The sequence below is a fragment of the Oncorhynchus masou genome, unplaced genomic scaffold (assembly GCF_036934945.1).
Source record: "Oncorhynchus masou masou isolate Uvic2021 unplaced genomic scaffold, UVic_Omas_1.1 unplaced_scaffold_747, whole genome shotgun sequence".
Classification (NCBI taxonomy): Eukaryota; Metazoa; Chordata; class Actinopteri; order Salmoniformes; family Salmonidae; genus Oncorhynchus; species Oncorhynchus masou.
In genome coordinates, this window is record NW_027013929.1 from 297516 (window position 1) to 369604 (window position 72089).

At 47.0% G+C, this 72089-nt stretch overlaps 1 protein-coding gene across 1 annotated transcript; it reads right to left on the reverse strand.

Annotated features, from left to right (window-relative positions):
* Positions 1-18664: 18664 nt before the first annotated feature.
* Positions 18665-51899, reverse strand: LOC135537295 (probable G-protein coupled receptor 19). The gene is given in 3 exon segments (XM_064963494.1): positions 18665-25493; positions 25496-26185; positions 51713-51899. Coding segments are annotated over 2 exon segments (1302 nt in total). The 5' UTR covers positions 26156-26185; positions 51713-51899; the 3' UTR covers positions 18665-24851.
* Between the last annotated feature and the right edge of the window lie 20190 nt (positions 51900-72089).

Sequence of the window (72089 nt, forward strand, 5' to 3'; positions counted from 1 at the left end):
CTGTCTCCTGTAGTGTCCTCTCTACAACGTTCTGTCTCCTGTAGTGTCCTCTCTACAACGTTCTGTCTCCTGTAGTGTCCTCTCTACAACGTTCTGTCTCCTGTCATGTCCTCTCTACAACGTTCTGTCTCCTGTAGTGTCCTCTCTACAACGTTCTGTCTCCTGTCATGTCCTCTCTACAACGTTCTGTCTCCTGTAGTGTCCTCTCTACAACGTTCTGTCTCCTGTAGTGTCCTCTCTACAACGTTCTGTCTCCTGTCATGTCCTCTCTACAACGTTCTGTCTCCTGTAGTGTCCTCTCTACAACGTTCTGTCTCCTGTAGTGTCCTCTCTACAACGTTCTGTCTCCTGTCATGTCCTCTCTACAACGTTCTGTCTCCTGTAGTGTCCTCTCTACAACGTTCTGTCTCCTGTAGTGTCCTCTCTACAACGTTCTGTCTCCTGTCGTGTCCTCTCTACAACGTTCTGTCTCCTGTAGTGTCCTCTCTACAACGTTCTGTCTCCTGTAGTGTCCTCTCTACAACGTTCTGTCTCCTGTAGTGTCCTCTCTACAACGTTCTGTCTCCTGTAGTGTCCTCTCTACAACGTTCTGTCTCCTGTAGTGTCCTCTCTACAACGTTCTGTCTCCTGTAGTGTCCTCTCTACAGCGTTCTGTCTCCTGTAGTGTCCTCTCTACAACGTTCTGTCTCCTGTAGTGTCCTCTCTACAACGTTCTGTCTCCTGTAGTGTCCTCTCTACAACGTTCTGTCTCCTGTCATGTCCTCTCTACAACGTTCTGTCTCCTGTAGTGTCCTCTCTACAACGTTCTGTCTCCTGTAGTGTCCTCTCTACAACGTTCTGTCTCCTGTAGTGTCCTCTCTACAACGTTCTGTCTCCTGTAGTGTCCTCTCTACAACGTTCTGTCTCCTGTAGTGTCCTCTCTACAACGTTCTGTCTCCTGTAGTGTCCTCTCTACAACGTTCTGTCTCCTGTAGTGTCCTCTCTACAACGTTCTGTCTCCTGTAGTGTCCTCTCTACAACGTTCTGTCTCCTGTAGTGACCTCTCTACAACGTTCTGTCTCCTGTAGTGTCCTCTCCACAGCGTTCTGTCTCCTGTAGTGTCCTCTCTACAACGTTCTGTCTCCTGTAGTGTCCTCTCTACAACGTTCTGTCTCCTGTAGTGTCCTCTCTACAACGTTCTGTCTCCTGTAGTGTCCTCTCTACAACGTTCTGTCTCCTGTAGTGTCCTCTCTACAACGTTCTGTCTCCTGTCATGTCCTCTCTACAACGTTCTGTCTCCTGTAGTGTCCTCTCTACAACGTTCTGTCTCCTGTAGTGTCCTCTCTACAACGTTCTGTCTCCTGTAGTGTCCTCTCTACAACGTTCTGTCTCCTGTAGTGTCGTCTCTACAACATTCTGTCTCCTGTAGTGTCCTCTCTACAACGTTCTGTCTCCTGTAGTGTCCTCTCTACAGCGTTCTGTCTCCTGTAGTGTCCTCTCTACAACGTTCTGTCTCCTGTAGTGTCCTCTCTACAACGTTCTGTCTCCTGTAGTGTCCTCTCTACAACGTTCTGTCTCCTGTAGTGTCCTCTCTACAACGTTCTGTCTCCTGTAGTGTCCTCTCTACAACGTTCTGTCTCCTGTAGTGTCCTCTCTACAACGTTCTGTCTCCTGTAGTGTCCTCTCTACAACGTTCTGTCTCCTGTAGTGTCCTCTCTACAACGTTCTGTCTCCTGTCATGTCCTCTCTACAACGTTCTGTCTCCTGTAGTGTCCTCTCTACAGCGTTCTGTCTCCTGTAGTGTCCTCTCTACAACGTTCTGTCTCCTGTAGTGTCCTCTCTACAGCGTTCTGTCTCCTGTGGTGTCCTCTCTACAACGTTCTGTCTCCTGTAGTGTCCTCTCTACAACGTTCTGTCTCCTGTAGTGTCCTCTCTACAACGTTCTGTTTCCTGTAGTGTCCTCTCTACAACGTTCTGTCTCCTGTAGTGTCCTCTCTACAACGTTCTGTCTCCTGTAGTGTCCTCTCTACAACGTTCTGTCTCCTGTAGTGTCCTCTCTACAACGTTCTGTCTCCTGTCATGTCCTCTCTACAACGTTCTGTCTCCTGTAGTGTCCTCTCTACAACGTTCTGTCTCCTGTCATGTCCTCTCTACAACGTTCTGTCTCCTGTCATGTCCTCTCTACAACGTTCTGTCTCCTGTAGTGTCCTCTCTACAACGTTCTGTCTCTTGTAGTGTCCTCTCTACAACGTTCTGTCTCCTGTAGTGTCCTCTCTACAACGTTCTGTCTCCTGTCATGTCCTCTCTACAACGTTCTGTCTCCTGTAGTGTCCTCTCTACAGCGTTCTGTCTCCTGTCATGTCCTCTCTACAACGTTCTGTCTCCTGTAGTGTCCTCTCTACAACGTTCTGTCTCCTGTAGTGTCCTCTCTACAACGTTCTGTCTCCTGTAGTGTCCTCTCTACAACGTTCTGTCTCCTGTAGTGTCCTCTCTACAACGTTCTGTCTCCTGTAGTGTCCTCTCTACAGCGTTCTGTCTCCTGTAGTGTCCTCTCTACAACGTTCTGTCTCCTGTCATGTCCTCTCTACAACGTTCTGTCTCCTGTAGTGTCCTCTCTACAACGTTCTGTCTCCTGTAGTGTCCTCTCTACAACGTTCTGTCTCCTGTAGTGTCCTCTCTACAACATTCTGTCTCCTGTAGTGTCCTCTCTACAACGTTCTGTCTCCTGTAGTGTCCTCTCTACAACGTTCTGTCTCCTGTAGTGTCCTCTCTACAGCGTTCTGTCTCCTGTAGTGTCCTCTCTACAGCGTTCTGTCTCCTGTAGTGTCCTCTCTACAACGTTCTGTCTCCTGTCATGTCCTCTCTACAACGTTCTGTCTCCTGTAGTGTCCTCTCTACAACGTTCTGTCTCCTGTAGTGTCCTCTCTACAACGTTCTGTCTCCTGTAGTGTCCTCTCTACAACATTCTGTCTCCTGTAGTGTCCTCTCTACAACGTTCTGTCTCCTGTAGTGTCCTCTCTACAACGTTCTGTCTCCTGTAGTGTCCTCTCTACAGCGTTCTGTCTCCTGTAGTGTCCTCTCTACAACGTTCTGTCTCCTGTCGTGTCCTCTCTACAACGTTCTGTCTCCTGTAGTGTCCTCTCTACAACGTTCTGTTTCCTGTAGTGTCCTCTCTACAACGTTCTGTCTCCTGTAGTGTCCTCTCTACAACGTTCTGTCTCCTGTAGTGTCCTCTCTACAACGTTCTGTCTCCTGTAGTGTCCTCTCTACAACGTTCTGTCTCCTGTAGTGTCCTCTCTACAACGTTCTGTCTCCTGTAGTGTCCTCTCTACAGCGTTCTGTCTCCTGTAGTGTCCTCTCTACAACGTTCTGTCTCCTGTTGTGTCCTCTCTACAACGTTCTGTCTCCTGTAGTGTCCTCTCTACAACGTTCTGTCTCCTGTAGTGTCCTCTCTACAACGTTCTGTTTCCTGTAGTGTCCTCTCTACAACGTTCTGTCTCCTGTAGTGTCCTCTCTACAACGTTCTGTCTCCTGTAGTGTCCTCTCTACAACGTTCTGTCTCCTGTAGTGTCCTCTCTACAACGTTCTGTCTCCTGTAGTGTCCTCTCTACAACGTTCTGTCTCCTGTAGTGTCCTCTCTACAGCGTTCTGTCTCCTGTAGTGTCCTCTACAACGTTCTGTCTCCTGTAGTGTCCTCTCTACAACGTTCTGTCTCCTGTAGTGTCCTCTACAACGTTCTGTCTCCTGTAGTGTCCTCTCTACAGCGTTCTGTCTCCTGTAGTGTCCTCTCTACAACGTTCTGTCTCCTGTAGTGTCCTCTCTACAACATTCTGTCTCCTGTAGTGTCCTCTCTACAACGTTCTGTCTCCTGTAGTGTCCTCTCTACAGCGTTCTGTCTCCTGTAGTGTCCTCTCTACAACGTTCTGTCTCCTGTAGTGTCCTCTCTACAACGTTCTGTCTCCTGTAGTGTCCTCTCTACAACGTTCTGTCTCCTGTAGTGTCCTCTCTACAACGTTCTGTCTCCTGTAGTGTCCTCTCTACAACGTTCTGTCTCCTGTAGTGTCCTCTCTACAACGTTCTGTCTCCTGTAGTGTCCTCTCTACAACGTTCTGTCTCCTGTAGTGTCCTCTCTACAACGTTCTGTCTCCTGTCATGTCCTCTCTACAACGTTCTGTCTCCTGTAGTGTCCTCTCTACAGCGTTCTGTCTCCTGTAGTGTCCTCTCTACAACGTTCTGTCTCCTGTAGTGTCCTCTCTACAGCGTTCTGTCTCCTGTAGTGTCCTCTCTACAACGTTCTGTCTCCTGTAGTGTCCTCTCTACAACGTTCTGTCTCCTGTAGTGTCCTCTCTACAACGTTCTGTTTCTTGTAGTGTCCTCTCTACAACGTTCTGTCTCCTGTAGTGTCCTCTCTACAACGTTCTGTCTCCTGTAGTGTCCTCTCTACAACGTTCTGTCTCCTGTAGTGTCCTCTCTACAACGTTCTGTCTCCTGTAGTGTCCTCTCTACAGCGTTCTGTCTCCTGTAGTGTCCTCTCTACAACGTTCTGTCTCCTGTAGTGTCCTCTCTACAACGTTCTGTCTCCTGTAGTGTCCTCTCTACAACGTTCTGTCTCCTGTAGTGTCCTCTCTACAACGTTCTGTCTCCTGTAGTGTCCTCTCTACAACGTTCTGTCTCCTGTAGTGTCCTCTCTACAACGTTCTGTCTCCTGTAGTGTCCTCTCTACAACGTTCTGTCTCCTGTAGTGTCCTCTCTACAACGTTCTGTCTCCTGTCATGTCCTCTCTACAACGTTCTGTCTCCTGTAGTGTCCTCTCTACAGCGTTCTGTCTCCTGTAGTGTCCTCTCTACAACGTTCTGTCTCCTGTAGTGTCCTCTCTACAGCGTTCTGTCTCCTGTAGTGTCCTCTCTACAACGTTCTGTCTCCTGTAGTGTCCTCTCTACAACGTTCTGTCTCCTGTAGTGTCCTCTCTACAACGTTCTGTCTCCTGTAGTGTCCTCTCTACAACGTTCTGTCTCCTGTAGTGTCCTCTCTACAACGTTCTGTCTCCTGTAGTGTCCTCTCTACAACGTTCTGTCTCCTGTAGTGTCCTCTCTACAACGTTCTGTCTCCTGTAGTGTCCTCTCTACAACATTCTGTCTCCTGTAGTGTCCTCTCTACAACGTTCTGTCTCCTGTAGTGTCCTCTCTACAGCGTTCTGTCTCCTGTAGTGTCCTCTCTACAACGTTCTGTCTCCTGTAGTGTCCTCTCTACAACGTTCTGTCTCCTGTAGTGTCCTCTCTACAACGTTCTGTCTCCTGTAGTGTCCTCTCTACAACGTTCTGTCTCCTGTAGTGTCCTCTCTACAACGTTCTGTCTCCTGTAGTGTCCTCTCTACAAGGTTCTGTCTCCTGTAGTGTCCTCTCTACAACGTTCTGTCTCCTGTAGTGTCCTCTCTACAACGTTCTGTCTCCTGTCATGTCCTCTCTACAACGTTCTGTCTCCTGTAGTGTCCTCTCTACAGCGTTCTGTCTCCTGTAGTGTCCTCTCTACAACGTTCTGTCTCCTGTAGTGTCCTCTCTACAGCGTTCTGTCTCCTGTAGTGTCCTCTCTACAACGTTCTGTCTCCTGTAGTGTCCTCTCTACAACGTTCTGTCTCCTGTAGTGTCCTCTCTACAACGTTCTGTCTCCTGTAGTGTCCTCTCTACAACGTTCTGTTTCTTGTAGTGTCCTCTCTACAACGTTCTGTCTCCTGTAGTGTCCTCTCTACAACGTTCTGTCTCCTGTAGTGTCCTCTCTACAACGTTCTGTCTCCTGTAGTGTCCTCTCTACAACGTTCTGTCTCCTGTCATGTCCTCTCTACAACGTTCTGTCTCCTGTAGTGTCCTCTCTACAACGTTCTGTCTCCTGTCATGTCCTCTCTACAACGTTCTGTCTCCTGTAGTGTCCTCTCTACAACGTTCTGTCTCCTGTAGTGTCCTCTCTACAACGTTCTGTCTCCTGTCATGTCCTCTCTACAACGTTCTGTCTCCTGTAGTGTCCTCTCTACAACGTTCTGTCTCCTGTAGTGTCCTCTCTACAACGTTCTGTCTCCTGTCATGTCCTCTCTACAACGTTCTGTCTCCTGTAGTGTCCTCTCTACAACGTTCTGTCTCCTGTAGTGTCCTCTCTACAACGTTCTGTCTCCTGTCGTGTCCTCTCTACAACGTTCTGTCTCCTGTAGTGTCCTCTCTACAACGTTCTGTCTCCTGTAGTGTCCTCTCTACAACGTTCTGTCTCCTGTAGTGTCCTCTCTACAACGTTCTGTCTCCTGTAGTGTCCTCTCTACAACGTTCTGTCTCCTGTAGTGTCCTCTCTACAACGTTCTGTCTCCTGTAGTGTCCTCTCTACAGCGTTCTGTCTCCTGTAGTGTCCTCTCTACAACGTTCTGTCTCCTGTAGTGTCCTCTCTACAACGTTCTGTCTCCTGTAGTGTCCTCTCTACAACGTTCTGTCTCCTGTCATGTCCTCTCTACAACGTTCTGTCTCCTGTAGTGTCCTCTCTACAACGTTCTGTCTCCTGTAGTGTCCTCTCTACAACGTTCTGTCTCCTGTAGTGTCCTCTCTACAACGTTCTGTCTCCTGTAGTGTCCTCTCTACAACGTTCTGTCTCCTGTAGTGTCCTCTCTACAACGTTCTGTCTCCTGTAGTGTCCTCTCTACAACGTTCTGTCTCCTGTAGTGTCCTCTCTACAACGTTCTGTCTCCTGTAGTGTCCTCTCTACAACATTCTGTCTCCTGTAGTGTCCTCTCTACAACGTTCTGTCTCCTGTAGTGTCCTCTCTACAGCGTTCTGTCTCCTGTAGTGTCCTCTCTACAACGTTCTGTCTCCTGTAGTGTCCTCTCTACAACGTTCTGTCTCCTGTAGTGTCCTCTCTACAACGTTCTGTCTCCTGTAGTGTCCTCTCTACAACGTTCTGTCTCCTGTAGTGTCCTCTCTACAACGTTCTGTCTCCTGTAGTGTCCTCTCTACAACGTTCTGTCTCCTGTAGTGTCCTCTCTACAACGTTCTGTCTCCTGTAGTGTCCTCTCTACAACGTTCTGTCTCCTGTCATGTCCTCTCTACAACGTTCTGTCTCCTGTAGTGTCCTCTCTACAGCGTTCTGTCTCCTGTAGTGTCCTCTCTACAACGTTCTGTCTCCTGTAGTGTCCTCTCTACAGCGTTCTGTCTCCTGTAGTGTCCTCTCTACAACGTTCTGTCTCCTGTAGTGTCCTCTCTACAACGTTCTGTCTCCTGTAGTGTCCTCTCTACAACGTTCTGTTTCCTGTAGTGTCCTCTCTACAACGTTCTGTCTCCTGTAGTGTCCTCTCTACAACGTTCTGTCTCCTGTAGTGTCCTCTCTACAACGTTCTGTCTCCTGTAGTGTCCTCTCTACAACGTTCTGTCTCCTGTCGTGTCCTCTCTACAACGTTCTGTCTCCTGTAGTGTCCTCTCTACAACGTTCTGTCTCCTGTCATGTCCTCTCTACAACGTTCTGTCTCCTGTCATGTCCTCTCTACAACGTTCTGTCTCCTGTAGTGTCCTCTCTACAACGTTCTGTCTCTTGTAGTGTCCTCTCTACAACGTTCTGTCTCCTGTAGTGTCCTCTCTACAACGTTCTGTCTCCTGTCGTGTCCTCTCTACAACGTTCTGTCTCCTGTAGTGTCCTCTCTACAGCGTTCTGTCTCCTGTCATGTCCTCTCTACAACGTTCTGTCTCCTGTAGTGTCCTCTCTACAACGTTCTGTCTCCTGTAGTGTCCTCTCTACAACGTTCTGTCTCCTGTAGTGTCCTCTCTACAACGTTCTGTCTCCTGTAGTGTCCTCTCTACAACGTTCTGTCTCCTGTAGTGTCCTCTCTACAGCGTTCTGTCTCCTGTAGTGTCCTCTCTACAACGTTCTGTCTCCTGTCATGTCCTCTCTACAACGTTCTGTCTCCTGTAGTGTCCTCTCTACAACGTTCTGTCTCCTGTAGTGTCCTCTCTACAACGTTCTGTCTCCTGTAGTGTCCTCTCTACAACATTCTGTCTCCTGTAGTGTCCTCTCTACAACGTTCTGTCTCCTGTAGTGTCCTCTCTACAACGTTCTGTCTCCTGTAGTGTCCTCTCTACAGCGTTCTGTCTCCTGTAGTGTCCTCTCTACAACGTTCTGTCTCCTGTCGTGTCCTCTCTACAACGTTCTGTCTCCTGTAGTGTCCTCTCTACAACGTTCTGTTTCCTGTAGTGTCCTCTCTACAACGTTCTGTCTCCTGTAGTGTCCTCTCTACAACGTTCTGTCTCCTGTAGTGTCCTCTCTACAACGTTCTGTCTCCTGTAGTGTCCTCTCTACAACGTTCTGTCTCCTGTAGTGTCCTCTCTACAGCGTTCTGTCTCCTGTAGTGTCCTCTCTACAGCGTTCTGTCTCCTGTAGTGTCCTCTCTACAACGTTCTGTCTCCTGTTGTGTCCTCTCTACAACGTTCTGTCTCCTGTAGTGTCCTCTCTACAACGTTCTGTCTCCTGTAGTGTCCTCTCTACAACGTTCTGTTTCCTGTAGTGTCCTCTCTACAACGTTCTGTCTCCTGTAGTGTCCTCTCTACAACGTTCTGTCTCCTGTAGTGTCCTCTCTACAACGTTCTGTCTCCTGTAGTGTCCTCTCTACAACGTTCTGTCTCCTGTAGTGTCCTCTCTACAACGTTCTGTCTCCTGTAGTGTCCTCTCTACAGCGTTCTGTCTCCTGTAGTGTCCTCTACAACGTTCTGTCTCCTGTAGTGTCCTCTCTACAACGTTCTGTCTCCTGTAGTGTCCTCTACAACGTTCTGTCTCCTGTAGTGTCCTCTCTACAGCGTTCTGTCTCCTGTAGTGTCCCCTCTACAGCGTTCTGTCTCCTGTAGTGTCCTCTCTACAGCGTTCTGTCTCCTGTAGTGTCCTCTCTACAACGTTCTGTCTCCTGTAGTGTCCTCTCTACAACGTTCTGTCTCCTGTAGTGTCCTCTCTACAACGTTCTGTCTCCTGTAGTGTCCTCTCTACAACGTTCTGTCTCCTGTAGTGTCCTCTCTACAACGTTCTGTCTCCTGTAGTGTCCTCTCTACAACGTTCTGTCTCCTGTCGTGTCCTCTCTACAACGTTCTGTCTCCTGTAGTGTCCTCTCTACAGCGTTCTGTCTCCTGTAGTGTCCTCTCTACAACGTTCTGTCTCCTGTAGTGTCCTCTCTACAACGTTCTGTCTCCTGTCATGTCCTCTCTACAAAGTTCTGTCTCCTGTAGTGTCCTCTCTACAACGTTCTGTCTCCTGTAGTGTCCTCTCTACAACGTTCTGTCTCCTGTAGTGTCCTCTCTACAACGTTCTGTCTCCTGTAGTGTCCTCTCTACAACGTTCTGTCTCCTGTCATGTCCTCTCTACAGCGTTCTGTCTCCTGTAGTGTCCTCTCTACAACGTTCTGTCTCCTGTAGTGTCCTCTCTACAACGTTCTGTCTCCTGTCATGTCCTCTCTACAACGTTCTGTCTCCTGTCATGTCCTCTCTACAACGTTCTGTCTCCTGTAGTGTCCTCTCTACAACGTTCTGTCTCCTGTCATGTCCTCTCTACAGCGTTCTGTCTCCTGTAGTGTCCTCTCTACAACGTTCTGTCTCCTGTAGTGTCCTCTCTACAGCGTTCTGTCTCCTGTAGTGTCCTCTCTACAACGTTCTGTCTCCTGTAGTGTCCTCTCTACAACGTTCTGTCTCCTGTAGTGTCCTCTCTACAACGTTCTGTTTCCTGTAGTGTCCTCTCTACAACGTTCTGTCTCCTGTAGTGTCCTCTCTACAACGTTCTGTCTCCTGTAGTGTCCTCTACAACGTTCTGTCTCCTGTAGTGTCCTCTCTACAACGTTCTGTCTCCTGTCGTGTCCTCTCTACAACGTTCTGTCTCCTGTAGTGTCCTCTCTACAACGTTCTGTCTCCTGTCATGTCCTCTCTACAACGTTCTGTCTCCTGTCATGTCCTCTCTACAACGTTCTGTCTCCTGTAGTGTCCTCTCTACAACGTTCTGTCTCTTGTAGTGTCCTCTCTACAACGTTCTGTCTCCTGTAGTGTCCTCTCTACAACGTTCTGTCTCCTGTCATGTCCTCTCTACAACGTTCTGTCTCCTGTAGTGTCCTCTCTACAGCGTTCTGTCTCCTGTCATGTCCTCTCTACAACGTTCTGTCTCCTGTAGTGTCCTCTCTACAACGTTCTGTCTCCTGTAGTGTCCTCTCTACAACGTTCTGTCTCCTGTAGTGTCCTCTCTACAACGTTCTGTCTCCTGTAGTGTCCTCTCTACAACGTTCTGTCTCCTGTAGTGTCCTCTCTACAGCGTTCTGTCTCCTGTAGTGTCCTCTCTACAACGTTCTGTCTCCTGTCATGTCCTCTCTACAACGTTCTGTCTCCTGTAGTGTCCTCTCTACAACGTTCTGTCTCCTGTAGTGTCCTCTCTACAACGTTCTGTCTCCTGTAGTGTCCTCTCTACAACATTCTGTCTCCTGTAGTGTCCTCTCTACAACGTTCTGTCTCCTGTAGTGTCCTCTCTACAACGTTCTGTCTCCTGTAGTGTCCTCTCTACAGCGTTCTGTCTCCTGTAGTGTCCTCTCTACAACGTTCTGTCTCCTGTCGTGTCCTCTCTACAACGTTCTGTCTCCTGTAGTGTCCTCTCTACAACGTTCTGTTTCCTGTAGTGTCCTCTCTACAACGTTCTGTCTCCTGTAGTGTCCTCTCTACAACGTTCTGTCTCCTGTAGTGTCCTCTCTACAACGTTCTGTCTCCTGTAGTGTCCTCTCTACAACGTTCTGTCTCCTGTAGTGTCCTCTCTACAACGTTCTGTCTCCTGTAGTGTCCTCTCTACAGCGTTCTGTCTCCTGTAGTGTCCTCTCTACAACGTTCTGTCTCCTGTTGTGTCCTCTCTACAACGTTCTGTCTCCTGTAGTGTCCTCTCTACAACGTTCTGTCTCCTGTAGTGTCCTCTCTACAACGTTCTGTCTCCTGTAGTGTCCTCTCTACAACGTTCTGTCTCCTGTAGTGTCCTCTCTACAGCGTTCTGTCTCCTGTAGTGTCCTCTACAACGTTCTGTCTCCTGTAGTGTCCTCTCTACAACGTTCTGTCTCCTGTAGTGTCCTCTACAACGTTCTGTCTCCTGTAGTGTCCTCTCTACAGCGTTCTGTCTCCTGTAGTGTCCTCTCTACAGCGTTCTGTCTCCTGTAGTGTCCTCTCTACAGCGTTCTGTCTCCTGTAGTGTCCTCTCTACAACGTTCTGTCTCCTGTAGTGTCCTCTCTACAACGTTCTGTCTCCTGTAGTGTCCTCTCTACAACGTTCTGTCTCCTGTAGTGTCCTCTCTACAACGTTCTGTCTCCTGTAGTGTCCTCTCTACAACGTTCTGTCTCCTGTAGTGTCCTCTCTACAACGTTCTGTCTCCTGTAGTGTCCTCTCTACAACGTTCTGTCTCCTGTCGTGTCCTCTCTACAACGTTCTGTCTCCTGTAGTGTCCTCTCTACAGCGTTCTGTCTCCTGTAGTGTCCTCTCTACAACGTTCTGTCTCCTGTAGTGTCCTCTCTACAACGTTCTGTCTCCTGTCATGTCCTCTCTACAACGTTCTGTCTCCTGTAGTGTCCTCTCTACAACGTTCTGTCTCCTGTAGTGTCCTCTCTACAACGTTCTGTCTCCTGTAGTGTCCTCTCTACAACGTTCTGTCTCCTGTAGTGTCCTCTCTACAACGTTCTGTCTCCTGTAGTGTCCTCTCTACAACGTTCTGTCTCCTGTCATGTCCTCTCTACAGCGTTCTGTCTCCTGTAGTGTCCTCTCTACAACGTTCTGTCTCCTGTAGTGTCCTCTCTACAACGTTCTGTCTCCTGTCATGTCCTCTCTACAACGTTCTGTCTCCTGTCATGTCCTCTCTACAACGTTCTGTCTCCTGTAGTGTCCTCTCTACAACGTTCTGTCTCCTGTCATGTCCTCTCTACAGCGTTCTGTCTCCTGTAGTGTCCTCTCTACAACGGTCTGTCTCCTGTCATGTCCTCTCTACAACGTTCTGTCTCCTGTAGTGTCCTCTCTACAACGTTCTGTCTCCTGTAGTGTCCTCTCTACAACGTTCTGTCTCCTGTCATGTCCTCTCTACAACGTTCTGTCTCCTGTAGTGTCCTCTCTACAACGTTCTGTCTCCTGTAGTGTCCTCTCTACAACGTTCTGTCTCCTGTAGTGTCCTCTCTACAACGTTCTGTCTCCTGTAGTGTCCTCTCTACAACAGTCAGTTCTTATATATATCTGAACAACTATCCCATGGGGTAAATTATAACATTTTATTCTGACACAGACTGAGCTGTATATCTCTCTATACAGACTGAGCTGTATATCTCTCTATACAGACTGAGCTGTATATCTCTCTATACAGACTGAGCTGTATATCTCTCTCGGTACAGACTGAGCTGTATAGCTCTCTATACAGACTGAGCTGTATATCTCTCTAGACAGACTGAGCTGTATATCTCTCTATACAGACTGAGCTGTATATCTCTCTGGACAGGCTGAGCTGTATATCTATCTGGACAGACTGAGCTGTATCTCTCTAGACAGACTGAGCTGTATATCTCTCTATACAGACTGAGCTGTATATCTCTCTATACAGACTGAGCTGTATATCTCTCTCTATACAGACTGAGCTGTATATCTCTCTAGACAGACTGAGCTGTATATCTCTCTATACAGACTGAGCTGTATCTCTCTAGACAGACTGAGCTGTATATCTCTCTATACAGACTGAGCTGTATATCTCTCTATACAGCCTGAGCTGTATATCTCTCTATACAGACTGAGCTGTATATCTCTCTATACAGACTGAGCTGTATATCTCTCTATACAGACTGAGCTGTATATCTCTCTATACAGACTGAGCTGTATATCTCTCTATACAGACTGAGCTGTATATCTCTCTATACAGACTGAGCTGTATATCTCTCTATACAGACTGAGCTGTATCTCTCTCTAGACAGACAGCTGTATATCTCTCTATACAGACTGAGCTGTGTATCTCTCTCTCTAGACAGACTGAGCTGTATATCTCTCTCTAGACAGACTGAGCTGTATATCTCTCTCTATACAGACTGAGCTGTATATCTCTCTCTATACAGACTGAGCTGTATATCTCTCTGGACAGACTGAGCTGTATATCTCTCTCTCTAGACAGACTGAGCTGTATATCTCTCTGGACAGACTGAGCTGTGTATCTCTCTAGACAGACTGAGCTGTATATCTCTCTAGACAGACTGAGCTGTATCTCTCTCTGGACAGACTGAGCTGTATATCTCTCTCTAGACAGACTGAGCTGTATCTCTCTAGACAGACTGAACTGTATGTCTCTCTATACAGACTGAGCTGTATATCTCTCTATAGAGACTGAGCTGTATCTCTCTCTCTAGACAGACTGAGCTGTATATCTCTCTAGACAGACTGAGCTGTATCTCTCTCTATACAGACTGAGCTGTATATCTCTCTGGACAGACTGAGCTGTATATCTCTCTCTGGACAGACTGAGCTGTATATCTCTCTATACAGACTGAGCTGTATATCTCTCTATACAGACTGAGCTGTATATCTCTCTAGACAGACTGAGCTGTATCTCTCTCTGGACAGACTGAGCTGTATATCTCTCTCTAGACAGACTGAGCTGTATCTCTCTAGACAGACTGAACTGTATGTCTCTCTATACAGACTGAGCTGTATATCTCTCTATAGAGACTGAGCTGTATATCTCTCTATACAGACTGAGCTGTATCTCTCTCTCTATACAGACTGAGCTGTATGTCTCTCTATACAGACTGAGCTGTATATCTCTCTAGACAGACTGAGTTGTGTATCTCTCTATACAGACTGAGCTGTATATCTCTCTATACAGACTGAGCTGTATATCTCTCTATACAGACTGAGCTGTATATCTCTCTATACAGACTGAGCTGTATATCTCTCTAGACAGACTGAGCTGTATCTCTCTCTCTATACAGACTGAGCTGTATATCTCTCTAGACAGACTGAGCTGTATATCTCTCTATACAGACTGAGCTGTATCTCTCTAGACAGACTGAGCTGTATCTCTCTAGACAGACTGAGCTGTATCTCTCTCTATACAGACTGAGCTGTATATCTCTCTATAGAGACTGAGCTGTATCTCTCTCTCTAGACAGACTGAGCTGTATCTCTCTCTATACAGACTGAGCTGTATATCTCTCTATACAGACTGAGCTGTATATCTCTCTATACAGACTGAGCTGTATATCTCTCTATACAGACTGAGCTGTATCTCTCTCTATACAGACTGAGCTGTATATCTCTCTATAGAGACTGAGCTGTATCTCTCTCTCTAGACAGACTGAGCTGTATCTCTCTCTCTAGACAGACTGAGCTGTATCTCTCTCTATACAGACTGAGCTGTATATCTCTCTATACAGACTGAGCTGTATATCTCTCTATACAGACTGAGCTGTATATCTCTCTATACAGACTGAGCTGTATCTCTCTCTATACAGACTGAGCTGTATATCTCTCTATAGAGACTGAGCTGTATCTCTCTCTCTAGACAGACTGAGCTGTATCTCTCTCTCTAGACAGACTGAGCTGTATCTCTCTCTCTAGACAGACTGAGCTGTATCTCTCTCTATACAGACTGAGCTGTATATCTCTCTATACAGACTGAGCTGTATATCTCTCTATACAGACTGAGCTGTATATCTCTCTATACAGACTGAGCTGTATCTCTCTCTATACAGACTGAGCTGTATATCTCTCTATAGAGACTGAGCTGTATCTCTCTCTCTAGACAGACTGAGCTGTATCTCTCTCTCTAGACAGACTGAGCTGTATCTCTCTCTATACAGACTGAGCTGTATATCTCTCTATACAGACTGAGCTGTATATCTCTCTCTAGACAGACTGAGCTGTATGTCTCTCTATACAGACTGAGCTGTATATCTCTCTGGACAGACTGAGCTGTATGTCTCTCTATACAGACTGAGCTGTATCTCTCTCTCTAGACAGACTGAGCTGTATATCTCTCTATACAGACTGAGCTGTATATCTCTCTCTATACAGACTGAGCTGTATATCTCTCTATACAGACTGAGCTGTATATCTCTCTCTACAGACTGAGCTGTATATCTCTCTATACAGACTGAGCTGTATATCTCTCTATACAGACTGAGCTGTATATCTCTCTATACAGACTGAGCTGTATATCTCTCTCTACAGACTGAGCTGTGTATCTCTCTATAGAGACTGAGCTGTATATCTCTCTCTATACAGACTGAGCTGTATCTCTCTATAGAGACTGAGCTGTGTATCTCTCTCTACAGACTGAGCTGTATCTCTCTATAGAGACTGAGCTGTATATCTCTCTGGACAGACTGAGCTGTGTATCTCTCTATACAGACTGAGCTGTATATCTCTCTCTGGACAGACTGAGCTGTATCTTTCTCTAGACAGACTGAGCTGTATGTCTCTCTATACAGACTGAGCTGTATATCTCTCTAGACAGACTGAGCTGTATATCTCTCTAGACAGACTGAGCTGTATATCTCTCTGGACAGACTGAGCTGTATATCTCTCTAGACAGACTGAGCTGTGTATCTCTGTAGACAGACTGAGCTGTATATCTCTCTGGACAGACTGAGCTGTATATCTCTCTGGACAGACTGAGCTGTATATCTCTCTATACAGACTGAGCTGTATATCTCTCTATACAGACTGAGCTGTATATCTCTCTATACAGACTGAGCTGTATATCTCTCTGGACAGACTGAGCTGTGTATCTCTCTATACAGACTGAGCTGTATATCTCTCTATACAGACTGAGCTGTATATCTCTCTATACAGACTGAGCTGTATGTCTCTCTCTAGACAGACTGAGCTGTATATCTCTCTATACAGACTGAGCTGTATGTCTCTCTATACAGACTGAGCTGTGTATCTCTCTCTCTATACAGACTGAGCTGTATATCTCTCTATAGAGACTGAGCTGTATCTCTCTCTCTATACAGACTGAGCTGTATATCTCTCTAGACAGACTGAGCTGTATATCTCTCTCTATACAGACTGAGCTGTATATCTCTCTCTATACAGACTGAGCTGTGTATCTCTCTATACAGACTGAGCTGTATATCTCTCTAGACAGACTGAGCTGTGTATCTCTCTATACAGACTGAGCTGTATATCTCTCTATACAGACTGAGCTGTATATCTCTCTATACAGACTGAGCTGTATATCTCTCTATACAGACTGAGCTGTATATCTCTCTATACAGACTGAGCTGTATATCTCTCTAGACAGACTGAGCTGTATATCTCTCTATACAGACTGAGCTGTATATCTCTCTATACAGACTGAGCTGTATATCTCTCTAGACACACTGAGCTGTATATCTCTCTAGACAGACTGAGCTGTATATCTCTCTAGACAGACTGAGCTGTATATCTCTCTGGACAGACTGAGATGTATATCTCTCTATACAGACTGAGCTGTATATCTCTCTATACAGACTGAGCTGTATATCTCTCTATACAGACTGAGCTGTATATCTCTCTATACAGACTGAGCTGTATATCTCTCTATACAGACTGAGCTGTGTATCTCTCTATACAGACTGAGCTGTATATCTCTCTATACAGACTGAGCTGTAAATCTCTATATACAGACTGAGCTGTATCTCTCTCTATACAGACTGAGCTGTATATCTCTCTATACAGACTGAGCTGTGTATCTCTCTATACAGACTGAGCTGTATATCTCTATACAGACTGAGCTGTATATCTCTCTATACAGACTGAGCTGTATATCTCTCTATACAGACTGAGCTGTATATCTCTCTATACAGACTGAGCTGTATATCTCTCTATACAGACTGAGCTGTATCTCTCTATACAGACTGAGCTGTATATCTCTCTATACAGACTGAGCTGTATATCTCTCTCTATACAGACTGAGCTGTATATCTCTCTATACAGACTGAGCTGTATATCTCTCTAGACAGATGAGCTGTATATCTCTCTATACAGACTGAGCTGTATATCTCTCTATACAGACTGAGCTGTATATCTCTCTATACAGACTGAGCTGTATATCTCTCTATACAGACTGAGCTGTGTATCTCTCTATACAGACTGAGCTGTATCTCTCTGGACAGACTGAGCTCTATATATCTCTCTCTGGACAGATGAGCAGTATATATCTCTCTCTGGACAGATGAGCTGTATTTATCTCTCTCTGGACAGATGAGCTGTATTTATCTCTCTCTGGACAGATGAGCTGTATATATATATCTCTCTGGACAGATGAGCAGTATATATCTCTCTCTGGACAGATGAGCTGTATATATCTCTCTCTGGACAGATGAGCTGTATTTATCTCTCTCTGGACAGATGAGCTGTATTTATCTCTCTCTGGACAGATGAGCTGTATATATCTCTCTCTGGACAGATGAGCAGTATATATCTCTGGACAGATGAGCTGTATATATCTCTCTCTGGACAAATGAGCTGTATATCTCTCTCTAGACAGATGAGCTGTATATATCTCTCTGGACAGACTGAGCTGTATATCTCTCTGGACAGATGAGCAGTATATATCTCTCTCTGACTGTATCCTTCAAATACAGGCAATAACATTCTGATTCATTTGGCCCTTTTGTATGAGTCACATGTCGCTATACATCTGGGTAAATCTTACAATAGGTCCACATTGTCACTAGTGATGCTGCATTGTGGATACACATTGATGCTTTATTCATTAGGTATTCAGTAGAAAGCAATTAGTATTTACATCACAGTACAGACAGCAGTTTCACACACTAACAGAGACAAACAGAGTGTCTGGCAGGTTAGAGGCTGGGTTTAGTGTCAGGGGTTAGGGGTCAGAGGTTAGGGGTCAGAGGTTAGGGTTCAGAGGTTAGGGTTCATGGGTCAGAGGTTAGGGTTCAGGGTCTGGCAGTGACAGGTGAGAGCAGTCAAGGCCAGTGATGGTGCAGAGCGTTTCAATGAGACTTCTTCATCGCCAGAGGTTAGGGGTCAGAGGTTAGGGGTGAGACTCCTTCATCGCCAACCAATCAGGTCCTCGGTCTGTTGCGTCCATCTGCGTGTGGCTCAGGGGAGCCACCAAAGACTGTCCAGTTAAAGGCCGTCTGTCAGACCAAACACCTCAAGGCTTTAGCCTCCATGAAAATCACAGGGATCACAACAAAACAGCAATAACAACATCACGCGTTATAACAGATGGTACAATGCGTTATAACAGATGGTACAATGCGTTATAACAGATGGTACAGCGCGTTATAACAGATGGTACAGCGCGTTATAACAGATGGTACAGCGCGTTATAACAGATGGTACAGCGCGTTATAACAGATGGTACAGCGCGTTATAACAGATGGTACAGCGCGTTATAACAGATGGTACAGCGTTATAACAGATGGTACAGCTCGTTATAACAGATGGTACAGCAGCGTTATAACAGATGGTACAGCGTTATAACAGATGGTACAGCGTTATAACAGATGGTACAGCAGCGTTATAACAGATGGTACAGCGTTATAACAGATGGTACAGCGTTATAACAGATGGTACAGCGTTATAACAGATGGTACAGCGCGTTATAACAGATGGTACAGCGTTATAACAGATGGTACAGCGTTATAACAGATGGTACAGCGTTATAACAGATGGTACAACGCGTTATAACAGATGGTACAACGCGTTATAACAGATGGTACAACGCGTTATAACAGATGGTACAACGCGTTATAACAGATGGTACAACGCGTTATAACAGATGGTACAACGCGTTATAACAGATGGTACAACGCGTTATAACAGATGGCACAACGCGTTATAACAGATGGTACAACGCGTTATAACAGATGGTACAACGCGTTATAACAGATGGTACAACGCGTTATAACAGATGGTACAACGCGTTATAACAGATGGTACAACGCGTTATAACAGATGGTACAATGCGTTATAACAGATGGAACAACGCGTTATAACAGATGGTACAACGCGTTATAACAGATGGTACAACGCGTTATAACAGATGGTACAACGCGTTATAACAGACGGTACAACGTGTTATAACAGATGGTACAACGTGTTATAACAGATGGTACAGCGTGTTATAACAGATGGTACAATGTGTTATAACAGATGGTACAATGTGTTATAACAGATGGTACAATGTGTTATAGACATATGAGGACCATGTATATAATTATAGGATTATGTTAACAGACTGCTCTACCTGAGAAAACCTCTTCCATTCATACAGTCTTAACTGTCCCCATGTCATGGTCATATCAGAGACATCCTACCACACACATGTAAACAGACAGACAGGGGATTCAGAACCATAGACATGTTAACAGACTGTAGCAGACAGACAGGGGATTCAGAACCATAGACATGTAAACAGACAGACAGGGGATTCAGAACCATAGACATGTTAACAGACTGTAACAGACAGACAGGGGATTCAGAACTATAGACATGTTAACAGACAGACAGGGGATTCAGAACCATAGACATGTTAACAGACTGTAGCAGACAGACAGGGGATTCAGAACCATAGACATGTTAACAGACTGTAGCAGACAGACAGGGGATTCAGAACCATAGACACGTTAACAGACTGTAGCAGACAGACAGGGGATTCAGAACCATAGACACGTTAACAGACTGTAGCAGACAGACAGGGGATTCAGAACCATAGACACGTTAACAGACTGTAGCAGACAGACAGGGGATTCAGAACCATAGACATGTTAACAGACTGTAGCAGACAGACAGGGGATTCAGAACCATAGACATGTTAACAGACTGTAGCAGACAGACAGGGGATTCAGAACCATAGACATGTTAACAGACTGTAGCAGACAGACAGGGGATTCAGAACTATAGACATGTTAACAGACTGTAGCAGACAGACAGGGGATTCAGAGCTATAGACATGTTAACAGACAGACAGGGGATCCAGAACCATAGACATGTTAACAGACTGTAGCAGACAGACAGGGGATTCAGAACTATAGACATGTTAACAGACTGTAGCAGACAGACAGGGGATTCAGAACCATAGACATGTTAACAGACTGTAGCAGACAGACAGGGGATTCAGAACTATAGACATGTTAACAGACAGACAGGGGATTCAGAACTATAGACACGTTAACAGACTGTAGCAGACAGACAGGGGATTCAGAACCATAGACATGTTAACAGACTGTAGCAGACAGACAGGGGATTCAGAACCATAGACATGTTAACAGACTGTAGCAGACAGACAGGGGATTCAGAACCATAGACATGTTAACAGACTGTAGCAGACAGACAGGGGATTCAGAACTATAGACATGTTAACAGACTGTAGCAGACAGACAGGGGATTCAGAGCTATAGACATGTTAACAGACAGACAGGGGATTCAGAACCATAGACATGTTAACAGACAGACAGGGGATCCAGAACTATAGACATGTTAACAGACAGACAGGGGATCCAGAACTATAGACACGTTAACAGACTGTAGCAGACAGACAGGGGATTCAGAACCATAGACATGTTAACAGACAGACAGGGGATTCAGAACTATAGACATGTTAACAGACAGACAGGGGATTCAGAACTATAGACACGTTAACAGACTGTAGCAGACAGACAGGGGATTCAGAACCATAGACATGTTAACAGACTGTAGCAGACAGACAGGGGATTCAGAACCATAGACATGTTAACAGACAGTAGCAGACAGACAGGGGATTCAGAACCATAGACATGTTAACAGACTGTAGCAGACAGACAGGGGATTCAGAACCATAGACATGTTAACAGACTGTAGCAGACAGACAGGGGATTCAGAACCATAGACATGATAGCAGACAGACAGGGGATTCAGAACCATAGACATGTTAACAGACTGTAGCAGACAGACAGGGGATTCAGAACCATAGACATGTTAACAGACTGTAGCAGACAGACAGGGGATTCAGAACCATAGACATGTTAACAGACTGTAGCAGACAGACAGGGGATTCAGAACCATAGACATGATAGCAGACAGACAGGGGATTCAGAACCATAGACATGTTAACAGACTGTAGCAGACAGACAGGGGATTCAGAACCATAGACATGTTAACAGACTGTAGCAGACAGACAGGGGATTCAGAACTATAGACATGTTAACAGACAGACAGGGGATTCAGAACTATAGACATGTTAACAGACTGTAGCAGACAGACAGGGGATTCAGAACTATAGACATGTTAACAGACTGTAGCAGACAGACAGGGGATTCAGAACTATAGACATGTTAACAGACTGTAGCAGACAGACAGGGGATTCAGAACCATAGACATGTTAACAGACAGACAGGGGATTCAGAACTATAGACATGTTAACAGACTGTAGCAGACAGACAGGGGATTCAGAACTATAGACATGTTAACAGACTGTAGCAGACAGACAGGGGATTCAGAACTATAGACATGTTAACAGACTGTAGCAGACAGACAGGGGATTCAGAACTATAGACATGTTAACAGACTGTAGCAGACAGACAGGGGATTCAGAACCATAGACATGTTAACAGACTGTAGCAGACAGACAGGGGATTCAGAACTATAGACATGTTAACAGACAGACAGGGGATTCAGAACTATAGACATGTTAACAGACTGTAGCAGACAGACAGGGGATTCAGAACCATAGACATGTTAACAGACTGTAGCAGACAGACAGGGGATTCAGAACTATAGACATGTTAACAGACTGTAGCAGACAGACAGGGGATTCAGAACTATAGACATGTTAACAGACTGTAGCAGACAGACAGGGGATTCAGAACCATAGACATGTTAACAGACTGTAGCAGACAGACAGGGGATTCAGAACTATAGACATGTTAACAGACTGTAGCAGACAGACAGGGGATTCAGAACTATAGACATGTTAACAGACTGTAGCAGACAGACAGGGGATTCAGAACTATAGACATGTTAACAGACAGACAGGGGATTCAGAACTATAGACACGTTAACAGACTGTAGCAGACAGACAGGGGATTCAGAACCATAGACATGTTAACAGACTGTAGCAGACAGACAGGGGATTCAGAACCATAGACATGTTAACAGACTGTAGCAGACAGACAGGGGATTCAGAACCATAGACATGTTAACAGACTGTAGCAGACAGACAGGGGATTCAGAACTATAGACATGTTAACAGACTGTAGCAGACAGACAGGGGATTCAGAGCTATAGACATGTTAACAGACAGACAGGGGATTCAGAACCATAGACATGTTAACAGACAGACAGGGGATCCAGAACTATAGACATGTTAACAGACAGACAGGGGATCCAGAACTATAGACACGTTAACAGACTGTAGCAGACAGACAGGGGATTCAGAACCATAGACATGTTAACAGACAGACAGGGGATTCAGAACTATAGACATGTTAACAGACAGACAGGGGATTCAGAACTATAGACACGTTAACAGACTGTAGCAGACAGACAGGGGATTCAGAACCATAGACATGTTAACAGACTGTAGCAGACAGACAGGGGATTCAGAACCATAGACATGTTAACAGACAGTAGCAGACAGACAGGGGATTCAGAACCATAGACATGTTAACAGACTGTAGCAGACAGACAGGGGATTCAGAACCATAGACATGTTAACAGACTGTAGCAGACAGACAGGGGATTCAGAACCATAGACATGATAGCAGACAGACAGGGGATTCAGAACCATAGACATGTTAACAGACTGTAGCAGACAGACAGGGGATTCAGAACCATAGACATGTTAACAGACTGTAGCAGACAGACAGGGGATTCAGAACCATAGACATGTTAACAGACTGTAGCAGACAGACAGGGGATTCAGAACCATAGACATGATAGCAGACAGACAGGGGATTCAGAACCATAGACATGTTAACAGACTGTAGCAGACAGACAGGGGATTCAGAACCATAGACATGTTAACAGACTGTAGCAGACAGACAGGGGATTCAGAACTATAGACATGTTAACAGACAGACAGGGGATTCAGAACTATAGACATGTTAACAGACTGTAGCAGACAGACAGGGGATTCAGAACTATAGACATGTTAACAGACTGTAGCAGACAGACAGGGGATTCAGAACTATAGACATGTTAACAGACTGTAGCAGACAGACAGGGGATTCAGAACCATAGACATGTTAACAGACAGACAGGGGATTCAGAACTATAGACATGTTAACAGACTGTAGCAGACAGACAGGGGATTCAGAACTATAGACATGTTAACAGACTGTAGCAGACAGACAGGGGATTCAGAACTATAGACATGTTAACAGACTGTAGCAGACAGACAGGGGATTCAGAACTATAGACATGTTAACAGACTGTAGCAGACAGACAGGGGATTCAGAACCATAGACATGTTAACAGACTGTAGCAGACAGACAGGGGATTCAGAACTATAGACATGTTAACAGACAGACAGGGGATTCAGAACTATAGACATGTTAACAGACTGTAGCAGACAGACAGGGGATTCAGAACCATAGACATGTTAACAGACTGTAGCAGACAGACAGGGGATTCAGAACTATAGACATGTTAACAGACTGTAGCAGACAGACAGGGGATTCAGAACTATAGACATGTTAACAGACTGTAGCAGACAGACAGGGGATTCAGAACCATAGACATGTTAACAGACTGTAGCAGACAGACAGGGGATTCAGAACTATAGACATGTTAACAGACTGTAGCAGACAGACAGGGGATTCAGAACTATAGACATGTTAACAGACTGTAGCAGACAGACAGGGGATTCAGAACCATAGACATGTTAACAGACAGACAGGGGATTCAGAACCATAGACATGTTAACAGACAGACAGGGGATTCAGAACTATAGACATGTTAACAGACTGTAGCAGACAGACAGGGGATTCAGAACCATAGACATGTTAACAGACTGTAGCAGACAGACAGGGGATTCAGAACCATAGACATGTTAACAGACTGTAGCAGACAGACAGGGGATTCAGAACTATAGACATGTTAACAGACTGTAGCAGACAGACAGGGGATTCAGAACCATAGACATGTTAACAGACTGTAGCAGACAGACAGGGGATTCAGAACTATAGACATGTTAACAGACTGTAGCAGACAGACAGGGGATTCAGAACTATAGACATGTTAACAGACTGTAGCAGACAGACAGGGGATTCAGAACTATAGACATGTTAACAGACTGTAGCAGACAGACAGGGGATTCAGAACCATAGACATGCTAACAGACTGTAGCAGACAGACAGGGGATTCAGAACCATAGACATGTTAACAGACTGTAGCAGACAGACAGGGGATTCAGAACCATAGACATGTTAACAGACTGTAGCAGACAGACAGGGGATTCAGAACCATAGACATGTTAACAGACTGTAGCAGACAGACAGGGGATTCAGAACTATAGACATGTTAACAGACAGACAGGGGATCCAGAACTATAGACATGTTAACAGACTGTAGCAGACAGATGTGGAATCCAGCTGCTGATTCAACCCAATGTGAACACCTTCCCTCTCTCTGGAAGTCAGCGTCAGGTCTCATCTGTTCCACTAAAGACGGTGTTTCAGCACCCCAGATACTGTCCTCTACAACGATACACATCATCCTCAGAAATGAAGCGCCGATAGTTAAACCTTGTCTCCCTCCCCTCTCGTCAGACGAAGGTTGTTGGGAGGTTTGGCTCTGATTGATAGTTAAACCCTGTCTCCCTCCCGTCAGACGAAGGTTGTTGGGAGGTTTGGCTCTGATTGAGAGTTAAACCCTGTCTTCCTCCCCTCTCGTCAGACGAAGGTGTTGGGAGGGTTGGCTCTGATTGGCCAGGCCAGCTTCTTCTCCTTGGCCTCGCGGTCAAACGTGTCGTAGACGGAGTCTTTGGTGAGCGTCGTCTTGGTCGCCACGGGGATATCCACCACGCCCACGTAGTTACTCTTGGCCATGCGGGAGCTGGCGGTGATGGTGTAGGCGTTGCTACGGTAACACTTCATAGAGGACGTGCAGAAGGTCTCCCTCATGCCGCGTCTGAAGTTAGCGTTGTAGACGGAATAGAGCGAGGGTTTCGAGGCGGCGGAGCTGAACGACACCCAGACCACACAGCAGAACACCAGAGCCCCCTGTCTGCTGGGGCCCGGGGCCTCGCTAGGGTGCCACACCTGGACCACGTAGAAGGGAGTCCAGGTGAGGAGGAACACCACGTTCAGCATGAGAAACATCTTGATGGTCTTCACTTTAGTCCTGGGGACGATGTTCATGGTTCTCCTGACCGTGTGCCCATCGGCGCCGATCCTCCAGATGTAGTGGACCACACGCTGGTAGAACCACACGATGAGGACAGCTGGGACCAGGAACCCCAGGAGCAGGTGGACGGAACCGTACAGAACGCCATCCCAGCTTCCCGCCGGCAGGAAGAAGTCACAGTGCCCTCCCCCGTCCCCGCCGCCGCCTCCGAGCCGTAGAAGAAAAGACAGGGAGAGAAAGCGGCGTCCAACATCCAGGAGGCCAGGATCATCCTCTTCGCTTTCTCCCTGGACACCTTGAAGCTCAGTGGGTACACGATGGTGTAGAACCGGTCCACACAGATGGACAGCAGAACATACACCTGGACACCAGGACACAGGTGCTGCAGGTAACGAACAGCCTTACAGGCAGCAGCGCTGAGAGGCCAGCCCCCGCAGGTCACCTGGAGGAGGATGAAGGGAGCACAGCCCAGCGACAGCAACAGGTCGGCACAGGCCATGGACACCACAAAGTAGTTCGTAGTGGACTGACTCCTTCTGCTACGGTGGATCACTACACACACTAGAACATTACCCAGGATGGACACCAACCACAGGAGACTGAACACCAGCCCCAGAACAGCCACCTCCGCTGAGGTGAGTTCATACCACACCTGGGTGGTGTTCTGGAGGCCGGAGGGGGAAGAGGAGGAGGAGGAAGAGGAGAGGGCGTCGTGGTTCCAGATGGAGGGTGTCGCTGAACTGGTGTTGCCCCTGTCTGAGAGGTTAAAGGTCATGGGGAGGGTAAAGGAGGGGGAGAGGAGGGGCAGGAGGGAGGGCTTGATGCTGTCTGTTGATTGGGCGTAGACCATGCCGCTACCGGGAACAGCACCACAGGAGAGCTGCAGAGACAAACACACAAACAAGATGTTGTGAGATGGAGAAGACTTGCTAAACGGTAGATGATAAATAATAGCATCTGCATTGTATATGATATATACCTGTTGTATATGATATATATCTGTTGTATATGATATATACCTGTCGTATATGATATATACCTGTCGTATATGATATACACCTGTCGTATATGATATACACCTGTCGTATATGATATACACCTGTCGTATATGATATACACCTGTCGTATATGATATACACCTGTCGTATATGATATATACCAGTTGTATATGATATACACCTGTCGTATATGATATATACCTGTCGTATATGATATATACCTGTCGTATATGATATATATCTGTCGTATATGATATATATCTGTCGTATATGATATATATCTGTCGTATATGATATACACCTGTCGTATATGATATACACCTGTCGTATATGATATACACCTGTCGTATATGATATACACCTGTCGTATATGATATACACCTGTCGTATATGATATACACCTGTCGTATATGATATACACCTGTCGTATATGATATACACCTGTCGTATATGATATACACCTGTCGTATATGATATATACCAGTTGTATATGATATATACCAGTTGTATATGATATACACCTGTTGTATGTGATATATACCTGTCGTATATGATATACACCTGTCGTACATGATATACACCTGTCGTATATGATATATACCAGTTGTATGTGATATATACCTGTTGTATGTGATATATACCTGTCGTATATGATATACACCTGTCGTACATGATATACACCTGTCGTATATGATATATACCAGTTGTATATGATATACACCTGTTGTATGTGATATATACCTGTCGTATATGATATACACCTGTCGTACATGATATACACCTGTCGTATATGATATATACCAGTTGTATGTGATATATACCTGTTGTATGTGATATATACCTGTCGTATATGATATACACCTGTCGTACATGATATACACCTGTCGTATATGATATATACCAGTTGTATATGATATACACCTGTTGTATGTGATATATACCTGTCGTATATGATATACACCTGTCGTACATGATATACACCTGTCGTATATGATATATACCAGTTGTATGTGATATATACCTGTCGTATATGATATACACCTGTCGTACATGATATACACCTGTCGTATATGATATATACCAGTTGTATGTGATATATACCTGTTGTATGTGATATATACCTGTTGTATGTGATATATACCTGTCGTATATGATATACACCTGTCGTATATGATATACACCTGTCGTATATGATATACACCTGTCGTATATGATATACACCTGTCGTACATGATATACACCTGTCGTATATGATATATACCTGTCGTACATGATATACACCTGTCGTATATGATATATACCTGTCGTACATGATATACACCTGTCGTATATGATATATACCTGTCGTACATGATATACACCTGTCGTATATGATATACACCTGTCGTACATGATATACACCTGTCGTATATGATATACACCTGTCGTACATGATATACACCTGTTGTATATGATATACACCTGTTGTATATGATATACACCTGTATGGAAGAGGACGTTCATGAAAATAAGACCCCTTCAGAAAGGATTCACACCCCGGGACTTTTTACACATTTTGTTATGAATTAAACATTTGATTAAAATGGATGAAATCCAGATTTGTGTCACTGGCCTACACACAATACCCCATAATGTCAATTCAAAATGAAAAGCTGAAATGTATTGAGTCAATAAGTATTCAACCTCTTTGTCATGTCAAGGAGCCTAAATACGTTCAGGAGTCAAAATGTTGCTTAACAAGTCACATAATAAATTGCATGGACTCACTCTGTGTTCAATGATAGTGTTCAACATGATTTATTAATTATTTTATTTAACTAACCAGTTAAGTACACATTGTTATTTTCAATGATGGCCTACTGGGGAACAGGGGGTTAACTGCCTTGTTCAGGGGAACAGTGGGTTAACTGCCTTGTTCAGGGGAACAGTGGGTTAACTGCCTTGTTCAGGGGAACAGTGGGTTAACTGCCTTGTTCAGGGGAACAGTGGGTTAACTGCCTTGTTCAGGGGAACAGTGGGTTAACTGCCTTGTTCAGGGGAACAGGGGGTTAACTGCCTTGTTCAGGGGAACAGTGGGTTAACTGCCTTGTTCAGGGGAACAGGGGGTTAACTGCCTTGTTCAGGGGAACAGTGGGTTAACTGCCTTGTTCAGGGGAACAGGGGGTTAACTGCCTTGTTCAGGGGAACAGTGGGTTAACTGCCTTGTTCAGGGGAACAGTGGGTTAACTGCCTTGTTCAGGAGAACAGTGGGTTAACTGCCTTGTTCAGGGGAACAGGGGGTTAACTGCCTTGTTCAGGGGAACAGGGGGTTAACTGCCTTGTTCAGGGGAACAGTGGGTTAACTGCCTTGTTCAGGGGAACAGTGGGTTAACTGCCTTGTTCAGGGGAACAGGGGGTTAACTGCCTTGTTCAGGGGAACAGTGGGTTAACTGCCTTGTTCAGGGGAACAGTGGGTTAACTGCCTTGTTCAGGGGAACAGTGGGTTAACTGCCTTGTTCAGGGGAACAGTGGGTTAACTGCCTTGTTCAGGGGAACAGTGGGTTAACTGCCTTGTTCAGGGGAACAGTGGGTTAACTGCCTTGTTCAGGGGAACGGTGGGTTAACTGCCTTGTTCAGGGGAACAGTGGGTTAACTGCCTTGTTCAGGGGAACAGTGGGTTAACTGCCTTGTTCAGGGGCAGAACGACAGATTTCTACCTTATCAGCTCGGGAATTCGATCTTGCAACCTTTCAGTTACTAGTCCAACGCTCTAACCACTAGGCTATCTGCTGGTTACTAGTCCAACGCTCTAACCACTAGGCTATCTGCTGGTTACTAGTCCAACGCTCCAACCACTAGGCTATCTGCTGGTTACTAGTCCAACGCTCTAACCACTAGGCTACCTGCTGGTTACTAGTCCAACGCTCTAACCACTAGGCTACCTGCTGGTTACTAGTCCAACGCTCTAACCACTAGGCTATCTGCTGGTTACTAGTCCAACGCTCTAACCACTAGGCTATCTGCTGGTTACTAGTCCAACGCTCTAACCACTAGGCTACCTGCTGGTTACTAGTCCAACGCTCTAACCACTAGGCTACCTGCTGGTTACTAGTCCAACGCTCTAACCACTAGGCTACCTGCTGGTTACTAGTCCAACGCTCTAACCACTAGGCTACCTGCTGGTTACTAGGCCAACGCTCTAACCACTAGGTTACCCTGCTGGTTACTAGTCCAACGCTCTAACCACTAGGCTACCTGCTGGTTACTAGTCCAACGCTCTAACCACTAGGCTATCTGCTGGTTACTAGTCCAACGCTCTAACCACTAGGCTATCTGCTGGTTACTAGTCCAACGCTCTAACTACTAGGCTACCTGCTGGTTACTAGTCCAACGCTCTAACCACTAGGCTACCTGCTGGTTACTAGTCCAACGCTCTAACCACTAGGCTACCTGCTGGTTACTAGTCCAACGCTCTAACTACTAGGCTACCTGCTGGTTACAAGTCCAACGCTCTAACCACTAGGCTACCTGCTGGTTACTAGTCCAATGCTCTCATCACTAGGCTACCTGCTGGTTACTAGTCCAACGCTCTAACCACTAGGCTACCTGCCTCCCCATGATTTATGAATGACTAGCTCTTCTCTGTACCCCCACACGTACAATTATCTGTAAGGTCCCTCAGATGGTGTGTCAACACACTCAGACTACAAAATACTACTAATAATAATATTGTTTTATTGTCACATACACCAGAAAGGTGCAGTGAACTGTGTTGTTTTACAAGGTCAGCCGTCGGAGTGCGGCGCTCCTGGAGAAAATGAGGGTGAAGTGCCTTGCTCAAGGGCACAGATACAGACGTCCTTCTTAACTCAGGAAACCGCTCAACATGAGGCCAATGGTGACTTTAAAACAGTTACAGAGTTTAATGGCTGTGATAGAACGGAGGATGGATCAACAACATGGCAGTTACTCCACAATACTAATCTAAATGACAGAGTGAAAAGAAGGAAGCCTGTCCAGAATAACAAATATTCTAAAACATCCTTCTTGTTGCAATAAGGAACTAAAGTAAAACTGAAAAATGTTTGTCGAAGAAATTAACTTTATGTGCTGGATACAAAGTGTTAGGTTCGGGGCAAATCCACTGAGGACCAGTCTTCATATTGTCCAGCATGGTGGTGGCTGCATCATGTTATGGGTATTCCTATCATTGGCAAGGACTAGGGAGTTTATGTTTAAGGATAAAATTAAACGGAATAGAGCTAAGCACAGGTAAACTCCGAGGAAAACCTGGTTCAGTCTGCTTTCCACCAGACACTGGGAGATGAATTCACCTTTCAGCAGAACAATAACTAAAACACAAGGCCAGATCTACACTGGAGATGCTTACCAACGACCTAAAACACAAGGCCAGATCTACACTGGAGATGCTTACCAACGACCTAAAACACAAGGCCAGATCTACACTGGAGTTGCTTACCAACGACCTAAAACACAAGGCCAGATCTACACTGGAGTTGCTTACCAACGACCTAAAACACAAGGCCAGATCTACACTGGAGCTGCTTACCAACGACCTAAAACACAAGGCCAGATCTACACTGGAGTTGCTTACCAATTAGACAGTGAATGTTCCTGAGGGGCCTGGTTACCGTTTTGACTTAAATCGGCTTGAAAATCTATGGCAAGACTTGGAAATGGCTGTCAACAACCAATGTTCAACAACCAACTTGACAGAGCTTGAAGAATTTTAAAAAGAATAATGTGCAAAATATTGTCCAAACCAGAAGTAGAAAGCTTTTAGATTTACCCAGAAAGACTCACAGCTGTAATCACTGCCCAAGGTGGTTCTAACATGTATTGACTCAGGGACTTACCCAGAAAGACTCACAGCTGTAATCACTGCCCAAGGTGGTTCTAACATGTATTGACTCAGGGACTTACCCAGAAAGACTCACAGCTGTAATCACTGCCCAAGGTGGTTCTAACATGTATTGACTCAGGGACTTACCCAGAAAGACTCACAGCTGTAATCACTGCCCAAGGTGGTTCTAACATGTATTGACTCAGGGACTTACCCAGAAAGACTCACAGCTGTATCACTGCCCAAGGTGGTTCTAACATGTATTGACTCAGGGACTTACCCAGAAAGACTCACAGCTGTATCACTGCCCAAGGTGGTTCTAACATGTATTGACTCAGGGACTTACCCAGAAAGACTCACAGCTGTATCACTGCCCAAGGTGGTTCTAACATGTATTGACTCAGGGACTTACCCAGAAAGACTCACAGCTGTAATCATTGCCCAAGGTTGTTCTAACATGTATTGACTCAGGGACTTACCCAGAAAGACTCACAGCTGTAATCACTGCCCAAGGTGGTTCTAACATGTATTGACTCAGGGACTTACCCAGAAAGACTCACAGCTGAAATCACTGCCCAAGGTGGTTCTAACATGTATTGACTCAGGGACTTACCCAGAAAGACTCACAGCTGTAATCACTGCCCAAGGTGGTTCTAACATGTATTGACTCAGGGTCTTACCCAGAAAGACTCACAGCTGTATCACTGCCCAAGGTGCTACTAACATGTATTGACTCAGGGACTTACCCAGAAAGACTCACAGCTGTATCACTGCCCAAGGTGGTTCTAACATGTATTGACTCAGGGACTTACCCAGAAAGACTCTCAGCTGTATCACTGCCCAAGGTGGTTCTAACATGTATTGACTCAGGGGTGTGAATACTTATGTACATTTCAATACATGTGAAAATATTTCAAAAAACACATGTTCACTTTGTCATTATTGTGTGTAGATGTGTGAGAAAAGACATCTATTGAATCCATTTAGAATTTAGGCGGTAACAGCAAAATGTGGAATAAGTCAAGGGATCTGAATACTTTCTGAAAGCTCTGTAACTCATCTTCTCAGAGGATATTCTAACCTGAGGAGAGACCAGTCCTGAGGAGAGATCAGTCCTATTCTAACCTGAGGAGAGATCAGTCCTATTCAAACCCGAGGAGAGATCAGTCCTATTCTAACCTGAGGAGAGATCAGTCCTATTCTAACCTGAGGAGAGATCAGTCCTATTCTAACCTGAGGAGAGATCAGTCCTGAGGAGAGATCAGTCCTATTCTAACCTGAGGAGAGATCAGTCCTATTCTAACCCGAGGAGAGATCAGTCCTATTCTAACCTGAGGAGAGATCAGTCATATTCTAACCTGAGGAGACATCAGTCCTGGGGAGAGATCAGTCCTGAGGAGAGATCAGTCCTGGGGAGAGATCAGTCCTATTCTACTCTGAGGAGAGATCAGTCCTATTCTAACCTGAGGAGAGATCAGTCCTGTTCTAACCTGAGGAGAGATCAGTCCTGAGGAGAGATCAGTCCTATTCTAACCTGAGGAGAGATCAGTCCTATTCTAACCTGAGGAGAGATCAGTCCTGAGGAGAGATCAGTCCTATCCTAACCTGAGGAGAGATCAGTCCTATTCTAACCTGAGGAGAGATCAGTCCTATTCAACCTGAGGAGAGATCAGTCCTATTCTAACCTGAGGAGAGATCAGTCCTACTCTAACCTGAGGAGAGATCAGTCCTATTCAACCTGAGGAGAGATCAGTCCTATTCAACCTGAGGAGAGATCAGTTCTGAGGAGAGATCCGTCCTGAGGAGAGATCAGTCCTGAGGAGAGATCAGTCCTATCCTAACCTGAGGAGAGATCAGTCCTATTCAAACCCGAGGAGAGATCAATCCTGAGGAGAGATCAGTCCTATTCTAACCCGAGGAGAGATCAGTCCTATTCTAACCTGAGGAGAGATCAGACCTGAGGAGAGATCAGTCCTATTCCAACCTGAGGAGATATCAGTCCTGAGGAGAGATCAGTCCTATTCTAACCTGAGGAGAGATCAGACCTGAGGAGAGATCAGTCCTATTCCAACCTGAGGAGATATCAGTCCTGAGGAGAGATCAGTCCTATTCTAACCTGAGGAGAGATCAATCCTGAGGAAAGATCAGTCCTATTCTAACCTGAGGAGAGATCAGTCCTATTCTAACCCGAGGAGAGATCAGTCCTGAGGAGAGATCAGTCCTATTCTAACCTGAGGAGAGATCAGACCTGAGGAGAGATCAGTCCTATTCAAACCCGAGGAGAGATCCATCCTGAGGAGAGATCAGTCCTATTCTAACCTGAGGAGAGATCAATCCTGAGGAAAGATCAGTCCTATTCTAACCTGAGGAGAGATCAATCCTGAGGAGAGATCAGTCCTATTCTAACCTGAGGAGAGATCAGTCCAGAGGAGAGATCAGTCCTATTCTAACCTGAGGAGAGATCCGTACTGAGGAGAGATCAGTCCTATTCTAACCCGAGGAGAGATCAATCCTGAGGAGAGATCAGTCCTATTCTAACCCAAGGAGAGATCAGTCCTATTCTAACCCGAGGAGAGATCAGTCCTGGGGAGAGATCAGTCCTATTCTAACCTGAGGAGAGATCAGTCCTATTCTAACCTGAGGAGAGATCAGTCCTGAGGAGAGATCAGTCCTATTCTAACCTGAGGAGAGATCAGTCCAGAGGAGAGATCAGTCCTATTCTAACCTGAGGAGAGATCAGTCCTGAGGAGAGATCAGTCCTATTCTAACCTGAGGAGAGATCAGTCCTATCCTAACCTGAGAGGAGAGATCAGTCCTATTCTAACCTGAGGAGAGATCAGTCCTATTCTAACCTGAGGAGAGATCAGTCCTGAGGAGATATCAGTCCTATTCTAACCCGAGGAGAGATCAGTTCTGAGGAGAGATCAGTTCTGAGGAGAGACCAGTCCTATTCTAACCTGAGGAGAGATCAGTCCTATTCTATCCTGAGGAGAGATCAGTCCTATTCTAACCTGAGGAGAGATCAGACCTGAGGAGAGATCAGTCCTATTCTAACCTGATGAGAGATCAGTCCTGAGGAGAGATCAGTCCTATTCTAACCAGAGGAAAGATCAGTCCTGAGGAGAGATCAGCTGTGAAGAGAGATCAATCCTATTCTAACCTGAGGAGAGATCAGTCCTGGGGAGAGATCAGTCCTATTCTAACCAGAGGAGAGATCAGTCCTATTCTAACCTGAGGAGAGATCAGTCCTATTCTAACCTGAGGAGAGATCAGTCCTGAGGAGAGATCAGTCCTATTCTAACCTGAGGAGAGATCCATCCTGAGGAGAGATCAGTCCTATTCTAACCTGAGGAGAGATCAGTTCTATTCTAACCTGAGGAGAGATCAGTCCTATTCTAACCTGAGGAGAGATCAGTCCTGAGGAGAGATCAGTCCTATTCTAACCTGAGGAGAGATCAGTCCTGAGGAGAGATCAGTCCTATTCCAACCTGAGGAGATATCAGTCCTGAGGAGAGATCAGTCCTATTCTAACCTGAGGAGAGATCAGTCCAGAGGAGAGATCAGTCCTATTCTAACCTGAGGAGAGATCAGACCTGAGGAGAGATCAGTCCTATTCTAACCTGATGAGAGATCAGTCCTGAAGAGAGATCAGTCCTATTCTAACCAGAGGAAAGATCAGTCCTGAGGAGAGATCAGCTGTGAAGAGAGATCAATCCTATTCTAACCTGAGGAGAGATCAGTCCTGGGGAGAGATCAGTCCTATTCTAACCAGAGGAGAGATCAGTCCTATTCTAACCTGAGGAGAGATCAGTCCTATTCTAACCTGAGGAGAGATCAGTCCTGAGGAGAGATCAGTCCTATTCTAACCTGAGGAGAGATCCATCCTGAGGAGAGATCAGTCCTATTCTAACCTGAGGAGAGATCAGTTCTATTCTAACCTGAGGAGAGATCAGTCCTATTCTAACCTGAGGAGAGATCAGTCCTGAGGAGAGATCAGTCCTATTCTAACCTGAGGAGAGATCAGTCCTGAGGAGAGATCAGTCCTATTCCAACCTGAGGAGATATCAGTCCTGAGGAGAGATCAGTCCTATCCTAACCTGAGGAGAGATCAGACCTGAGGAGAGATCAGTCCTATTCCAACCTGAGGAGATATCAGTCCTGAGGAGAGATCAGTCCTATTCTAACCTGAGGAAAGATCAGTCCTATTCTAACCCGAGGAGAGATCAGACCTGAGGAGAGATCAGTCCTATTCTAACCTGAGGAGAGATCAGTCCTGAGGAGAGATCAGTCCTATTCCAACCTGAGGAGATATCAGTCCTGAGGAGAGATCAGTCCTATTCTAACCTGAGGAGAGATCAGTCCAGAGGAGAGATCAGTCCTATTCTAACCTGAGGAGAGATCAGTCCTGAGGAGAGATCAGTCCTATTCTAACCTGAGGAGAGATCAGTCCTATCCTAACCTGAGAGGAGAGATCAGTCCTATTCTAACCTGAGGAGAGATCAGTCCTATTCTAACCTGAGGAGAGATCAGTCCTGAGGAGATATCAGTCCTATTCTAACCCGAGGAGAGATCAGTTCTGAGGAGAGATCAGTTCTGAGGAGAGACCAGTCCTATTCTAACCTGAGGAGAGATCAGTCCTATTCTATCCTGAGGAGAGATCAGTCCTATTCTAACCTGAGGAGAGATCAGACCTGAGGAGAGATCAGTCCTATTCTAACCTGATGAGAGATCAGTCCTGAGGAGAGATCAGTCCTATTCTAACCAGAGGAAAGATCAGTCCTGAGGAGAGATCAGCTGTGAAGAGAGATCAATCCTATTCTAACCTGAGGAGAGATCAGTCCTGGGGAGAGATCAGTCCTATTCTAACCAGAGGAGAGATCAGTCCTATTCTAACCTGAGGAGAGATCAGTCCTATTCTAACCTGAGGAGAGATCAGTCCTGAGGAGAGATCAGTCCTATTCTAACCTGAGGAGAGATCCATCCTGAGGAGAGATCAGTCCTATTCTAACCTGAGGAGAGATCAGTTCTATTCTAACCTGAGGAGAGATCAGTCCTATTCTAACCTGAGGAGAGATCAGTCCTGAGGAGAGATCAGTCCTATTCTAACCTGAGGAGAGATCAGTCCTGAGGAGAGATCAGTCCTATTCCAACCTGAGGAGATATCAGTCCTGAGGAGAGATCAGTCCTATTCTAACCTGAGGAGAGATCAGTCCTGAGGAGAGATCAGTCCTATTCCAACCTGAGGAGATATCAGTCCTGAGGAGAGATCAGTCCTATTCTAACCTGAGGAAAGATCAGTCCTATTCTAACCTGAGGAGAGATCAGACCTGAGGAGAGATCAGTCCTATCCTAACCTGAGGAGAGATCAGACCTGAGGAGAGATCAGTCCTATCCTAACCTGAGGAGAGATCAGACCTGAGGAGAGATCAGTCCTATTCTAACCTGAGGAGAGATCAGTCCTGAGGAGAGATCAGTCCTATTCTAACCTGAGGAGAGATCAGTCCCGAGGAGAGATCAGTTCTATTCTAACCTGAGGAGAGATCAGTCCTGAGGAGAGATCAGTCCTATTCTAACCTGAGGAGAGATCAGTCCTATTCAAACCCGAGGAGAGATCAGTCCTATTCTAACCTGAGGAGAGATCAGTCCTATTCTAACCTGAGGAGAGATCAGTCCTGAGGAGAGATCAGTCCTATTCTAACCTGAGGAGAGATCAGTCCAGAGGAGAGATCAGTCCTATTCTAACCTGAGGAGAGATCAGTCCTGAGGAGAGATCAGTCCTATTCTAACCTGAGGAGAGATCAGTCCTATTCTAACCTGAGGAGACATCAGTCCTGAGGAGAGATCAGTCCTGAGGAGAGATCAGTCCTGAGGAGAGATCAGTCCTGAACTGATCTGAGCATAACTGTGAGATGCTTTGTGTGTGTGTGTGTGTGTGTGTGTGTGTGTGTGTGTGTGTGTGTGTGTGTGTGTGTGTGTGTGTGTGTGTGTGTGTGTGTGTGTGTGTGTGTGTGTGTGTGTGTGTGTCTCTCTCTCTCCTTGGAAAGATCAACATGTGTTTGTACCCAGAGGAAACTGAATCAGCAAGGCCAGCTCCTTATATTTCATAATGGTGAGGAGGAACATAGTCCCTGAAGGAGGAACCTGTGTTGAGGGGGTGATAGAGGACCTGTGTTGAGGGGATGGCTTAATGGGTGATAGAGGCCCTGTGTTGAGGGGGTGGCTTAATGGTTTAATGGGTGATAGAAGAACTGTGTTGAGGGGGTGGCTTAATGGGTGATAAGGGACCTGTGTTGAGGGGTGGCTTAATGGGTGATAGAGGACCTGTGTTGAGGGGTGGCTTAATGGGTGATAGAGGACCTGTGTTGAGGGGGTGGCTTAATGGGTGATAGAGGACCTGTGTTGAGGGGGTGGCTTAATGGGTGATAGAGGACCTGTGTTGAGGGGGTGGCTTAATGGGTGATAGAGGAACTGTGTTGAGGGGTGGCTTAATGGGTGATAGAGGAACTGTGTTGAGGGGTGGCTTAATGGGTGATAGAGGAACTGTGTTGAGGGGGTGATAGAGGACCTGTGTTGAGGGGGTGGCTTAATGGGTGATAGAGGACCTGTGTTGAGGGGGTGGCTTAATGGGTGATAGAGGACCTGTGTTGAGGGGGTGATAGAGGACCTGTGTTGAGGGGGTGGCTTAATGGGTGATAGAAGAACTGTGTTGAGGGGGTGGCTTAATGGGTGATAGAAGAACTGTGTTGAGGGGGTGGCTTAATGGGTGATAGAAGAACTGTGTTGAGGGGGTGGCTTAATGGGTGATAGAGGACCTGTGTTGAGGGGGTGATAGAGGACCTGTGTTGAGGGGGTGGCTTAATGGGTGATAGAGGACCTGTGTTGAGGGGGTGGCTTAATGGGTGATAGAGGACCTGTGTTGAGGGGTGGCTTAATGGGTGATAGAGGACCTGTGTTGAGGGGGTGATAGAGGACCTGTGTTGAGGGGGTGGCTTAATGGGTGATAGAGGACCTGTGTTGAGGGGGTGGCTTAATGGGTGATAGAGGACCTGTGTTGAGGGGGTGATAGAGGACCTGTGTTGAGGGGTGGCTTAATGGGTGATAGAGGACCTGTGTTGAGGGGGTGATAGAGGACCTGTGTTGAGGGGGTGGCTTAATGGGTGATAGAGGACCTGTGTTGAGGGGGTGATAGAGGACCTGTGTTGAGGGGGTGATAGAGGACCTGTGTTGAGGGGGTGGCTTAATGGGTGATAGAGGACCTGTGTTGAGGGGGTGATAGAGGACCTGTGTTGAGGGGGTGGCTTAATGGGTGATAGAGGACCTGTGTTGAGGGGGTGATAGAGGACCTGTGTTGAGGGGGTGGCTTAATGGGTGATAGAGGACCTGTGTTGAGGGGGTGATAGAGGACCTGTGTTGAGGGGGTGGTTTAATGGGTGATAGAGGACCTGTGTTGAGGGGTGGCTTAATGGGTGATAGAGGACCTGTGTTGAGGGGGTGGCTTAATGGGTGATAGAGGACCTGTGTTGAGGGGTGGCTTAATGGGTGATAGAGGAACTGTGTTGAGGGGGTGATAGAGGACCTGTGTTGAGGGGGTGGCTTAATGGGTGATAGAGGACCTGTGTTGAGGGGATGGCTTAATGGGTGATAGAAGAACTGTGTTGAGGGGGTGGCTTAATGGGTGATAGAGGACCTGTGTTGAGGGGGTGGCTTAATGGGTGATAGAGGACCTGTGTTGAGGGAGTGGCTTAATGGTTTAATGGGTGATAGAGGACCTGTGTTGAGGGAGTGGCTTAATGGTTTAATGGGTGATAGAGGACCTGTGTTGAGGGGATGGCTTAATGGGTGATAGAGGACCTGTGTTGAGGGGGTGGCTTAATGGGTGATAGAGGACCTGTGTTGAGGGGGTGGCATAATGGGTGATAGAGGACCTGTGTTGAGGGGGTGGCTTAATGGGTGATAGAGGACCTGTGTTGAGGGGGTGGCTTAATGGGTGATAGAGGACCTGTGTTGAGGGGGTGGCTTAATGGGTGATAGAAGAACTGTGTTGAGGGGTGGCTTAATGGGTGATAGAGGACCTGTGTTGAGGGGGTGATAGAGGACCTGTGTTGAGGGGGTGGCTTAATGGGTGATAGAGGACCTGTGTTGAGGGGTGGCTTAATGGGTGATAGAGGACCTGTGTTGAGGGGATGGTTTAATGGGTGATAGAGGACCTGTGTTGAGGGGTGGCTTAATGGGTGATAGAAGAACTGTGTTGAGGGGGTGGCTTAATGGGTGATAGAGGACCTGTGTTGAGGGGGTGGCTTAATGGGTGATAGAGGACCTGTGTTGAGGGAGTGGCTTAATGGTTTAATGGGTGATAGAGGACCTGTGTTGAGGGAGTGGCTTAATGGTTTAATGGGTGATAGAGGACCTGTGTTGAGGGGTGGCTTAATGGGTGATAGAGGACCTGTGTTGAGGGGTGGCTTAATGGGTGATAGAGGACCTGTGTTGAGGGGTGGCTTAATGGGTGATAGAGGACCTGTGTTGAGGGGTGGCTTAATGGGTGATAGAGGACCTGTGTTGAGGGGTGGCTTAATGGGTGATAGAGGACCTGTGTTGAGGGGTGGCTTAATGGGTGATAGAGGACCTGTGTTGAGGGGTGGCTTAATGGGTGATAGAGGACCTGTGTTGAGGGGTGGCTTAATGGGTGATAGAGGACCTGTGTTGAGGGGATGGTTTAATGGGTGATAGAGGACCTGTGTTGAGGGGTGGCTTAATGGGTGATAGAGGACCTGTGTTGAGGGGTGGCTTAATGGGTGATAGAGGACCTGTGTTGAGGGGTGGCTTAATGGGTGATAGAGGACCTGTGTTGAGGGGTGGCTTAATGGGTGATAGAGGACCTGTGTTGAGGGGGTGGCTTAATGGGTGATAGAGGACCTGTGTTGAGGGGGTGGCTTAATGGGTGATAGAGGACCTGTGTTGAGGGGTGGCTTAATGGGTGATAGAGGACCTGTGTTGAGGGGGTGATAGAGGACCTGTGTTGAGGGGGTGGCTTAATGGGTGATAGAGGACCTGTGTTGAGGGGGTGGCTTAATGGGTGATAGAGGACCTGTGTTGAGGGGGTGGCTTAATGGGTGATAGAGGAACTGTGTTGAGGGGGTGGCTTAATGGGTGATAGAGGACCTGTGTTGAGGGGGTGGCTTAATGGGTGATAGAGGACCTGTGTTGAGGGGGTGGCTTAATGGGTGATAGAGGAACTGTGTTGAGGGGGTGGCTTAATGGGTGATAGAAGAACTGTGTTGAGGGGGTGGCTTAATGGGTGATAGAGGACCTGTGTTGAGGGGGTGATAGAGGACCTGTGTTGAGGGGGTGGCTTAATGGGTGATAGAGGATCTGTGTTGAGGGGGTGGCTTAATGGGTGATAGAGGACCTGTGTTGAGGGGGTGGCTTAATGGGTGATAGAGGAACTGTGTTGAGGGGGTGATAGAGGACCTGTGTTGAGGGGGTGGCTTAATGGGTGATAGAGGACCTGTGTTGAGGGGGTGGCTTAATGGGTGATAGAGGACCTGTGTTGAGGGGGTGGCTTAATGGGTGATAGAAGAACTGTGTTGAGGGGGTGGCTTAATGGGTGATAGAGGCCCTGTGTTGAGGGGATGGCTTAATGGGTGATAGAGGACCTGTGTTGAGGGGGTGGCTTAATGGCTTAATGGGTGATAGAAGAACTGTGTTGAGGGGGTGGCTTAATGGGTGATAGAGGACCTGTGTTGAGGGGGTGGCTTAATGGGTGATAGAGGCCCTGTGTTGAGGGGATGGCTTAATGGGTGATAGAGGAACTGTGTTGAGGGGGTGGCTTAATGGGTGATAGAGGACCTGTGTTGAGGGGGTGGCTTAATGGCTTAATGGGTGATAGAAGAACTGTGTTGAGGGGGTGGCTTAATGGCTTAATGGGTGATAGAAGAACTGTGTTGAGGGGGTGGCTTAATGGCTTAATGGGTGATAGAGGACCTGTGTTGAGGGGGTGGCTTAATGGGTGATAGAGGCCCTGTGTTGAGGGGATGGCTTAATGGGTGATAGAGGAACTGTGTTGAGGGGGTGGCTTAATGGGTGATAGAGGACCTGTGTTGAGGGGTGGCTTAATGGCTTAATGGGTGATAGAAGAACTGTGTTGAGGGGGTGGCTTAATGGCTTAATGGGTGATAGAGGAACTGTGTTGAGGGGGTGGCTTAATGGCTTAATGGGTGATAGAAGAACTGTGTTGAGGGGGTGGCTTAATGGCTTAATGGGTGATAGAGGACCTGTGTTGAGGGGGTGGCTTAATGGCTTAATGGGTGATAGAGGAACTGTGTTGAGGGGATGGCTTAATGGGTGATAGAGGACCTGTGTTGAGGGGGTGGCTTAATGGCTTAATGGGTGATAGAAGAACTGTGTTGAGGGGGTGGCTTAATGGGTGATAGAGGACCTGTGTTGAGGGGGTGGCTTAATGGGTGATAGAGGTCCTGTGTTGAGGGGATGGCTTAATGGGTGATAGAGGAACTGTGTTGAGGGGGTGGCTTAATGGGTGATAGAGGCCCTGTGTTGAGGGGATGGCTTAATGGGTGATAGAGGAACTGTGTTGAGGGGATGGCTTAATGGGTGATAGAGGAACTGTGTTGAGGGGGTGGCTTAATGGGTGATAGAGGACCTGTGTTGAGGGGGTGGCTTAATGGGTGATAGAGGACCTGTGTTGAGGGGTGGCTTAATGGGTGATAGAGGACCTGTGTTGAGGGGTGGCTTAATGGGTGATAGAGGACCTGTGTTGAGGGGATGGCTTAATGGGTGATAGAGGACCTGTGTTGAGGGGGTGGCTTAATGGGTGATAGAGGACCTGTGTTGAGGGGGTGATAGAGGACCTGTGTTGAGGGGATGGCTTAATGGGTGATAGAGGACCTGTGTTGAGGGGGTGATAGAGGACCTGTGTTGAGGGGGTGGCTTAATGGGTGATAGAGGAACTGTGTTGAGGGGGTGGCTTAATGGGTGATAGAGGACCTGTGTTGAGGGGTGGCTTAATGGGTGATAGAGGACCTGTGTTGAGGGGGTGGCTTAATGGCTTAATGGGTGATAGAAGAACTGTGTTGAGGGGGTGGCTTAATGGGTGATAGAGGACCTGTGTTGAGGGATGGCTTAATGGGTGATAGAGGACCTGTGTTGAGGGGGTGATAGAGGACCTGTGTTGAGGGGGTGGCTTAATGGGTGATAGAGGACCTGTGTTGAGGGGGTGATAGAGGACCTGTGTTGAGGGGATGGCTTAATGGGTGATAGAGGACCTGTGTTGAGGGGATGGCTTAATGGGTGATAGAGGACCTGTGTTGAGGGGGTGATAGAGGACCTGTGTTGAGGGGGTGGCTTAATGGGTGATAGAGGACCTGTGTTGAGGGGGTGGCTTAATGGGTGATAGAGGACCTGTGTTGAGGGGGTGATAGAGGACCTGTGTTGAGGGGATGGCTTAATGGGTGATAGAGGACCTGTGTTGAGGGGATGGCTTAATGGGTGATAGAGGACCTGTGTTGAGGGGGTGGCTTAATGGGTGATAGAGGACCTGTGTTGAGGGGGTGGCTTAATGGGTGATAGAGGACCTGTGTTGAGGGGTGGCTTAATGGGTGATAGAGGCCCTGTGTTGAGGGGGTGATAGAGGACCTGTGTTGAGGGGGTGGTTTAATGGGTGATAGAGGACCTGTGTTGAGGGGGTGATAGAGGACCTGTGTTGAGGGGGTGGTTTAATGGGTGATAGAGGACCTGTGTTGAGGGGGTGGCTTAATGGGTGATAGAGGACCTGTGTTGAGGGGTGGCTTAATGGGTGATAGAGGCCCTGTGTTGAGGGGGTGATAGAGGACCTGTGTTGAGGGGGTGATAGAGGACCTGTGTTGATGGGGTGGCTTAATGGGTGATAGAGGCCCTGTGTTGAGGGGGTGATAGAGGACCTGTGTTGAGGGGGTGGCTTAATGGGTGATAGAGGCCCTGTGTTGAGGGGGTGATAGAGGACCTGTGTTGAGGGGGTGGCTTAATGGGTGATAGAGGACCTGTGTTGAGGGGGTGATAGAGGACCTGTGTTGAGGGGATGTTTTAAACAACCACAGCCTCCTGTTAATGGTTTATATCGTCCCAGTAGAATATCGACGACCTGCCCTGAGGAGCAGTAACTGCTGAAGAGATAAACCTATTCATTAGTCACTCCAAGGGACAAAGGTGAGCCAAACCACCCCAGGGGACAGCAGGTTACACAGAGGCAATAAGCAGGAGCATGTGGGGTCCTGAGTCTCTCTAGGGATAATCATTAAGGGTCTGTGGAGGCTGAGGTAATCTAGGGGAGGGGATTATGTGTGGAGGTTGAGGTAATCTAGGGGAGGGGATTATGTGTGGAGGTTGAGGTAATCTAGGGGAGGTTGAGGTAATCTAGGGGAGGGGATTATGTGTGGAGGCTGAGGTAATCTAGGGGAGGGGATTATGTGTGGAGGTTGAGGTAATCTAGGGGAGGTTGAGGTAATCTAGGGGAGGGGATTATGTGTGGAGGTTGAGGTAATCTAGGGGAGGGGATTATGTGTGGAGGCTGAGGTAATCTAGGGGAGGGGTTATGTGTGGAGGTTGAGGTAATCTAGGGGAGGGGGTTATGTGTGGAGGCTGAGGTAATCTAGGGGAGGGGATTATGTGTGGAGGCTGAGGTAATCTAGGGGAGGGGATTATGTGTGGAGGCTGAGGTAATCTAGGGGAGGGGATTATGTGTAGAGGCTGAGGTAATCTAGGGGAGGGGATTATGTGTGGAGACTGAGGTAATCTAGGGGAGGGGATTATGTGTGGAGGCTGAGGTAATCTAGGGGAGGGGATTATGTGTGGAGGCTGAGGTAATCTAGGGGAGGGGGTTATGTGTGGAGGCTGAGGTAATCTAGGGGAGGGGATTATGTGTGGAGGCTGAGGTAATCTAGGGGAGGGGATTATGTGTGGAGGCTGAGGTAATCTAGGGGAGGGGATTATGTGTGGAGGCTGAGGTAATCTAGGGGAGGGGTTATGTGTGGAGGCTGAGGTAATCTAGGGGAGGGGATTATGTGTGAAGGCTGAGGTAATCTAGGGGAGGGGATTATGTGTGGAGGCTGAGGTAATCTAGGGGAGGGGTTATGTGTGGAGGTTGAGGTAATCTAGGGGAGGGGATTATGTGTGGAGGTTGAGGTAATCTAGGGGAGGGGATTATGTGTGGAGGTTGAGGTAATCTAGGGGAGGGGATTATGTGTGAAGGCTGAGGTAATCTAGGGGAGGGGATTATGTGTGGAGGTTGTGGTAATCTAGGGGAGGGGATTATGTGTGGAGGCTGAGGTAATCTAGGGGAGGGGATTATGTGTGGAGACTGAGGTAATCTAGGGGAGGGGATTATGTGTGGAGGTTGAGGTAATCTAGGGGAGGGGGTTATGTGTGGAGGCTGAGGTAATCTAGGGGAGGGGATTATGTGTGGAGGCTGAGGTAATCTAGGGGAGGGGATTATGTGTGGAGGCTGAGGTAATCTAGGGGAGGGGATTATGTGTGGAGCTGGCTGAGGTAATCTAGGGGAGGGGGTTATGTGTGGAGGCTGAGGTAATCTAGGGGAGGGGATTATGTGTGGAGGCTGAGGTAATCTAGGGGAGGGGATTATGTGTGGAGGCTGAGGTAATCTAGGGGAGGGGATTATGTGTGGAGGCTGAGGTAATCTAGGGGAGGGGATTATGTGTGGAGGTTGAGGTAATCTAGGGGAGGTTGAGGTAATCTAGGGGAGGGGATTATGTGTGGAGGTTGAGGTAATCTAGGGGAGGGGATTATGTGTGGAGGTTGAGGTAATCTAGGGGAGGGGATTATGTGTGGAGGCTGAGGTAATCTATGGGAGGGGATTATGTGTGGAGGCTGAGGTAATCTAGGGGAGGGGATTATGTGTGGAGGCTGAGGTAATCTAGGGGAGGGGATTATGTGTGGAGGCTGAGGTAATCTAGGGGAGGGGATTATGTGTGGAGGCTGAGGTAATCTAGGGGAGGGGATTATGTGTGGAGCCTGAGGTAATCTAGGGGAGGGGATTATGTGTGGAGCCTGAGGTAATCTAGGGGAGGGGATTATGTGTGGAGGCTGAGGTAATCTAGGGGAGGGGATTATGTGTGGAGGCTGAGGTAATCTAGGGGAGGGGGTTATGTGTGGAGGCTGAGGTAATCTAGGGGAGGGGATTATGTGTGGAGGCTGAGGTAATCTAGGGGAGGGGATTATGTGTGGAGGCTGAGGTAATCTAGGGGAGGGGATTATGTGTGGAGGCTGAGGTAATCTAGGGGAGGGGATTATGTGTGGAGGCTGAGGTAATCTAGGGGAGGGGATTATGTGTGGAGGCTGAGGTAATCTAGGGGAGGGGATTATGTGTGGAGGCTGAGGTAATCTAGGGGAGGGGATTATGTGTGGAGGCTGAGGTAATCTAGGGGAGGGGATTATGTGTGGAGGCTGAGGTAATCTAGGGGAGGGGATTATGTGTGGAGGCTGAGGTAATCTAGGGGAGGGGATTATGTGTGGAGGCTGAGGTAATCTAGGGGGAGGGGATTATGTGTGGAGGTTGAGGTAATCTAGGGGAGGTTGAGGTAATCTAGGGGAGGGGATTATGTGTGGAGGCTGAGGTAATCTAGGGGAGGGGATTATGTGTGGAGGCTGAGGTAATCTAGGGGAGGGGATTATGTGTGGAGGCTGAGGTAATCTAGGGGAGGGATTATGTGTGGAGGCTGAGGTAATCTAGGGGAGGGGGTTATGTGTGGAGGCTGAGGTAATCTAGGGGAGGCTGAGGTAATCTAGGGGAGGCTGAGGTAATCTAGGGGAGGGGATTATGTGTGGAGGCTGAGGTAATCTAGGGGAGGGGATTATGTGTGGAGGCTGAGGTAATCTAGGGGAGGGGATTATGTGTGGAGGCTGAGGTAATCTAGGGGAGGGGTTATGTGTGGAGGCTGAGGTAATCTAGGGGAGGGGATTATGTGTGGAGGCTGAGGTAATCTAGGGGAGGGGATTATGTGTGGAGGCTGAGGTAATCTAGGGGAGGGGGTTATGTGTGGAGGCTGAGGTAATCTAGGGGAGGGGGTTATGTGTGGAGGCTGAGGTAATCTAGGGGAGGGGATTATGTGTGGAGACTGAGGTAATCTAGGGGAGGGGATTATGTGTGGAGGCTGAGGTAATCTAGGGGAGGGGATTATGTGTGGAGGCTGAGGTAATCTAGGGGAGGGGATTATGTGTGGAGGCTGAGGTAATCTAGGGGAGGGGATTATGTGTGGAGGCTGAGGTAATCTAGGGGAGGGGATTATGTGTGGAGGCTGAGGTAATCTAGGGGAGGGGATTATGTGTGGAGGCTGAGGTAATCTAGGGGAGGGGATTATGTGTGGAGGTTGAGGGGATTATGTGTGGAGGCTGAGGTAATCTAGGGGAGGGGATTATGTGTAGAGGCTGAGGTAATCTAGGGGAGGGGATTATGTGTGGAGGCTGAGGTAATCTAGGGGAGGGGATTATGTGTGGAGGCTGAGGTAATCTAGGGGAGGGGATTATGTGTGGAGGCTGAGGTAATCTAGGGGAGGCTGAGGTAATCTAGGGGAGGGGATTATGTGTGGAGGCTGAGGTAATCTAGGGGAGGGGATTATGTGTGGAGGCTGAGGTAATCTAGGGGAGGGGTTTATGTGTGGAGGCTGAGGTAATCTAGGGGAGGCTGAGGTAATCTAGGGGAGGGGATTATGTGTGGAGGCTGAGGTAATCTAGGGGAGGGGATTATGTGTGGAGGCTGAGGTAGGTTATAGCCAGCCCAGATGACAGGTTTATGTGTTGAGGTAGGTTATAGCCAGCCCAGACCCAGGGGACAGGTTTATGTGTTGAGGTTGAGGTAGGTTATAGCCAGCCCAGACCCAGGGGACAGGTTTATGTGTGGAGGTTGAGGTAGGTTATAGCCAGCCCAGACCCAGGGGACAGGTTTATGTGTTGAGGTTGAGGTAGGTTATAGCCAGCCCAGACCCAGGGGACAGGTTTATGTGTGGAGGTTGAGGTAGGTTATAGCCAGCCCAGACCCAGGGGACAGGTTTACAGTGGGGCAAAAAAAATATTTAGTCAGCCACCAATTGTGCAAGTTCTCCCACTTAAAAAGTTGAGAGAAGGCCTGATATTTTCATCATAGGTACACTTCAACTATGACAGACTAAATCACATTGTAGGATTTTTAATGAATTTATTTGCAAATTATGGTGGAAAATAAGTATTTGGTCACCTACAAACAAGCAAGATTTCTGGCTCTCACAGACCTGTAACTTCTTCTTTAAGAGGCTCCTCTGTCCTCCACTCGTTACCTGTATTAATGGCACCTGTTTGAACTTGTTATTAGTATAAAAGACACCTATCCACAACCTCAAACAGTCACACTCCAAACTCCACTATGGCCAAGACCAAAGAGCTGTCAAAGGACACCAGAAACAAAATTGTAGACCTGCACCAGGCTGGGAAGCCTGAATCTGCAATAGGTAAGCAGCTTGGTTTGAAGAAATCAACTGTGTGAGCAATTATTAGGAAATGGAAGACATACAAGACCACTGATAATCTCCCTCGATCTGGGGCTCCACGCAAGATCTCACCCCGTGGGGTCAAAATGATCACAAGAACGGTGAGCAAAAATCCCAGAACCACACGGGGGGACCTAGTGAATGACCTGCAGAGAGCTGGGACCAAAATAACAAAGCCTACCATCAGTAACACACTACGCCGCCAGGGACTCAAATCCTGCAGTGCCAGACGTGTCCCCTGCTTAAGCCAGTACATGTCCAGGCCCGTCTGAAGTTTGCTAGAGAGCATTTGGATGATCCAGAAGAAGATTGGGAGAATGTCATATGGTCAGATGAAACCAAAATAGAACTCTTTGGTAAAAACTCAACTCGTCGTGTTTGGAGGACAAAGAATGCTGAGTTGCATCCAAAGAACACCATACCTACTGTGAAGCATGGGGGTGGAAACATCATGCTTTGGGGCTGTTTTTCTGCAAAGGGACCAGGACGACTGATCCGTGTAAAGAAAGAATGAATGGGGCCATGTATCGTGAGATTTTGAGTGAAAACCTCCCTCCATCAGCAAGGGCATTGAAGATGAAACGTGGCTGGGTCTTTCAGCATGACAATGATCCTAAACACACCGCCCGGGCAACAAAGGAGTGGCTTCGTAGGAAGCATTTCAAGATCCTGGAGTGGCCTAGCCAGTCTCCAGATCTCAACCCCACAGAAAATCTTTGGAGGGAGTTGAAAGTCCGTGTTGCCCAGCAACAGCCCCAAAACATCACTGCTCTAGAGGAGATCTGCATGGAGGAATGGGCCAAAATACCAGCAACAGTGTGTGAACCTTGTGAAGACTTACAGAAAACATTTGACCCCTGTCATTGCCAACAAAGGGTATATAACAAGTATTGAGATACACTTTTGTTATTGACCAAATACGAATTTTCCACCATAATTGGCAAATAAATTCATTAAAAATCCTACAATGTGATTTTCAAGATTTTTTTTCTCATTTTGTCTGTCATTGTTGAAGTGTACCTATGATGAAAATTACAGGCCTCTCGTCTTTTTAAGTGGGAGAACTTGCACAATTGGTGGCTGACTACATACTTTTTTGCCCCACTGTATGTGTAAAGGTTGAGGTAGGTTATAGCCAGCCCAGACCCAGAGGACAGCAGCAGCTTTGTGCTTATCACACATCTCATGTTTACTGTAGTGGCTCTCCTCTCTCTACCTTCATACCCTCTATTCCCTTGGCAACCATCGCCTGAGTCAGCCCTGACATCCACACACAGCCTGATGAGAGATGCCTGAACCTCAACCAGCCAGCTGCTTCTGCTGAAAGATATACAGTTTACAGTGTTTCTGGGCTGGAGAGAGGACAACACAACACCGTATCAACACAACACCATGACAGACCAGTGTCAACACCACGACAGACCAGTGTCAACACCACGACAGACCAGTGTCAACACCACGACAGACCAGTGTCAACACCACGACAGACCAGTGTCAACACCACAATGACAGACCAGTGTCAACACCACCACGACAGACCAGTGTCAACACCACAACACCACGACAGACCAGTGTCAACACCACCACGACAGACCAGTGTCAACACCACAACACCACGACAGACCAGTGTCATCACCACAACGGACCAGTGTCAACACCACAATGACAGACCAGTGTAAACACCACAACAGACCAGTGTCAACACCACCACGACAGACCAGTGTCAACACCACGACAGACCAGTGTCAACACCACAACAGACCAGTGTCAACATCACAACGGACCAGTGTCAACACCACAATGACAGACTAGTGTCATCACCACAACACCATGACAGACCAGTGTCAACACCACAACGGACCAGTGTCAACACCACAATGAAAGACCAGTGTCAACACCACAATGACAGACCAGTGTAAACACCACACCACCATGACAGACCAGTGTCAACACCACAACAGACCAGTGTCAACACCACAATGACAGACCAGTGTAAACACCACACCACCATGACAGACCAGTGTCAACACCACGACAGACCAGTGTCAACACCACCATGACAGACCAGTGTCAACACCACAACACCACAATGACAGACCAGTGTCAACACCACAACACCACGACAGACCAGTGTCATCACCACAACACCATGACAGACCAGTGTCAACACCATGACAGACCAGTGTCAACACCACAACACTATGACAGACCAGTGTCAACACCACAACACCATGACAGACCAGTGTCAACACCATGACAGACCCGCGTCAACACCACAATGACAGACCAGTGTCAACACCACAACACCACGACAGACCAGTGTCAACACCACAACACCATGACAGACCAGTGTCAACACCACAACACCACGACAGACCAGTGTCAACACCACAACACCACGACAGACCAGTGTCAACACCACAACACCACGACAGACCAGTGTCAACACCACAACAGACCAGTGTCAACACCACAACACCACAACAGACCAGTGTCAACACCACAACACCATGACAGACCAGTGTCAACACCACAACACCACAATAGACCTGTGTCAGGTAGATGGACAGAGTACCATGACTGATCTACTCCATACCACCATTAGCAGCAGGTAGATGGACAGAGTATCATGACTGATCTACTACATACCACTATTAGCAGCAGGTAGATGGACAGAGTGCCATGACTGATCTACTCCATACCACCAACAGCACCATTAGCAGCAGGTAGATGGACAGAGTATCATGACTGATCTACTACATACCACTATTAGCAGCAGGTAGATGGACAGAGTACCATGATTGATCTACTCCATACCACCAACGGCACCATTAGCAGCAGGTAGATTTAAATATATTGTTCATCTGGCCTACATGAGTTCTGCTGTTCCCTGACAGCGCGAGCAGCAGCCTCCATACAGCAGGCGGGACAGGATAACATGTCTCGTGACATTCCGTTTCAGAATAATAGCCTATCAACATACAACCTGACAAAACCATAGACTTACAGGACAATACACGACAAAATAAAAACGACATGCAGCAAGCCCTTTCCAAACAACCAGACATACACCGGTGTGTTTTGTAGCGCAAACGTTGCGCGAATGTTCTGTGACCGGAGACAAAAGCTACAGCTGATATATTTCAAAGGTTTATATTATTGATGCCCGTTGAATTTGAATAACATCTATGGCATTGAGATATTACTTCTCACTCGCTCTGGCACAGACGGACGCACACTGACTCAACACATCCCATTACTTAAACATTAATCTTCTGCACATCCTACCATTCCAGTGTTTCACTTGCTATATTGTAGTTACTTCGCCACCATGGCCTTTTTTTTGCCTTTACCTCCCCTATCCTACCTCATTTGCACATACTGCATATAGTCTTTTTCTACTGTATTATTGACTGTATGTTCGTTTTATTCCATGTGTAACTATGTGTTGTTGTATGTGTCGAACTGCTTTGCTTTATCTTGGCCAGGTCGCAGTTGTAAATGAGAACTTGTTCTCAACTGGCCTACCTGGTTAAATAAAGGTGTTCTCAACTGGCCTACCTGGTTAAATAAAGGTGTTCTCAACTGGCCTACCTGGTTAAATAAAGGTGTTCTCAACTGGCCTACCTGGTTAAATAAAGGTGTTCTCAACTAGCCTACCTGGTTAAATAAAGGTGTTCTCAACTAGCCTACCTGGTTAAATAAAGGTGTTCTCAACTGGCCTACCTGGTTAAATAAAGGTGTTCTCAACTAGCCTACCTGGTTAAATAAAGGTGTTCTCAACTAGCCTACCTGGTTAAATAAAGGTGTTCTCAACTAGCCTACCTGGTTAAATAAAGGTGAAACATAAAATAAAGAATAATGTGATGGACACATTCATGTAATCAAGGACAACGTTTAGGCAAAATTATAAACCCATTCTGAATCTTCCTAATTGAACTCGGCCTAATGATTATCAGCTTGGTCTGAAATGTTCATGATGTCGATACGTTCTGCCAAGTCTACCCGGGTAACTGTTAAAATAATCATCAGTCACGTACCTGTCTCACGGTAATAACGGTCGCATTTTACATTCTGTATCTAACTCATTATTCCGTCAATCTAACGGATATTGTGCTGCGGAGGATCGCCCCGGTTCCTCATCTGAATCACGTCCGTTCTGTTCGGTTCGGTTCCAACCGTTAACAATAACAGCCTCTTCCTCTTCGTGACAACTGCGGCATTCCTGGAAAGTGGAAACTGCTTAGGAACGAGACAAAATGTCGCGGGAGGAGAAGAGAGGAGGGGAGGGGGGGGGGCAATATAATTAAATCAATACCTTTTCTTTCAATGGAGACGGTCACATGGTGTGATGATCACGTGCCCACTAGGATCATACAGATAGAAGGTTTGAAACAGTAGAATAGAGGAGGACTAATCTGTGAACAACGCAGGATCTGTGTCAAACAGCAGAATAGACTAGGACTAATCTGTGAACAACACAGGATCTGTGTCAAACAGCAGAATAGACTAGGACTAATCTGTGAACAACACAGGATCTGTGTCAAACAGCAGAATAGACTAGGACTAATCTGTGAACAACACAGGATCTGTGTCAAACACCAGAATAGACTAGGACTAATCTGTGAACAACACAGGATCTGTGTCAAACACCAGAATATACTAGGACTAATCTGTGAAGAAGACAGGATCTTTGTCAAATCTCTAAATAATGATGTCTTCTCCTTCACTACTGATCTGACAGAAGTGCCCAGGTGAAGGCCACCTTAATGATGATCTGCCACCATATTCATTTCACCTGTCAAGTCTCTTCCAATCAGTGAAGCTGAGGGGGATGAGGAGAGGATTTGGAAGAACCCTGCTCCATTACCATCCACCAGGGCCCTACCCAAAAGGAGACCCCAGGGCCCTAGCCAAAAGGAGACCCCAGGGCCCTAGCCAAAAGGAGACCCCAGGGCCCTACCCAAAAGGAGACCCCAGGGCCCTAGCCAAAAGGAGACCCCAGGGCCCTACCCAAAAGGAGACCCCAGGGCCCTACCCAAAAGGAGACCCCAGGACTCTACCCAAAAGGAGACCCCAGGGCCCTAGCCAAAAGGAGACCCCAGGGCCCTAGCCAAAAGGAGACCCCAGGGCCCTACCCAAAAGGAGACCAGAGGGCCCTACCCAAAAGGAGACCCTAGGGCCCTAGCCAAAAGGAGACCCCAGGACTCCACCTAAAAGGAGACCCCAGGGCCCTACCCAAAAGGAGACCAGAGGGCCCTACCCAAAAGGAGACCCTAGGGCCCTACCCAAAAGGAGACCCCAGGACTCCACCTAAAAGGCTGTCCCCAGGCCCTACCCAAAAGGCTGTCCCCAGGGCCCTACCCAAACTTATTATGTGACTCAGAGCCATACCTCTACCCTGTGTCAACAGATATGTAAAGCAGGCAGAGCCATACCTCTACCCTGTGTCAACAGATATGTAAAGCAGGCAGAGCCATACCTCTACCCTAAGTCAACAGATATGTAAAGCAGGCAGAGCCATACCTCTACCCCGAGTCAACAGATATGTAAAGCAGACAGAGCCATACCTCTACCCTGTGTCAACAGATATGTAAAGCAGGCAGAGCCATACCTCTACCCTGAGTCAACAGATATGTAAAGCAGGCAGAGCCATACCTCTACCCTGAGTCAACAGATATGTAAAGCAGACAGAGCCATACCTCTACCCTGTGTCAACAGATATGTAAAGCAGGCAGAGCCATACCTCTACCCTGAGTCAACAGATATGTAAAGCAGGCAGAGCCATACCTCTACCCTGAGTCAGCAGATATGTAGAGCAGGCAGAGCCATACCTCTACCCTGAGTCAGCAGATATGTAAAGCAGACAGAGCCATACCCTGAGTCAACAGATATGTAAAGCAGACAGAGCCATACCTCTACCCTGAGTCAACAGATATGTAAAGCAGGCAGAGCCATACCTCTACCCTGAGTCAACAGATATGTAAAGCAGAGAGCCATACCTATACCCTGAGTCAGCAGATATGTAGAGCAGGCAGAGCCATACCTCTACCCTGGGTCAGCAGATATGTAAAGCAGACAGAGCCATACCCTGAGTCAACAGATATGTAAAGCAGACAGAGCCATACCTCTACCCTGAGTCCGGTTCCGGTTGGAGCGAGCGGTCGCATCTACACTTCGGTCCGCAGGTAGTATAACTTTTCATTACATTTCGTTATAGTACAACGGTTTGATCTGTCTAATCTTAGCAATTTCTTCTTAGCTAGCTACATAGCCGTCTTTGTATCAACGACAATTGCATAATTATCGTATTTCGTCGTCCTAACGTATCTGCCCAGCAGCTAGCTAAGCAGCTAGCTAACATCCACTGTCCACTAGCACTGTAGAAACTATTACACTCAACTGAACGACTCGATTAGCGTAGTGTCAGCTAGCTACATAGTTGTCTTCGCTGTCTTCGTATCCAAGATAATTGTGCAGTTTAGAGTGTGTAGACTTAGAGTGATTATCTTAATTTACCGAGGTTAGCTAGCCAGCTATTTGTCGTCCTTAACGTAGGAAATGCTGCTAGCTAGCTAGCCAACAGCTAGCCAACCTCTACCGAATTGAACTCCAACTACCCGGTCAACATTCCGCGTCGCTCCACAGGTAGTATCACATTTTCATTTCACTTCATTACAGTACAACGGTTTGATTTGTTTGATCGTAGCTAGCCAGCTACATAGCCGTCTTTGTATCTAAGACAATTGTGTAGTCTAGAGTGATTTTCTAGGTTAGCTGGCCAGCTATTGTCGTTCTTTTAACGTAGCTAGCCAGCTAGCCCCGAATAGCAGCACTGTAGTAACTATTACAGTACAACGGTTTGTTTTGTTTGATCGTAGCTAGCTAGCTACATTGCCGTCTTTGTATCTAAGACAATTGTGTAGCCTAGAGCGATTTTCTAGGTTAGCTGGCCAGCTATTGTCGTTCTTTTAACGTAGCTAGCCAGCTAGCCCCCGAATAGCAGCACTGTAGTAACTATTACAGTACAACGGTTTGTTTTGTTTGATCGTAGCTAGCTAGCTACATAGCCGTCTTTGTATCTAAGACAATTGTGTAGCCTAGAGCGATTTTCTAGGTTAGCTAGCCAGCTATTGTCGTTCTTTTAAGGTAACGTAACGCAATCAACCTGCTAGCTAGCCAGCTAGCCCCCGAATAGCAGCACTGTAGAAACTATTACACTCGACGGAACGACTTGATTAGTGTAGTGTCAACATCGCAGCCACTACCAGCTAGCCTACTCCAGCAGTACTGTATCATTTCAATCATTTTAGTCAATAAGATTCTTGCTACGTAAGCTTAACTTTCTGAACATTCGAGACGTGTAGTCCACTTGTCATTCCAATCTCCTTTGCATTAGCGTAGCCTCTTCTGTACCCTGTCAACTATGTGTCTATCTATCCCTGTTCTCTCCTCTCTGCACAGACCATACAAACGCTCCACACCGCGTGGCCGCGGCCACCCTAATCTGGTGGTCCCAGCGCGCACGACCCACGTGGAGTTCCTGGTCTCCGGTAGCCTCTGGAACTGCCGATCTGCGGCCAACAAGGCAGAGTTCATCTCAGCCTATGCCTCCCTCCAGTCCCTCGACTTCCTGGCACTGACGGAAACATGGATCACCACAGATAACACTGCTACTCCTACTGCTCTCTCTTCGTCCGCCCACGTGTTCTCGCACACCCCGAGAGCTTCTGGTCAGCGGGGTGGTGGCACCGGGATCCTCATCTCTCCCAAGTGGTCATTCTCTCTCTCTCCCCTTACCCATCTATCTATCGCCTCCTTTGAATTCCATGCTGTCACAGTTACCAGCCCTTTCAAGCTTAACATCCTTATCATTTATCGCCCTCCAGGTTCCCTCGGAGAGTTCATCAATGAGCTTGATGCCTTGATAAGCTCCTTTCCTGAGGACGGCTCACCTCTCACAGTCCTGGGCGACTTTAACCTCCCCACGTCTACCTTTGACTCATTCCTCTCTGCCTCCTTCTTTCCACTCCTCTCCTCTTTTGACCTCACCCTCTCACCTTCCCCCCTACTCACAAGGCAGGCAATACGCTCGACCTCATCTTTACTAGATGCTGTTCTTCCACTAACCTCATTGCAACTCCCCTCCAAGTCTCCGACCACTACCTTGTATCCTTTTCCCTCTCGCTCTCATCCAACACTTCCCACACTGCCCCTACTCGGATGGTATCGCGCCGTCCCAACCTTCGCTCTCTCTCCCCCGCTACTCTCTCCTCTTCCATCCTATCATCTCTTCCCTCTGCTCATACCTTCTCCAACCTTTCTCCTGATTCTGCCTCCTCAACCCTCCTCTCTTCCCTTTCTGCATCCTTTGACTCTCTATGTCCCCTATCCTCCAGGCCGGCTCGGTCCTCCCCTCCCGCTCCGTGGCTCGATGACTCATTGCGAGCTCACAGAACAGAGCTCCGGGCAGCCGAGCGGAAATGGAGGAAAACTCGCCTCCCTGCGGACCTGGCATCCTTTCACTCCCTCCTCTCTACATTTTCCTCCTCTGTCTCTGCTGCTAAAGCCACTTTCTACCACTCTAAATTCCAAGCATCTGCCTCTAACCCTAGGAAGCTCTTTGCCACCTTCTCCTCCCTCCTGAATCCTCCTCCCCCTCCCCCCCTCCTCCCTCTCTGCAGATGACTTCGTCAACCATTTTGAAAAGAAGGTCGACGACATCCGATCCTCGTTTGCTAAGTCAAACGACACCGCTGGTTCTGCTCACACTGCCCTACCCTGTGCTCTGACCTCTTTCTCCCCTCTCTCTCCAGATGAAATCTCGCTTCTTGTGACGGCCGGCCGCCCAACAACCTGCCCGCTTGACCCTATCCCCTCCTCTCTTCTCCAGACCATTTCCGGGGACCTTCTCCCTTACCTCACCTCGCTCATCAACTCATCCCTGACCGCTGGCTACGTCCCTTCCGTCTTCAAAGAGCGAGAGTTGCACCCCTTCTGAAAAAACCTACACTCGATCCCTCCGATGTCAACAACTACAGACCAGTATCCCTTCTTTCTTTTCTCTCCAAAACTCTTGAACGTGCCGTCCTTGGCCAGCTCTCCCGCTATCTCTCTCAGAATGACCTTCTTGATCCAAATCAGTCAGGTTACAAGACTAGTCATTCAACTGAGACTGCTCTTCTCTGCATCACGGAGGCGCTCCGCACTGCTAAAGCTAACTCTCTCTCCTCTGCTCTCATCCTTCTAGACCTATCGGCTGCCTTCGATACTGTGAACCATCAGATCCTCCTCTCCACCCTCTCCGAGTTGGGCATCTCCGGCGCGGCCCACGCTTGGATTACGTCCTACCTGACAGGTCGCTCCTACCAGGTGGCGTGGCGAGAATCTGTCTCCTCGCCACGCGCTCTCACCACTGGTGTCCCCCAGGGCTCTGTTCTAGGCCCTCTCCTATTCTCGCTATACACCAAGTCACTTGGCTCTGTCATAACCTCACATGGTCTCTCCTATCATTGCTATGCAGACGACACACAATTAATCTTCTCCTTTCCCCCTTCTGATGACCAGGTGGCGAATCGCATCTCTGCATGTCTGGCAGACATATCAGTGTGGATGACGGATCACCACCTCAAGCTGAACCTCGGCAAGACGGAGCTGCTCTTCCTCCCGGGGAAGGACTGCCCGTTCCATGATCTCGCCATCACGGTTGACAACTCCATTGTGTCCTCCTCCCAGAGCGCTAAGAACCTTGGCGTGATCCTGGACAACACCCTGTCGTTCTCAACCAACATCATGGCGGTGGCCCGTTCCTGTAGGTTCATGCTCTACAACACATATGTCAGAGTCAACACATCCGGCCCGCGAGAAGGTTTTTTACGGCCCCTGGGATGATCTTGATTTATTATTAGAACCGGCCCGCAGACCGCAGCAAGCCGGCAGCCCGCAGATCTTTTACACGCACCAATACTACATTTCCCACAATGCAACGGTGACGCACCGAGCAGTAGGCTGCTTCATTTCAATATTTATTGGCACAGCAGTCGTCAGCATCACAGTAAAATTAACTTTCAGATACCCATCAAAAATGGCAAAACGGAAGGTGGACACTGAGAACCGGGGTTTCAAACAAGGTGGGAGTCGGAGTATATGTTCACGGAGGTAGCTGGAAAACCTGTGTGTCTTCTGTGTGGAGAAAGTGTGGCGGTACTGAAAGAGTATAATCTGAGACGACATTATGAAACGAAACACGCGGACAAAAACAAGAATATGGACATGGAACAAAGGCTACAAAAGGCAGAGGAATTAAAACGAGGCCTCAAATCTCGACAGGCTCTGTTCAAAAAAGCCAAATCACAAGGCCAGGCTGCTGTCAAGGCCAGTTTTATTTTGGCAGAAGAGATCGCTAAATCAGCCCGGCCATTTACGGAGGGGATTTCATCAAAAACTGCATGATTAAAGTTTGTGACGAAGTTTGCCCAGAAAAAAGGCAACTCTTTTTAAATGTGAGTCTGAGCAGAAACACCATTGCCGAGAGAGTAGACCAGTTGTCCATCAATCTAAAAGAGCAGCTTGTGAAAAAGGGAAAAGATTTCATTGCATATTCCTTGGCTGTGGATGAGAGCACCGACATTTCTGACATTGCCCAGTTGTCAATTTTCATCCGCGGAGTGGACTCCAGCCTAAGCGTGACAGAGGAGTTTTTGGCTTTACGTCCTATGCATGGCACAACTACGGGGCATGATTTGTATGAAGAGGTGTCAAGATGTGTAAATGAGATGGAGCTGCCTTGGGAAAAACTCGTGGGTTTGACAACCGACGGAGCACCTGCGATGTGTGGACACAGGAGCGGACTGGTGGCGAAGATACGGGAAAAGATGCAAGAGGAAAACGCGACAGGTGAGCTGACAGCTTATCATTGTATCATACACCAGGAAGCGTTGTGCGGTAAAGCCTTGAAAATGGAGCATGTAATGAGCATCATCACGCGCACAGTTAACTTTATCAGAGCCAAAGGTTTGAATCACCGCCAGTTCAAGGCATTTCTGACGGAGTTAGAAACGGAGCATGGTGATTTGCCTTATCACACAGAGGTGCGATGGCTAAGCCAGGGAAAGGTGCTTCAAAGATGTTTCGAGCTTCGTGAGGAGATTTGTCTGTTCTTGGACAGCAAAGGGAAAGACACAACACAACTCCGAGACGAAATGTTTCTGTGTGAAATGGCTTTTCTGTGTGACATTACGAGTCATCTGAATGCAATGAACTTGCAGCTGCAGGGTCGGGATCATGTCATCTCTGATATGTACAGTACAGTGAAGGCATTTAAAACCAAACTGACTCTGTGGGAGACGCAGATGCGGAAAGAAAATTTGAGCCACTTTCCCAGCTGCCAGACCATGAAAGAGAAGCTCTCTACCAGTGCGTTCCCGAGCGCACAGTTGGCTGATAAAATAGGTATGCTTGCCGCTGACTTTCGACGCCGATTTGCTGACTTTGAAGCACAAAAAAGCAGGTTGGAACTGCTCGGTAACCCATTTGCTGTTGACGTGGAAAGCTCACCACCAAACCTCCAAATGGAGTTGATTGACCTCCAATGCAATGATGCACTGAGGGCAAAATATGCGGCAGTGGGTGCTGCGGAGTTCGCCCGTTTCCTCCCCGACACAATGCCCCAGCTGCGCATCCAGGCTGCTCAAACGTTGTCTATGTTTGGCAGCACATACCTGTGTGAACAACTTTTTTCTTTGATGAACCTGAACAAAACATCACACAGAAGTCGACTTACTGCTGAACACCTCCACTCAATTCTGAGGATTTCCTCAGCTCAGAGCCTTACCCCGAACATTGATGAACTTGTGGAAAAGATGGGACACCACCAAGTATCACCCTCAACCTCAAACAAGTGAACATTACTGTGCAATCACATATTTAGAGTTTTTACTCAGTTCAAGTTTAAAAGTTAAAGTTTAATATTTGTTTTCACTGCATGTTACTTCTCCTTAAACAAAGTGTTGTTTTTGATTAATAGATTTTTGCACTTTATTTTATTGTATTTCAATCCAATTATATTTTAAAAATATTTCAGTTGAGTGGATGATAGAAAATTGCTATTATTGTTTTTTCTTTGAAGTAAATTTAGCCCACTTTTGCTAAAATAGAAAATATAGGCTACTGATGGTGCCTTGAATACCGGTTTCTTTCATTTAATGTTCATGTTATGGGGATTTTTATATAAAGGAAATTTGTCTTTTGTGTCTGTTGAAAATTAAAGATTACTGACAGAGCCATAAGAAAATATTGCTTTATTTATCTGATCATATTGGAATATATTTGTTAGGTTTTCAGTAGGTTCAATTAGGTTCACTAGACTATATGCGTCATTTAAAAAATTTTCAATGAACATTCGAACAGTCCGGCCCTCGGCTTGTAGCTAAATTTTTTATTTGGCCCTCCGTCCATTTGACTTTGACACCCCTGCTCTACAACATCCGCAGAGTACGACCCTGCCTCACACAGGAAGCGGCGCAGGTCCTAATCCAGGCACTTGTCATCTCCCGTCTGGATTACTGCAACTCGCTGTTGGCTGGGCTCCCTGCCTGTGCCATTAAACCCCTACAACTCATCCAGAACGCCGCAGCCCGTCTGGTGTTCAACCTTCCCAAGTTCTCTCACGTCACCCCGCTCCTCCGCTCTCTCCACTGGCTTCCAGTTGAAGCTCGCATCCGCTACAAGACCATGGTGCTTGCCTACGGAGCTGTGAGGGGAACGGCACCGCAGTACCTCCAGGCTCTGATCAGGCCCTACACCCAAGCAAGGGCACTGCGTTCATCCACCTCTGGCCTGCTCGCCTCCCTACCATTGAGGAAGTACAGTTCCCGCTCAGCCCAGTCAAAACTGTTCGCTGCTCTGGCCCCCCAATGGTGGAACAAACTCCCTCACGACGCCAGGACAGCGGAGTCAATCACCACCTTCCGGAGACACCTGAAACCCCACCTCTTCAAGGAATACCTAGGATAGGATAAGTAATCCTTCTCACCACCCCCCCTTAATGATTTAGATGCACTATTGTAAAGTGGCTGTTCCACTGGATGTCAGAAGGTGAATTCACCAATTTGTAAGTCGCTCTGGATAAGAGCGTCTGCTAAATGACTTAAATGTAATGTAAATGAGTCAACAGATATGTAGAGCAGGCAGAGCCATACCTCTACCCTGAGTCAACAGATATGTAAAGCAGACAGAGCCATACCTCTACCCTGAGTCAACAGATATGTAAAGCAGACAGAGACATACCTCTACCCTGAGTCAACAGATATGTAAAGCAGACAGAGCCATACCCTGAGTCAACAGATATGTAAAGCAGACAGAGCCATACCTCTACCCTGAGTCAACAGATATGTAAAGCAGGCAGAGCCATACCTCTACCCTGAGTCAACAGATATGTAAAGCAGAGAGCCATACCTATACCCTGAGTCAGCAGATATGTAGAGCAGGCAGAGCCATACCTCTACCCTGGGTCAGCAGATATGTAAAGCAGACAGAGCCATACCCTGAGTCAACAGATATGTAAAGCAGACAGAGCCATACCTCTACCCTGAGTCAACAGATATGTAGAGCAGGCAGAGCCATACCCTGAGTCAACAGATATGTAAAGCAGGCAGAGCCATACCTCTACCCTGAGTCAACAGATATGTAAAGCAGACAGAGCCATACCTCTACCCTGAGTCAACAGATATGTAAAGCAGACAGAGCCATACCTCTACCCTGAGTCAACAGATATGTAAAGTAGGCAGAGCCATACCTCTACCCTGAGTCAACAGATATGTAAAGCAGGCAGAGCCATACCTCTACCCTGAGTCAGCAGATATGTAAAGCAGACAGAGCCATACCCTGAGTCAACAGATATGTAAAGCAGGCAGAGCCATACCTCTACCCCGAGTCAACAGATATGTAAAGCAGGCAGAGCCATACCTCTACCCCGAGTCAACAGATATGTAAAGCAGACAGAGCCATACCTCTACCCTGAGTCAACAGATATGTAAAGCAGGCAGAGCCATACCTCTACCCTGAGTCAACAGATATGTAAAGCAGACAGAGCCATACCTCTACCCTGAGTCAACAGATATGTAAAGCAGACAGAGCCATACCTCTACCCTGAGTCAACAGATATGTAAAGCAGGCAGAGCCATACCTCTACCCTGAGTCAACAGATATGTAAAGCAGGCAGAGCCATACCTCTACCCTGAGTCAACATATGTAAAGCAGACAGAGCCATACCTCTACCCTGAGTCAACAGATATGTAAAGCAGGCAGAGCCATACCTCTACCCTGAGTCAACAGATATGTAAAGCAGGCAGAGCCATACCTCTACCCTGAGTCAACAGATATGTAAAGCAGGCAGAGCCATACCTCTACCCTGAGTCAACAGATATGTAAAGCAGGCAGAGCCATACCTCTACCCTGAGTCAACAGATATGTAAAGCAGACAGAGCCATACCTCTACCCTGAGTCAACAGATATGTAAAGCAGACAGAGCCATACCTCTACCCTGAGTCAACAGATATGTAAAGCAGACAGAGCCATACCCTGAGTCAACAGATATGTAAAGCAGACAGAGCCATACCTCTACCCTGAGTCAACAGATATGTAAAGCAGACAGAGCCATACCTCTACCCTGAGTCAACAGATATGTAAAGCAGGCAGAGCCATACCTCTACCCTGAGTCAACAGATATGTAAAGCAGACAGAGCCATACCTCTACCCTGAGTCAGCAGATATGTAAAGCAGACAGAGCCATACCCTGAGTCAACAGATATGTAAAGCAGGCAGAGCCATACCTCTACCCTGAGTCAACAGATATGTAAAGCAGGCAGAGCCATACCTCTACCCTGAGTCAACAGATATGTAAAGCAGGCAGAGCCATACCTCTACCCTGAGTCAACAGATATGTAAAGCAGGCAGAGCCATACCTCTACCCTGAGTCAACAGATATGTAAAGCAGGCAGAGCCATACCTCTACCCTGAGTCAACAGATATGTAAAGCAGGCAGAGCCATACCTCTACCCTGAGTCAACAGATATGTAAAGCAGACATTTAACTAGGCTGATGATTGTTAGATGCTGATGTGGGTCCATCTGTCTGACAGCCGTAGAATTAATCTCCACCAATATTTGAATGAAAACATGATCATCCTATATGACATCACTGCCCCTCTGTCAAGGGGTCTGGACCTTATGTGGTAGTGTCCTAGTTCTGTATTTTATTAAAAATATTTTATTAAAAATATTTTGTATATTTTAACTTGGGGGACTGTAGTGACTCCGCATGCACGGAGTCCCACCATAATCACATTATATAGATGCTGTGTGCACAAACATGCATTTAATTATTATGCTTCAACTGCATTGGTAAGTGATTGACTAAATCTATAGGCTGCATTACACCCCAACAGTACAGTAGTCAGGTAAGGTAGTATGACAACGGGAGCAGCCGGATGAACAACATGCTGTCCAACACATTATCCCTATATTAACAACATGCTGTCCAACACATTATCCCTACATTAACAACATGCTGTCCAATACATTATCCCTATATTAACAACATGCTGTCCAACACTTTATCCCTATATTAACAACATGCTGTCCAACACATTATCCCTACATTAACAACATGCTGTCCAACACATTATCCCTACATTAACAACATGCTGTCCAACACATTATCCCTACATTAACAACATGCTGTCCAACACATTATCCCTATATTAACAACATGCTGTCCAACACATTATCCATATATTAACAACATGCTGTCCAACACATTATCCCTATATTAACAACATGCTGTCCAACACATTATCCCTACATTAACAACATGCTGTCCAACACATTATCCCTACATTAACAACACGCTGTCCAATATATTGTCCCTATATTAACAACATGCTGTCCAACACATTATCCTTATATTAACAACATGCTGTACAACAAATTATCCCTATATTAACAACATGCTGTCCAATACATTATCCCTATATTAACAACATGCTGTCCAATACATTATCCTTATATTAACAACATGCTGTCCAACACATTATCCCTACATTAACAACATGCTGTCCAATACATTATCCTTATATTATCAACATGCTGTCCAACACATTATCCTTATATTAACAACATGCTGTCCAACACATTATCCCTACATTAACAACATGTTGTCCAACACATTATCCCTATATTAACAGCATGCTGTCCAACACATTATCCCTACATTAACAACATGCTGTCATTAACAACACGCTGTCCAATATATTATCCCTATATTAACAACATGCTGTCCGATACATTATCCTTATATTAACAACATGCTGTCCAATACATTATCCCTATATTAACAACATGCTGTCCAACACATTATCCCTACATAAACAACCTGCTGTCCAACACATTATCCCCATATTAACAACATGCTGTCCAACACATTATCAACATGCTGTCCAACACATTATCCTTATATTAACAACATGCTGTCCAACACATTATCACTATATTAACAAAATGCTGTCCAACACATTATCAAAATGCTGTCCAACACATTATCCTTATATTAACAATATGCTGTCCAACACATTATCACTATATTAACAACATGCTGTCCAACACATTATCCCTATATTAACAACATGCTGTCCAACACATTATCCCTACATTAACAACACGCTGTCCAATATATTATCCCTATATTAACAACATGCTGTCCGATACATTATCCTTATATTAACAACATCTGTCCAATACATTATCCCTATATTAACAACATGCTGTCCAACACATTATCCCTACATAAACAACCTGCTGTCCAACACATTATCCCCATATTAACAACATGCTGTCCAACACATTATCAACATGCTGTCCACACATTATCCTTATATTAACAACATCTGTCCAATACATTATCCCTATATTAACAACATCTGTCCAATACATTATCCCTATATTAACAACATCTGTCCAATACATTATCCCTATATTAACAACATGCTGTACAACACATTATCCCTATATTAACAACATGCTGTCCAACACATTATCAACATGCTGTCCAACACATTATCCTTATATTAACAACATGCTGTCCAACACATTATCACTATATTAACAACATGCTGTCCAACACATTATCCCTATATTAACAACATGCTGTCCAACACATTATCCCTATATTAACAACACGCTGTCCAATATATTATCCCTACATTAACAACATGCTGTCCAACACATTATCCCTATATTAACAACATCTGTCCAATACATTATCCCTATATTAACAACATGCTGTCCAACACATTATCAACATGCTGTACAACACATTATCCCTATATTAACAACATGCTGTCCAATACATTATCCCTATATTAACAACATGCTGGCCAATACATTATCCCTACATTAACAACTTGCTGTCTCTCCCTCTATCAAGGGATGATAACATGCTGTCTCTCCCTCTATCAGGTGATGATAACATGCTGTCTCTCCCTCTATCAGGTGATGATAACATGCAGTCTCTCCCTCTATCAGGTGATGATAACATGCTGTCTCTCCCTCTATCAGGTGATGATAACATGCTGTCTCTCCCTCTATCAGGTGAAGATAACATGCTGTCTCTCCCTCTATCAGGTGATGATAACATGCAGTCTCTCCCTCTATCAGGTGACGATGACATCATCCTTCTATACAGGGGCTGTTGCCCATCTCATATTACATGGCTGACGACGTCTGCTGTCGAAGCAGCACGTTGCCATGGCAACAAACGGAGAGCAATATCCAAGACACTCCGTCTCCATGGGAGACCAACAACTTTGTTTAGAGTGGAGAGGAGCGCTGGCAGAGGGAGATAGGGAGATATATGGAGAGAGAGGGAGAATAGACAGAAAGACTGGAGAGATGTGAGAAAATTGAGAAGGGGAGAGAGAAAATGAGAGTGGTGAGGAAGGGGACAGAGGGAGAGAGGAAGGGGACAGAGGGAGAGGAAGGGGACAGAGTGAGAGGAAGGGGACAGAGGGGGAGGAAGGTGGACAGAGGGAGAGGAAGGGGACAGAGGGAGAGGAAGGGGACAGAGGGAGAGGAAGGGGACAGAGGGAGAGGAAGGGGACAGAGGGAGAGAGGAAGGGGACAGAGGGAGGGGAAGGGGACAAAGGGAGAGAGGAAGGGGACAGAGGGAGGGGAAGGGGACAGAGGGGGGAGGAAGGTGGACAGAGGGAGAGGAAGGGGACAGAGGGAGAGGAAGGGGACAGAGGGAGAGGAAGGGGACAGAGGGAGAGGAAGGGGACAGAGGGGAGGAAGGGGACAGAGGGAGAGAGGAAGGGGACAGAGGGAGAGGAAGGGGACAGAGGGGAGAGGAAGGGGCCAGAGGGGGGAGAGGAAGGGGACAGAGGGAGAGGAAGGGGACAGAGGGGGAGGAAGGGGACAGAGGGAGAGGACAGAGATGGGTGAAGTCATGTCTGTGTTGGGAGACTGTCGGAGACTAGGTTTAGAGGTCTAGAAGGCAGGTACTGTGTGGGAGACTGTCAGAGATTAGGTTTAGAGGTCTCGAAGGCAGGTACTGTATATGTGTTTTAATAAAATCAACTATACTGAACACAAATATAAACACAGCATGCAACAATTTCAAACATTTTACTGATTTCCAATTCATATAAGGATGTCAGTCAATGGAAATAAACAAAAGGGCTTTATTACAGACAGAAATCCCCCTCAGCACCTCCCCTCTCCCCCCTCAGCACCTCCCCCCTCAGCACCTCCCCTCTCCCCCCTCAGCACCTCCCCTCTCCCCCCTCAGCACCTCCCCTCTCCCCACCTCCCCCTCAGCACCTCCCGTCTCAGCACCTCCCCTCTCCCCCTCAGCACCTCCCTCTCCCCCCTCAGCACCTCCCCCTCTCCCCCTCAGCACCTCCCCTCTCAGCACCTCCCCTCTCCCCCTCAGCACCTCCCCTCTCAGCACCTCCCCTCTCCCCCCTCAGCACCTCCCCTCTCAGCACCTCCCCTCTCCCCACCTCCCCTCTCAGCACCTCCCCTCTCAGCACCTCCCCTCTCAGCACCTCCCCTCTCCCCACCTCCCCTCTCAGCACCTCCCCCTCAGCACCTCCGCTCTCAGCACCTCCCCTCTCCCCACCTCCCCTCTCAGCACCTCCCCTCTCAGCACCTCCCCTCTCAGCACCTCCCCTCTCAGCACCTCCCCTCTCCCCCGTCAGACGATGCCGTTGGTGAAGAAGACGGATGTAGAGGTCCTGGGCTGACGTGGTCTGTGGATGTAGAGGTCCTGGGCTGACGTGGTCTGTGGATGTGGAGGTCCTGGGCTGACGTGGTCTGTGGATGTAGAGGTCCTGGGCTGACGTGGTCTGTGGATGTGGAGGTCCTGGGCTGACGTGGTCTGTGGATGTGGAGGTCCTGGGCTGACGTGGTCTGTGGATGTGGAGGTCCTGGGCTGACGTGGTCTGTGGATGTGGAGGTCCTGGGCTGACGTGGTCTGTGGATGTGGAGGTCCTGGGCTGACGTGGTCTGTGGATGTAGAGGTCCTGGGCTGACGTGGTCTGTGGATGTAGAGGTCCTGGGCTGACGTGGTCTGTGGATGTAGAGGTCCTGGGCTGACGTGGTCTGTGGATGTGGAGGTCCTGGGCTGACGTGGTCTGTGGATGTAGAGGTCCTGGGCTGACGTGGTCTGTGGATGTAGAGGTCCTGGGCTGACGTGGTCTGTGGATGTGGAGGTCCTGGGCTGACGTGGTCTGTGGATGTAGAGGTCCTGGGCTGACGTGGTCTGTGGATGTAGAGGTCCTGGGCTGACGTGGTCTGTGGATGTAGAGGTCCTGGGCTGACGTGGTCTGTGGATGTAGAGGTCCTGGGCTGACGTGGTCTGTGGATGTGGAGGTCCTGGGCTGACGTGGTCTGTGGATGTGGAGGTCCTGGGCTGACGTGGTCTGTGGATGTAGAGGTCCTGGGCTGACGTGGTCTGTGGATGTAGAGGTCATGGGCTGACGTGGTCTGTGGATGTAGAGGTCCTGGGCTGACGTGGTCTGTGGATGTAGAGGTCCTGGGCTGACGTGGTCTGTGGATGTGGAGGTCATGGGCTGACGTGGTCTGTGGATGTAGAGGTCCTGGGCTGACGTGGTCTGTGGATGTAGAGGTCCTGGGCTGACGTGGTCTGTGGATGTAGAGGTCCTGGGCTGACGTGGTCTGTGGATGTGGAGGTCCTGGGCTGACGTGGTCTGTGGATGTAGAGGTCCTGGGCTGACGTGGTCTGTGGATGTAGAGGTCCTGGGCTGACGTGGTCTGTGGATGTAGAGGTCCTGGGCTGACGTGGTCTGTGGATCTGGAGGTCCTGACTAGGACTACTTCTACAGGTAATCAGTTCCTGTCTGTACTCAACAGGTAGACTAGGACTACTTCTACAGGTAATCAGTTCCTGTCTGTACTCAACAGGTAGACTAGGACTACTTCTACAGGTAATCAGTTCCTGTCCTTACTCAACAGGTAGACTAGGACTACTTCTACAGGTAATCAGTTCCTGTCCGTACTCAACAGGTAGACTAGGACTACTTCTACAGGTAATCAGTTCCTGTCCTTACTCAACAGGTAGACTAGGACTACTACTACAGGTAATCAGTTCCTGTCCTTACTCAACAGGTAGACTAGCTTACCTGTAGACGTAGTCCTAGGTCCTAGTCTACCTGTTGAGTATGGACAGGAACTGATTACCTGTAGAAGTAGTCCTAGTCTACCTGTTGAGTAAGGACAGGAACTGATTACCTGTAGAAGTAGTCCTAGTCTACCTGTTGAGTAAGGACAGGAACTGATTACCTGTAGAAGTAGTCCTAGTCAACATATATCACAGTCTTGCCATTGTCATTGTGGTAGTGGACATGTTGTTTACAGCGTAACCTAGGCTACACTGGTGAGAAACAAGTTCTGGTTAATTTCATTTACGAGTTTTGTCAATTTATTCAAAAACTCGTAAATGAAATTAACCAGAACTTGTTTCTCACCAGTGTAGCCTAGGTTACGCTGTAAACAACATGTCCACTACCACAATGACAATGGCAAGACTGTGATATATATATATTGAATATTGAATATATTGAATGCATTAACAGAAATTAACAGAAACAGACCCTGAGAGAGAGAGAGACTCTTACAGAGAGAGACCCATAGAGAGAGACCCTTAGAGAGACCCTTACAGAGAGAGACCTATACAGAGAGAGACCCATACAGAGAGAGACCTGTACAGAGAGAGACCCATACAGAAACAGACCCTGAGAGAGAGAGAGACTCTTACAGAGAGAGACCCATAGAGAGAGACCCTTAGAGAGACCCTTACAGAGAGAGACCTATACAGAGAGAGACCCATACAGAGAGAGACCCGTACAGAGAGAGACCCTTAGAGAGACTCATACAGAGAGACTCATACAGAGAGAGACCCATAGAGAGACCCTTAGAGAGAGAGAGACACATACAGAGAGAGACCCATACAGAGAGAGACCCTTAGAGAGAGAGACCCATACAGAGAGAGCCCCATAGAGAGAGAGACAGTTAGAGAGACCCTTAGAGAGAGAGAGACCCATACAGAGACAGACCCTTACAGAGAGAGCCCCATAGAGAGAGAGACCCTTAGAGAGAGAGACCCATACAGAGACAGACCCATACAGAGAGAGACCCTTACAAAGAGAGACCCTTACAGAGAAAGACCCATACAGAGAGAGACCCTTACAGAGAGAGACCCTTACAGAGAGAGAGAGTCACTTACAGAGAGAGACCCTTACAGAGAGAGACCCTTAGAGAGAGAGACCGATACAGAGAGAGACCCATACAGAAACAGACCCTTAGAGAGAGAGAGACCCATACAGAGAGAGACCCTTAGAGAGAGAGACCCATACAGAGAGACCCTTACCGAGAGAGACCCTTACAAAGAGACCCATACAGAGAGAGGCCCTTACAGAGACAGACCCATACAGAGAGAGACCAATACAGAGATAGACCCATACAGAGAGAACCCAGAGAGACCCTTAGAGAGAGAGAGACACATACTGAGAGAGACCCATACAGAGAGAAAGACCCATACAGAGAGAGAGACCCTTAGAGAGAGAGACCCTTAGAGAGAGAGACCCTTAGAGAGAGAGACCCTTAGAGAGAGAGACCCTTAGAGAGAGAGGCCCTTAGTGAGAGACCCATAACCAACAAAAACGGGTCACAACTCCTGCAGCTCTGTCGCACGCTGGGTATGTACATAGTCAATGGTAGGCTTCGAGGGGACTCCTATGGTAGGTACACCAAAAGCTCATCTCTTGGCAGTAGTACTGTAGACTACTTTATCACTGACCTCAACCCAGAGTCTCTCAGAGCGTTCACAGTCAGCCCACTGACACCCCTATCAGACCACAGCAAAATCACAGTCTACCTAAACAGAGCAATACTCAATCATGAGGCATCAAAGCCAAAGGAACTGAGTAACATTGAGAAATGCTATAGATGGAAGGAATGCAGTTTGGAAACCTACCAAAAAACAATTAGGCAACAACAAATTCAATCCCTTTTAGACAATTTCCTGGGTAAAACGTTCCACTGTAATAGTGAAGGTGTAAACTTGGCAGTAGAAAATCTTAACAGTATATTTGACCTCTCAGCTTCCCTATCAAATCTAAAAATCTCAAATAGAAAACCGAAGAAAATTAACAACAATGACAAATGGTTTGATGAAGAATGCAAAATTCTAAGAAAGAAATTGAGAAACCTGTCCAACCAAAAACATAGAGACCCGGAAAACCTGAGTCTACGCCTTCACTATGGTGAATCACTAAAACAATACAGAAATACACTACGGAAAAAGAAGGAACAGCATGTCAGAAATCAGCTCAATGTAATTGAAGAATCCATAGACTCTAACCACTTCTGGGAAAATTGGAAAACACTAAACAAACAACAACACGAAGAATTATCTATCCAAAATGGAGATGTATGGGTAAACCACTTCTCCAATCTGTTTGGCTCTATAACAAAGAATAAAGAGCAAAAACATATACATGATCAAATACAGATCTTAGAATCAACTATTAAAGACTACCAGAACCCACTGGATTCTCCAATAACATTGAATGAGCTACAGGACAAAATAAAAACCCTCAAACCCAAAAAGGCCTGTGGTGTTGATGGTATCCTCAATGAAATGATCAAATATACAGACAACAAATTCCAATTGGCTATACTAAAACTCTTTAACATCATCCTTAGCTCTGGCATCTTCCCCAATATTTGGAACCAAGGACTGATCACCCCAATCCACAAAAATGGAGACAAATTTGACCCCAATAACTACCGTGGAATATGCGTCAACAGTAACCTTGGGAAAATCCTCTGCATTATCATTAACAGCAGACTCGTACACTTCCTCAATGAAAACAATGTACTGAGCAAATGTCAAATTGGCTTTTTACCAAATTACCGTACAACAGACCATGTATTCACCCTGCACACCCTAATTGACAACCAAACAAACCAAAACAAAGGCAAAGTCTTCTCATGCTTTGTTGATTTCAAAAAAGCCTTCGACTCAATTTGGCATGAGGGTCTGCTATACAAACTGATGGAAAGTGGTGTTGGGGGTAAAACATATGACATCATAAAATCCATGTACACAAACAACAAGTGTGCGGTTAAAATTGGCAAAAAACACACACATTTCTTCACACAGGGTCGTGGGGTTAGACAGGGATGCAGTTTAAGCCCCACCCTCTTCAACATATATATCAACGAACTGGCGCGGACACTAGAAAAGTCTGCAGCACCCGGCCTCACCCTACTAGAATCTGAAGTCAAATGTCTGCTGTTTGCTGATGATCTGGTGCTTCTGTCACCAACCAAGGAGGGCCTACAGCAGCACCTAGATCTTATGCACAGATTCTGTCAGACCTGGGCCCTGACAGTAAATCTCAGTAAGACCAAAATAATGGTGTTCCAAAAAAGGTCCAGTCACCAGGACCACAAATACAAATTCCATCTAGACACTGTTGCCCTAGAGCACACAAAAAACTATACATACCTTGGCCTAAACATCAGCGCCACAGGTAACTTCCACAAAGCTGTGAACGATCTGAGAGACAAGGCAAGAAGGGCATTCTATGCCATCAAAAGTAACATAAATTTCAACATACCAATTAGGATTTGGCTAAAAATACTTGAATCAGTCATAGAGCCCATTGCCCTTTATGGTTGTGAGGTCTGGGGTCCGCTCACCAACCAAGACTTCACAAAATGGGACAAACACCAAATTGAGACTCTGCACGCAGAATTCTGCAAAAATATCCTCAGTGTACAACGTAGAACACCAAATAATGCATGCAGAGCAGAATTAGGCCGATACCCACTAATT